This window comes from Homo sapiens, chromosome 4 (genome assembly GCF_000001405.40).
Source record: "Homo sapiens chromosome 4, GRCh38.p14 Primary Assembly".
NCBI classification, from domain to species: Eukaryota; Metazoa; Chordata; class Mammalia; order Primates; family Hominidae; genus Homo; species Homo sapiens.
The window spans coordinates 60,912,613-60,984,701 of record NC_000004.12 but is presented as its reverse complement, the minus strand read 5'-3'; the positions used below and the strand labels follow the sequence as shown (position 1 = coordinate 60,984,701).

The 72,089-nt window shown below is 34.7% G+C and overlaps 1 non-coding gene across 1 annotated transcript, besides 1 other annotated feature; it reads right to left on the bottom strand.

The window, feature by feature from the left end:
• Window positions 49,949-51,148: an enhancer, noted in NCBI's record as "MED14-independent group 3 enhancer chr4:61799272-61800471 (GRCh37/hg19 assembly coordinates)". NCBI's record gives its function as "activates an origin of replication core promoter dependent on BRD2, BRD4, P300/CBP and CDK7 cofactors, and independent of MED14, by STARR-seq in HCT116 cells {active_cell/tissue: HCT116}" and the evidence as "EXISTENCE:reporter gene assay evidence [ECO:0000049][PMID:35650434]".
• Window positions 62,018-62,083, bottom strand: MIR548AG1 (microRNA 548ag-1). The gene has a single exon (NR_039652.1). It is a non-coding gene; the product is annotated as a microRNA 548ag-1 (primary transcript).
• Window positions 62,084-72,089: the final 10,006 nt, after the last annotated feature.

Below are 72,089 nucleotides of genomic sequence, written 5' to 3'. Positions count from 1 at the left end.
TTTTTTATTATACTTTAAGTTTTAGGGTACATGTGCACATAGTGCAGGTTAGTTACATATGTATACATGTGCCATGCTGGTGCGCTGCACCCACTAACTGGTCATCTAGCATTAGGTATATCTCCCAATGCTATCCCTCCCCCCTCCCCCCACCCCACCACAGTCCCCAGAGTGTGATATTCCCCTTCCTGTGTCCATGTGATCTCATTGTTCAATTCCCACCTACTTTTGTTTGCTTCATGTTGTACCACTATTTCCTCTGATTCCTTTTCCTTTCTTATTCATTTTCTATGAATTTATTAGCAAAGGATTTTTCAAATATGTAGAAATATCCAGTGGTTCATGAAGAATTAAGATTCCTGCCTCTGGTATACCTGCCTTATATAAACCTCTCTCCTTGTGTATGAATATGATGGGGTCGTTTTTCCCTTGATTGGCTATGTTAATTAAATTACATTGTACGGTGCTCCATCTTGGCAGACTAGAGAGGGATACTTCTGTTGGTCCTGAAGAAGCAAACTGGTCTGTGGCCAGGATCTGAGGTTAGTCTCAAATAGCTGAGAGTTCCTCCAACCAAAAAATCAGCAGGAAAACTTGAACCTCAGTTCTAAAACCATATTGTAAGAGATTGATTGTGACCAACTACCTGAATGATCTCACAAACAGATTATTCTCTAATCAGGCTCCAATCATACAGCTTGACTGGCATTTTGATTTTAGTCTTTAAGACACATTTATTAGCTCATAGTTCTGTAGGCCGGAAAATGAAACATGGATCAACTGCCAATAAATGGATATCATTTTAAGCTTCTAAGTTTATAATATGATAATTTCTTACACAACAGTAGAACACTAATACATCTGGTGATCATGCTACACCTTCTGCTATTTAAGGGAGAAACACCACAGAGCAGATTGAAAGCTCTGAGTACATGAGCTATTTAAGTACATGAGCACGTAATTCATGCCTGTGGCCAAATTTCACAGCCAAAGATTGGTCTTTCTTTACCATCTTTTAAAAATAGTACCCCTAAGACTATATTACCTTACATTTCCCAAACTTGATGAAAAACAATAATCTACACATCCAAGAAGACCAATTAACTCCTAGTAGAATAAATACAAAGATAATCACACCCAGACACATCATAGTCAAAATATTAAAAGCCAAAATTTGAAAGCCATAAGAATAAGATGAGGCATTACAATGAATGGAATCCCAATAAAATTAACAACTAACTTCTCTTTTGAAACTATGAAGGCCAGAAAGCAGTGAGACAATACATTCAAAGCACTGAAAATGTAAAACAAAACAAACTACAATGAAGCTTTCAACCAACAATCTTATATCCAGCAAAAATATCTTTTTAAAATGAAGGTAAAATACAGTCAAGTGCCACATAATGAATTTTCAGTCAATGATGGACCACATCTTAAGGTGGTCTCATGAAAAATGTATTACTATATTTTTACTATATCTTTTCTATATTTAGATACAGTTGGATACATAAATACTTACCATTGTATTACAATTGTTTACAGTATTTAGTACTGTAACATGCTGTACAGGTTAGGAGCAAAAGGCTATACCATTAGACTAGGTATAGATTCCCACAACAATGAAATTTGTTCCTACAACAATGAAATTCCCTAAGTACACATTTCTCAGACTGTATCCCATTTTTTAAATGACACATGATTGAAAGAATTTCCCAGATAGGCAAAAACACAAAATTTGTTTGTAGGAGTTCCGCTTTAGAAAATTATTAAAAAGTAAAGAATGTTCTCCAGGCTGCAAGCAAGTTACACCAGACAGTAATTTGAATCAACACACAAGCAAAAGGGTGCCAGTAAAAGCAACTATATTGGTAACAATACAAGTCATTATAACTGCATATTTATTCTTTTTTAAAAAACTGATTTAAAAGTAATTAGATAAAATAATATGTATATAAATTGTTGAGCTTTTAACACATAGAAATGTAATATTTGACAAAAAGAGTGAGTGGGTGAGAGCAAAGTGTTATTGGTATAAGTATATGACACCATATGGTAACTAGTATCCACAGGAATAAAAAAATTTAAATCAGCTGTTATAAATAGGAAGATTAATATAACAAACTCTGTAAATATGCATTTGTTCTTATGTCTTCTTTCATCTTTAAAAAAAAGATATAAGATTCCAAAATAAAATACTTATACCATTGTATTTTCAGGTTTGTAACATACATAAATATAATATGTATAAATATAATAGCACAAAAACGTGGGGAATGTAGCTATACAGGTGTAAAATTTTCATATTCCACTGGAATCAAGATAATAAAAATTTGTGGTAGACTTTGATAAATTAAGATGTATATATTTTAAGTCTTGGCATAATCATTAAGAACATTTAAAAATATATTTGACAATTATTAAAGGAATTAAAATGTTACTAGGAAGTATCCATGTGATTAAAAAAAAAAGACAGTAAAAGTGGAGCAAAAATGGCATGATCCTTATAGTAAACCAAATGTAAAAGGGCATTTATATCTGACTATAGTCATAACAACATTAAATATAAATGAATTAAAAATCAAATCAAAAGTCAGGTGTTATTAGATTAAATTTAGAAAAAGAACAGGATTTAACTATATGGTGTCTTTGTAATACACACTCTAGATTCAAAGATACAAGTGGGTTGAAAGTCATTTCGGTACAGTGGCTCATGCCTGTAATCCAAGCACTTTGGGAGGCTGAGGTGGGCAGATTGCTTGAGCCCAGGAGGTCAAGACCAGTCTGGGAAAATGGTGAGAGCCCGTCTCTACAAAAAATAAAGAGTACTGGGCGTAGAGGCATGTACCTGTGGTCCAGCTACTCGTGAGGGTGAGGTGGGAGGATTGCTTGAGCTTGGGAAGTTAAGGCTTCAGTGAGCTGTGATGGTGCCACTGCACTCCAGCCTGGGTGACAGTGTGAGACTCTGTCTCAAAACAAAACAAAAACAAAGAGGGTGAAAGTGAAAGGATGGAAAAAATAGACCATGCAAACAGCAATGATAAGAAAGCTAAAGTGGCTATACTATTATTGCCAAGTTAACTCGATTCTGGTAATCATTTCACAACATCTGCATGTATCAAATGGTCACCTTGTACATCCTAAATATATTCAATTTTTATTTGCCAATTATACTGCAATAAAACTAGAAAAAAAAGATAAAACAAGCCAATGAATATACGAAAGGCCACAGAATGATTGGGCAGAGACTGCTGTTTCCCTGAGGGACTGAATTGAAAATTCTACAGGGCTTTTTTTCTGGGCTGATCAGTTATTCCAGAGAGGAATCCTCCAGTTTCATGACTGGGGCAGAGTAGGTATAGCTTTGGTGGTGTTGATGTGGTGTGAACTTCCTAGACAGCATTCTGAGAGTTTAGGGGCTTAGGTGGGCCAGGGAATTCACATTCAGATGTGAATTCTCCGTGTCTACTTTTCAGGATAGCACATCTCTTCTACCCTAAACTGTGCTTATTCTCCCTACACTACATTTTTTCAGCTTCATTTTTTCCCCTGAAACTGTGGTCTTCTGCTAGGCTGAAATAGAGTAATTGCCTAAATGGGAAAATTAGGGAAAGGAATTTATGGGGAATTTTGTAAGTTTTAAATCTTTTTCAAGTTTTCAGTCATAACTACTTCTTAAACCCTGACCCACACTTTGGCCTTAATCTAGTCTGGGAATTCCAGCAGGAGTTTGAACTTTCCTTTCTGCCATATTAGTTACCCTACATCTCCTCTTAATTTTCCATACATTTGCTTCTGTTATGTATTGTCTCTTCCTTTCCTCTATCTTCTTGAATTTCTGATTTTGATAATATTCCCTTTACTATAATCTCCGTGGGATTTTGGAGGCAGCAAACAGAAATATACTTATTCAATCCAGCATGTTTGATCTTAATGTGTAATTCCTCAGAAATAAGTCAACACGGTAAAAATAAAACAACTTTGGGCTAAGGAGACTTAGTTCAAATACTGAGTCTATGTCACACTGATGACAGCATAATAATGACGTTACATATTTTCTCTGAAGCATTGTTTCCTCAATGGGGAAACATACATAATAATATCTATTTCATAAATGAGAAAAGACAGAGACAGTGCTTTTTTGGCTTGCTTCTTTGTGGCTGTATTCATCAACATCATCATCATCCAGGCTCGAAATAAAAACAATATGGTCCAAAGTGTCTATTGTTCTACCTTTCCAATCAGAAAGAATTTGCTTTGAAGAGAACACGAATCACAATTTTGGAGTTGATTACATCTGAAATATAGATGAGAAGGCTGAATTCAGTTTTGAAGATTGAGTGGGATGAGGTGATAGTGAATAGAGGGAGCATAAAATCGCAGTGGTATAATAAGTATTTAAATCCATAGAAATGAGATTTGTGGGCTGCACATGTTGGTTCACCCCATAACCTCAGCCCTTTGGTAGGCTGAGATGGAAGGATCACCTGAGGTCAGGAGTTTGAGACCAGCTTGGCCAACATAGTGAAACCCCGTCTCTACTAAAAATACAAAATTTATCCAAGCATGGTGGCGTGCCTATAGTCCCAGCTACTTGGGAGGCTGAGGCAGAAGAATTGCTTGAACCCAGGTGGCAGAGTTTTCAGTGAGCCAAGATCGTGCCACTGTATTCCAGCCTAGGAGACAGAGTGAGACTCTGTCTCAAAAAGAAAAAAAAAATGAGATTTGTGGTTTAATTAGAGTGTATTAAACTACAAATCTATTGTTTAATAAGAGTTTTCACAACAGTTATATCATTCCTTTAATACTAGCAGTATTGGAAGGCTGAGTCAGGAGGATCAATTGAGCCCTAGGAGTTTGAGAAATGACATTTGTGAGGTGTCACAAGTTATTTATGATACTTAAGGAGAAATTACATATATATATATACACACACACACATATCCTATCATATGTATATACACATACATATCCTATGTATGTATATATGTATATATGTTTATGTATATATGTATATGTATATATGTACATGTATATGTATATATGTATACATGTAAATGTATATATGTATATGTATATATGTATATACATATATGTATATCTATATATGTATATGTATCTACGTATGTATATATATGTATACATATATAGGCAAGATGTATGTATGTATGCATATATACACATGTATGCATGTATATGTATGCATATATACACATGTATGCATGTGCATGTATATGCATATATGTATATGTATACATGTATGCGTATATATGTATGCATATATATGTATATGCATATACATATATATGCATACATATGATACTACTTGAGGGGAAATTATATATATGTAAATCTATATATTTTCATTGTTCAACTAATTGCATTTTTTGAAATTTACTTCTTCCTCTTTTCTGTCTTTAGATTTTAAGTATGATGGCTTTATGGTCATAACCCTTCCTTGCTTAATATTACTTGCTTATATTCATGGGTAATACTGTCTTTGGCATGAATAATTCATTTATGAAATAAGCACATCCTCATCATCCCAAATTAATCACATGAGTATTAAATGGAAAACTAAATAGCTCATTGACATCCTTGTGAACCAGTAACACCACGGTAGAATCTGATTGGCAGAAATAAGAACTAAAAATCACAAAAAATATTTAAAAATTCAGGAACCAGAAGAAGTAAATGCAGATATCTGTCATAAATAATAAAAGCTTGCTATTCAATATTTAATATAAACACCAATGTATTTTAAAATGTGATTAGCATCACAAGCAAAATCACTTTTTATTGTATAACATTAATTTCTGGACAAGAGCCTTCTAGTCTTCATGTGCCTTGTAAATATTTTCTCTGTATACAGGGAACTTTATTTAGGCAAGATAGTTTTTGACTGGAAAATTATCCCATTAATTAAAAACTTTTCAGAGTGACTGCTTTGCACACAATTTCATGCTACTAGATTTAAAATTACTGTATTTTAAAATGATTAATAAGTTGTCCATGTATTTTGTAAACATTCCCAAAGAAGGTAGTCAGTAAAACAGTAAAATCGCTGGAGTGCAAGTATTTATCACTGAGCCAATAAGATTTTATGTAGCCTGTAACTGCAATATTATATATTTTATGCTTCCTCTGTCTTTGGTGCGATATACATTAAGTTATTTTCCATGAAGTTAATTTCACAATCAGTAGACATCTCTAAACAACATTTTGTTACAGTTTCATGGGTACTAGATGTTTACAGGGGTCATTACTTTCCCCTTAGGTAGTGATAAGAAGCCAGACAACCTGAACTCACATTGTTTATATTCTGAAATGATGCTTGATATCTAAGCTATAATTATCTTTTATTTCCTTAGATCTATCACATTTATAATTTCCTTAGATCTATCACATTTATAAACTTCTCCTCTTACTTTGCGATATATTACCTAAGAGCTTGCATAGCTCCATGGACACCAAAGGCATGTCTGGAACAGGGTGTATTTTTTTAATTAAAAAAAAATGAGGAGAAACTTTTTCAGTTCTTGTTTTTTTTTTTTTTTTTGTAGATAGGAAGTAAAAGGGAATTTTCTATACTACAAGTTGAGGAAAAGGAAATTTTCTATCCTACAAGTTGACTGAAAATATAATATTTCATAATTCAAGTATATAAAATCAAATATTTTATAAGTGTGTATGCATATACATGTGGAATATGTACTTATATAAGGTCTGTAGCACCATAAACCTGTTATAATAAGTAGAATGAGTTTTATAAAAATAGAGTTACTCAGTTAAAGCAGCTGGATAAAGATTTGGTATTTTTAAATTTTAGTGCCAGCTCTGTCACTGACCTATTTTGTGAACTTAACACAAGTGGCTCAGTTTATTTCTTTCTGTTCTAAAATAGAGACTGCCATATCGACTCAAGTAATGGTTTTATGAGAAAGAATAGTGAATGAAAAGGGGTGTGAAACTAGTGACCAATGATTGCTATTGAAATTGTTTATTGCGTCAGGAACTGTAGTGATGGGACACCTACCTTTGTACATTTAAACATACCTAGGTTATTAGGATCTTCAAAGTCACTACTTGGTCATAAATTTTGAAGGCAACTGCTTGGGAACCTACTGGTTGTAGTGGAGAGATAATTAGTGCTAGGATTAGTACTGAGTTTGTCCTGAACAATGCCTCTCATTCTGCAAAGTCAAGTGGTTTCTCAGAAAACATATTTCCCCACTTGGAAACAAAAGGTTACACATCGTTTTTACTCATATGATTATTGTAAGCATCACAGTGCTTTGAAACCAGGAAAGTTGCTGTAAAATTCAAAGTGTAATATAAATGTAAAATATTTCTGTAAGTATTTCAGAATCAAAATGTACAACAGGTAAATTATTGGGGATATTTAGAAAACTGTGATGACTTTAAACTTAAGTGTTCATAGCTTTAATTTTTTGAGTTGAAATAACTTTCCTTCTGCTAAAAGTTTTAACAATAGTTATCAATGATCAGACCATGATCTTGCAAACTTCTAAGTTAATGAACCACTCAGCCACTATCTTTTCTTTTATTTCCAAATTTCTTTAAAAATATGGCCATATGATTTTGCTTTCTTGTATTTATACAATTTTTCTTCCTTACCGGCCATAGTTTAGCTTCCTCAATTCAAATAAAACCGTCTTATTCAGCATTTGCTTGTCTGTAAAGGATTTTATTTCTCCTTCACTTATGAAGCTTAGTTTGTCTGGGTATGACATTCTGGGTTGAAAATTCTTTTCTTTAAGAATGTTGAATATTGGACCCCACTCTCTTCTGGCTTGTAGAGTTTCTGTGGAGAGATCCGCTATTAGTCTGATGGGCTTCCCTTTGTGGGTAACCCGACCTTTCTCTCTGGCTGCCCTTAACATTTTTTCCTTCATTTCAACTTTGGTGAATCTGACACTTATTTGTTTTGGAGTTGCTCTTCTCGAGGAGTATCTTTGTGGCATTCTCTGTATTTCTTGAATTTGAATGTTGGCCTGCCTTGCTAGGTTGGGGAAGTTCTCCTGGGTAATATCCTGCAGAGTGTTTTCCAACTTGGTTCCATTCTCCCCATCACTTTCAGGTACACCAATCAGACGTAGATTTGGTCTTTTCACATAGTCCCATATTTCTTGGAGGCTTTGTTCATTTCTTTTTACTCTTTTTTTTCTCTAAACTTCTCACTTCATTTCATTCATTTGATCTTCTATCACTGATACCCTTTCTTCCAGTTGATCAAATCGGCTACTGAAGTTTCTGCATTTGTCATGTAGTTCTCATGCCATTTCAGCTCCATCAGGTCATTTAAGGACTTCTCTACACTGGTTATTCTAGTTAGCCATTTGTCTAATCTTTTTTCAAGGTTTTTAGCTTCTTTGCAATGGGTTCCAACTTCCTCCTTTAGCTCAGAGAAGTTTGATCATCTGAAGCCTTCTTCTCACAAGTCATCAAAGTCATTCTCCGTCCAGCTTTCTTCCGTTGCTGATGAGGAGCTGCGTTCCCTTGGAGAGGGAGAGGCACTCTGATTTTTAGAATTTTCAGCTTTTCTGGTCCGTTTTTTCCCCATCTTTGTGGTTTTATCTACCTTTGGTCTTTGATGATGGTGACATACAGATGGGGTTTTGGTGTGGATGTCATTAATGTAAATGGGCTAAATGCTCCAATTAAAAGACACAGACTGGCAAATTGGATAAAGGGTCAAGACCCATCAGTGTGCTGTATTCAGGAGACCCATCTCACGTGCAGAGACACACATAGGCTCAAAATAAAGGGATGGAGGAAGATCTACCAAGCAAATGGAAAACAAGAAGGCAGGGGTTGCAATCCTAGTCTTGGATAAAACAGACTTTAAACCAACAAAGATCAAAAGAGACAAAGAAGGCCATTACATAATGGTAAAGCGATCAATTCAACAAGAAGAGCTAACTATCCTAAATATATATGCACCCAATACAGGAGCACCCAGATTCATAAAGCAAGTCCTTAGTGACCTACAAAGAGACTTAGACTCCCACACAATAATAATGGGAGACTTTAACACCCCACTGTCAACATTAGACAGATCAATGAGACAGAAAGTTAACAAGGATATCCAGGAATTGAACTCAGCTCTGCACCAAGTGGACCTAATAGACGTCTACAGAACTCTCCACCCCAAATCAACAGAATATACATTCTTCTCAGCACCACACTGCACTTATTCCAAAATTGACCACATAGTTGGAAGTAAAGCACACCTCACAAATGTAAAAGAACAGAAATTATAACAAACTTTCTCTCAGACCACAGTGCAATCAAACTAGAACTCAGGATGAAGAAACTCACTCAAAACCACTCAATTACATGGAAACTGAACAACCTGCTCCTGAATGACTACTGGGTACATAGAAAAATGAAGGCAGAAATAAAGATGTTCTTTGAAACCAATGAGAACAAAGACACAACATACCAGAATCTCTGGGACACATTTAAAGCAGTGTGTAGAGGGAAACTTATAGCACTAAATGCCCACAAGAGAAAGCAGGAAAGATCTAAAGTTGACACCCTAATATCACAATTAAAAGAACTAGAGAAGCAAGAGCAAACATATTCAAAAGCTAGCAGCAAGAAATAACTAAGATCAGAGCAGAACTGAAGGAGATAGAGACACAAAAAACTCTTCAAAAAATCAATGAATCCAGGAGCTGGTTTTTTGAAAAGATCAACAAAATTGATAGACCACTAGAAAGACTAATAAAGAAGAAAAGAGAGAAGAGTCAAATAGACACAATAAAAAATGATAAAGGAGATATCACCACCGATCCCACAGAAATACAAACTACAATCAGAAAATACTATAAACACCTCTACACAAATAAACTGGAAAATCTAGAAGAAATGGATAAATTCCTGGACACATATAACTTCCCAAGACTAAACCAGGAAGAAGTTGAATCTCTGAATAGACCAATAACAGACTCTGAAATGGAGGCAATAATTAATAGCTTACCAACCAAAAAAAGTCCAGGACCAGACGGATTCACAGCCGAATTCTACCAGAGGTACAAGGAGGAGCTGGTACCATTCCTTCTGAAACTGTTCCTATCAATAGAAAAAGAGGGAATCCTCCCTAACTCATTTTATGAGGCCAGCATCATCCTGATACCGAAACCTGGCAGAGACACAACAAAAAAAAGAGAATTTTAGACCAATATCCCTGATGAACATCGATGCAAAATCCTCAATAAAATATTGGCAAACTAAAGCCAGCAGCACATCAAAGAGCTTATCCACCATGATCAAGTGGGCTTCAACCCTGGGATGCAAGGCTAGTTCAATGTATGCAAATCAATAAACATAATCCAGCATATAAACAGAACCAAAGACAAAAACCACATGATCATCTCAATAGATGCAGAAAAGGCCTTTGACAAAATTCAACAGCCCTTCATGCTAAAAACTCTCAATAAATTCGTTATTGATAGGATATATCTCAAAATAATAAGAACTATTTACGACAAGCCCACAGCCAATATCATACTGAAAGGGCAAAAACTGGAAGCATTCCCATTGAAAACTGGCACAAGACAGGGATGCCCTCTCTCCCCACTGCTTTTCAAAATAGCGTTGGAAGTTCTGGCCAGGGCAATCAGGCAGGACAAAGAAATAAACGGTATTCAATTAGGAAAAGAGGAGGTCAAATTGTCCCTGTTTGCAGATGACATGATTATATATTTAGAAAACCCCATCGTGTCAGCCCAAAATCTCCTTAAGCTGATAAGCAATTTCAGCAAAGTCTCAGGATACAAAATCAATGTGCAAAAATCACAAGCATTCTTATATACCAATAACAGACAAACAGAGAGCAAAATCATGAGTGAACTCCCATTCACAATTGGTTCAAAGAATATAAAATACCTAGGAATCCAACTTACAAGGGATGTGAAGGACCTCTTCAAGGAGAACTGCAAACCACTGCTCAATAAAATAAAAGAGGACACAAACAAATGGAAGAACTTTCCATGCTCCTGGATAGGAAGAATCAATATCATGAAAATGGCCAAACTGCCCAAGGTAATTTACATATTCAGTGCCATCCCTATCAAGCTACCAATGACTTTCTTCACAGAATTGGAAAAAACGATTTTAAAGTTCATATGGAACCAAATAAGAGCCCCCATTGCCAAGACAATCCTAAGCCAAAAGAACAAAACTGAAGGCATCATGCTACCTGACTTCAAACTATACTACAAGGCTACGGTAACCAAAATAGCATGGTATTGGTACCAAAACAGAAATATAGACCAATGGAACAGAACAGAGCCCTCAGAAATAATACCACACATCTACAACTATCTGATCTTTGACAAGCCTGACAAAAACAAGAAATGGGGAAAGGATTCCCTATTTAATAAATGGTGCTGGGAAAACTGGCTAGCCATAGGTAGAAAGCTGAAACTGGATCCCTTCCTTACACCTTATACAAAAATTAATTCAAGATGGATTAAAGACTTAAATGTTAGACCTGAAACCATAAAAACCCTAGAGGAAAACCTAGGCCATACCATTCAGGACATAGGTATTGGCAAGGACTTCATGTCTAAAACACCAAAAGCAATGGCAACAAAAGCAAAACTTGACAAATGGGATCTAATTAAACTAAAGAGCTTCTGCCCAGCAAAAGAAACTACCATCAGAGTGAACAGGCAACCTCCAGAATGGGAGAAATTTTTTGCAATCTACTCATCTGACAAAGGGCTAATATCCAGAATCTACAAAGAACTCAAACAAATTTACAAGAAAAAAAAAACCATCAAAAAGTGGGCGAGGTATATGAACAGACACTTCTCAAAAGAAGACATTTATGTAGCCAACAGACAGATGAAAAAATGCTCATCATCACTGGCCATCAGAGAAATGCAAATCAAAACCACAATTAGATAACATCTCACACCAGTTAGGATGGCGATCATTAGAAAGTCAGGAAACAACAGGTGCTGAAGAGGATGTGGAGAAATAGGAACACGTTTACACTGTTCGTGGGACGGTAAACTAGTTCAACCATTGTGGAAGACAGTGTGGTGATTCCTCAAGGATCTCGAACTAGAAATACCATTTGACCCAGCCATCCCATTACTGGGTATATACCCAAAGGATTATAACTCATGCTGCTATAAAGACACATGCACACATATGTTTATTGCGGCACTATTCACAATAGCAAAGACTTGGAACCAACCCAAATGTCCATCAATGATAGACTGGATTAAGAAAATGTGGCACACATACACCATGGAATATTATGCAGCCATAAAAGCTGATGAGTTCATGTCCTTTGTAGGGACACGGATGAAGCTGGAAACCATCATTCTGAGCAAACTATCGCAAGGACAAAAAACCAAACATCGCAAGTTCTCACTCATAGGTGGGAATTGAACAATGAGAACACTTGGACACAGGAAGGGGAACATCACACACCAGGGCCTGTCGTGGGGTTGGGGGAGGGGGGAAGGATAACATTAGGAAATATACCTAATGTAAATGATGAGTCAATGGGTGCAGCACACCAACATGGCACATGTATACATATGCAACAAACCTGCACGTTGTGCACTTGTACCCTAGAACTTAAAGTATAATTAAAAAAAAAAAAGTTCTGTTGTCACTAAGAACTGTTTTCGTCACCAAAATTGAAGACTTCTTTCATTTTTTAATTCTTATTGAACCATCCACAGTACTTGAAGTTTGATTATTCCCTATTTCCTGAAATTCTTGTTCTTTTGCTTTCTTTAAAATTATCTGTGCTAGTTATGTCAACGAGTTCTTTTCCTATTTCTCCCTTTCCTTTGCATTTCACACCCCTATCCTAAGCCAGGATGCATAGTCACTACTCAATATTCTGTCCTCATCTTTTTTCACTTTTCTTTATTTTCCATTCTTCTTTTCATTAAATTCTTTTCTATGGCTTCAACAATCATTCAAATGAGGGTAAATTACAAATCTATATCTATCCCTGATTTCTACCATTTCTCCATTATTATTTCCTATTACTCCCTTAGATAGGGCAAATGTAACATGAACATGTCTGATGCTTCTCACCTTTATGATCTGGGTCATTCTCTGATTTTGGTTTCAGCCATTTTCCTTTCTTTTCATTACAAAATGCTAAAACTACAATTGTTGCATAAATTCCATGGCTGCTAAAAATTTTTAAACCAGTTAAATTAGAAAGACTAGAAATCAGTGGCTAAGTGAAAGCATGCTGAATTTTAAATAAAATAGGTTGTAAGTTATTAAAATTTGAAAGAATTGAAAACAATACCACAGGCTAAAATTTTATATTTAATTTTTCTCAGTTCTCATGGGTTGAATTCTCTCAGTGGGGGTTGATATTTCAAAGGACTGATATCTATTTTTATTTTTATTTTTGGCAAGAGGAGGGAGTTATATGAAGAATCATTTGTTATATGGAGAGTCAAAATTTAATCCAGATCAGTAGTTCATTTTGTTAAGTAAATTTTTGTTTTACCCAATTTCCTGATGCAGGAGACATTTTTGTTCTATTATGCAAATATGCTTAATGAATGTTTAAAGAATATGGAAGACTGTACTAGGATTTTGAAAGATTAAAAAAACCAGGCACAGTTTTTATGTCAGGGAATATAGAGTCTTGATATAAACTTATGTGAGAGAATTTATGTAAAAAATATTTATAATACTAGGTAGAGTGAAATAAGTGTCTTAAGAGAGAAAGAGATAAAGTGCTTTGTGGAGTTTATGATATGTAATAAAAGGTATGTGGCTTGGTGTTTTACTCACATGCAGGCAGCGATTTTTATTTTTCCTAGCTATCTGTAGTTTTTCATAATGAGAAACTGAGCTGTGTAGTGAGCAGGCTCATGGCCTCTAGAGCCAAACTCCCTAGGTCAGATCTGTAATCACTTACTAGTTCTATGCTGTCTGTGAATTTCTTCATCTGTAAATTGTGAATAATAATAGTTTGCCTCACATAGTTATGATAAAATTAAATTGATTGTATTTGTAATGCACTCAGAACAATGACTGCCTTATAGAAAGTGGTACGTACATGAAAGCTCAATTTCTTAATAATATTACTATAATTTTTCTTCAGTCGGATTAAGAATAACTTCCATTTCAGACTCACTTTTATTTCTAAAACTTTGAGATATTCCCATCTAAGAACCTGACAGTAGGCAATGATCAAAAGTCTTTTCCGTAAAATAAGACAGAACTTAGGTGGATTTCATCAAAAATTATGGATGAAGATATCCTGTGAGTAAAGTACATACTCTATGTGACATAATGCTTTTGGTTTTTGAAAGGTATACTTCAAGCAAAAGGATTTTTAAAAATGAGAATCATAAGAAGTTAATTTCCCATTCTTTAGCGTATTTGTCCTAAAGTATGTTGTCTGACTTTTATCGAAGTCTCCAGGGACAGGCTAAGTTAGAAATACTATCAGTATGTTTATATACTCACATTTGCTCCAGGCGCTTTCAACTACATTGGATATTAAATGTTGAAAATGCTTGAATATAATTCCCTACCTCTCCGTTTTAAATTTTTTTTATTAAATTGGAATCTACAAATTTATTAACAACATCTTGGCAACATTAATCTCTATTTCATATTGTTTCAAATGCAGAAGTTTGCTCTTATTAGACTTGTGAGAATCTAGTTGAAATGTGTAACTTTTGATTATAGTTACATTTAAAGCTGAATTTCGTTTTGCTGTTTTACTAAACATTTATAAGAACTTCATAGGATGAGATATAACACTATTTTTCATTATTCTCCACTTTTACAATTTGAGATTAATGTTATAACATCCTTTACATTAGGATATCAACAAAATAGAGGAAAACTTGGGTAACAAAGTAGATATAATCCCTTTTTTCAGTTATGGAGAATTTGATATTGAAGATTTACTATTGTGTCTGACACTGTTGTCATTATTATCATTTTTTCGTTGAAAAGAATTTGAGAATTTGAAATTAAAAACTTTAGACACAAAGCTAGACTCCATAGTTATTCAAAAAATTATGAGCATATGTGATGGGAAGGGAATAATGAATGTGTTCAAATAGAAGTTGGATAAATTTTACAGCATCCCTCTAAGCATTTACGGCAATATTGTTTAAATTATTTGACTTAGGGTAATGTTTGTATATTATTATGAGGAAATATAATATCTGTCTTTAAAATTGATAATATAAATTAAAAATATATATTTTATTATGTGAAAACAACACATAAGTTATTATATAATTTTAAAATATAAGACCTAAACATAATTATACGAAAAATTTAGACATAGTGTCTATATAAATAGCCTCTTGTTGGTATTTTAAAAGATGATTTCACAAATAAGTCAGAACTAGAGCTTAAGAACTTGTTTAAAAGCAAGGGTGGCTGAATCCTATGATTGTACAACGAGAGACACTTAAATCCTATGAAAGTGAAGGTGAGGATGATCCCAGCCTGGCTTATTGTTGATTTAAAAATAGTCTCAGCTGCAGGAAAAAAAAACAAAAGAAGGAGTGTAAAAGAAGGTCACCCCGAAACATATGCAATAAAACAAATAGTTAACACTTTAGTAAAGTAATCCAGAAAGAAAATCAGATATATGTTGCCAGTGATGGATGCAGGTGTGAAGTAGAAAGACATTGGAAAGGTTCACATTAAAAAATGATCTGTACAGATGAGTATACAGAAAAGGAATTAGAAAGTATTTGAGAACCAATTATACTATGGCTCTGAAACACAAAACTTGAGACAATTGTGAAGAAGCCTCAACTGACTCTTCTACCTTTATTTATGAGTAGAAGAGTGAAGGAGCTCAATATCTCATTTCTCTCCAAACCTCCCCTCCCAGCTTCACTCTGTCATAAAAAAAGTATTTCTTAGCCATTAATTGGATTTAATTATTCTCAAAAGTATAAATGATTAATATATCATATTGTGTTCATGGCTGACTACTCTTTCTATTTGCTAAGCTGGGCTGATCTTGGGCCTAATACTTTTCTTCCGTTTTTTAAACTTAAGTTCTGATTCCAAGTTTTGAACAAGTTGACTGAATTTATCTGATTGACTCCGCATTCTTATTCCTCATTTTATCCATCCCTAAAATGGGTTGTTAACTGAACTGTAATAACAAATAAGCTTTAAAAAATGTTGATGAACATGCCATTTAATCAAGTGTAAGGGAAATGATGAAGAAATATTAGTGTACCAGAAGGCAATCAGAATATTTCCAGTTTACAATGCAGAAATAGATAATACATGAAACTGGTAAAAAGACAAATTGTACTTTCAGAAGTGTTCAACTCTGATAACCTGACCAACTTTGCAAAAGTTCTTGTTGACCTGCTGGAACTATTAAAATTATTAGGAGTGAGAAATGTCCTGGTTTGTGCAAATTATAATGTAATTTGATTTTGTCTGTCTTTTGAATGAATGAAAGGTCTATTTCCTGCTTAAACACATGTGGACCTCATATCCAGGGTCTCAAATGCACAGATAATGCCTAATTACATTTTGAAATGTTAAATACTTATTTTGTTCAAGCTTGAAACTCTTATTTATTACTGATAATTGTTCTACGGTATTTCTTGCTTTAACCTAATGCAGCTATATCTTCCTTACTTTTTGTTTATTTGCTTATTGATTGTTATTCAATTTACTCACATTTGCTATAATAATAGGCTCTTTTAGTACTGGATCCTGAAAGTAGATTGCTTTTTATGAAGAATTTCAATATAATCAAAAGAGAAGCTTCATGTTCTCTTAAATGCTTATTAAATGTTACTTGATGGTGATGATAACCTTTTTGTACTTTAAATCCAACTTGCAGCATTAATTCATTTGAAACAGAATTAATTTGAAAGAGAATCTTGATTTTCATCTCAAACTCTCTTGCTTGTACAGTTCTTGAAGATAACTTATAATGATAAAATAATAAATTCCTTCAATTCTTTATACTGATTTTAGAGTTCTTTCACTTAAATAACTAAGTAATATACACATTTATTTTTAAGTCTTACCTTTAAATATTTTTCCTAAACTTATGCAACTGAAATGCATTCAAAGGTGAATGAAACTAAAAGATTTTGAGCCTACAAGAATCTATGGGCTGGTTAGAAACGAATAATCACTAAAATATGTTCCACTTAAGAGATGACATGAGGAAGTTTGATTTGCAAAATCGATTGAGATATGTTAATGAAATCAAATAGCAAATAGAACCGTAATTTTGTTTGCTACTTTTCACTGTCACTGATTTTAGTTGTTGGTTGAAACAGGGAGATTGTATAATGCCTTTAAAAAATCCATGTTTAATTGTTTTAATATTGATTGTCTTTCCTATAATTTAAATTCTTTTTCATTATGTAAGCATTTCAAAGATTTGCCTTTTTTTTGTGTCAACGACTTTGCTTTCTAAAGCACCTTCATAAAAGCCTTTGCAACAGTTTTCAGCTGTTCAAGTATCCTTAAACTTATAACAAATGATATCCATTTGGTAGTTAAAGTGGCAGAGAAAGATTGTATTGTATACCTCATCCTTAGTTATAACTGAAATAATATAAATAATTTAGAATTCAGGAAATTAATTATTTTTTAAAAAGCATACCATTATTTGGTGAAACAATTACTGCTATCTGGCATGCTTTTGTTGTATATTAATAGAATGAATTCCTTGTTTTTAAATAAAAGTAAACAATATAAATGTACAATTCTAAGAATAAAGAAACTTTTTCTTTAATGTACTAGTTATTATGAAAGCTCCTTTTCAAGGGGATCAGGTTTACATACGTAAAAAATTGGATACGAAACCATAATACATATGCTCACTGTTTCATGTAGATGTTCTTAATAGTGCCCTGTGATAGGTGAAAACTGTGTTATTCAGGTAAAACCATGTGATGCTGTCACAAATAAGTCCAAAATGCAGTTAACCTGAACTACTATACTGTTTCATTTCAACGTAATTCATTTACAATCAAATAATAAGATTTTAGCAAAGCTCCTGTGTCTGTTTACCACAGCTGGTATGATTGTAATTTACTTATATCAATGGAATTATAGCAATATATTCAGCAATTATGTTTAAAGTGTTAATGGAAAATGACATCGCCTTACAATGAAGGAGCCAATAGTATTGCTACTTTGGGATGGATAAATCCATAGGGAAGAATATCAGATATTATTTTACTAGATTATTTTATGATTTTATTTAATGGATAGTTCAAAAATTTATATAATTCCTATTTTAAAAAGCTTGAATAAAATGAAACCCTTGATTGAGGAGATCAGAGTCTATGGGAATTAAGTGTCTCTAAATAAAGAATTGTCTTGTAAGTAGGCATAGTAGTGGGAGAAATAAATTCCACTTGGAGTCATCAGGGAGGGATGTGATAATATTTGTAAGGGAAGCAACTTTCAGTGTGAGATTGTAGTTGATATTTTAGGTATGTAGAATATGTGCAGCAACACAGAGGTAGAAATTATCTTCTTTTACTGGATTGTGTTGGGTAACTGGCAGCAGCTAGAGTGTATTTTACATTATAAGGAGTAGAGTTTGTAAGTGGGCATGACACTGAAGGAGTAGATGAACCTGAAAATGTAGTTGAAAGAGTCTCCAAATATATTTGAATGGTGAGTTGTTTGAACTTCGTTTTGTATGAAACGAAAATCCAGAGAAAGTTCAGCAGGAAAGTGACATGATCACCACTTTATTTTAGAAAGCGAAAGGTAGCATCAGAATGAAGGTGTGGGACATTAATACAAGAGAGGAGATGAAGAAGGCAGACTCAATGGCAGGCTATTGAAATACTTAATGTGAGAAATTATGTAGTTTGGGTTAAGGAATTCTACATGGACTACAAGGGAAATTAACACATGGAGGTGATATGAAACATAGAAAAAGTAATGTTTCAATCTGTTGGATAAACATCTTGTGATCAATGTATCAGTCATTTACATTTGTCTCATACATACACATTTATCTAAAAATTAATTGGTTCTCTTAATAGACTCACTAAGCTTTGGTAATAAAACAGACCCTCTGTAAATGGGCTTAGATGAAGCGGACCTAGAAAAACCATGAATGGCATAAGAATATAGTTCCATTTGATTATGCCTTAAGGTGACTATGAAACTGCTTAAGTTTCCTTGAGATTTCTCTAGAGATAAGATCATCTGGAACACTACTCCAAAAACAGTCTCAGGTTCTTGAGGCTGAAACTTGTTATTTTACAAGGACTGAAATAACAAATTAAAATTGCTGAAGTGCCTTTAGGTGAATATTTTGCCTTGCTGTTACTCAGCTGACAAAACAAGAAAATTCTTAAGAAAGAATGAATTCGCCCTTTGACAATAAGAAATTATAGGTGACAACTAATTGTTTGACAGAGATGCAAAATATGGATTCTGTTTCCCTTCTGTGTTGACATCAGACTGAACTTTGGCTTACTTTGCACAGAAGGTTCCAGTCACATTCAGAATGGATTATGGCATACTGAGCACCGTCTCAACATGTTCTTACAGTCAGCAGATCGCAGGAGGGATTCCCTGTGGAGGATGTTGTGATCTCCCACTGGATGCTTTTTTCCTTTTCCTTTCTTCTTTTCTTTGCTTTGAAGAGCTGGACAAGAAAGGTATCTGTGCTGAAAGCTGAGGAAACCTGGAGGGCAAGTGCTGACATTCATGGGATCAGAGTTACTCTTGCAAGAGCTAACCAGCAGGGTAAACAGTTTGCTACAGCTTTAATAAATGAGCCTAATAGAAATAGATGAGTTAATCTGCACATTTTTCATTTTCTTACACAGCTAGTAGTCACTGAGCTCTCTATCATATAATTTTTCCCCCATACCCTTTGCTCTTTCTTTCAATTAACTCGTCATCTGCCTTCAGTCTTCATAAATCAAAAGCAGCATTCAAAAATGTGATGTGATTATTGGAAACATTTTGTTAATGAAAGATATTCACAGAAAAGATGCTCACAAAACAGAAGGAAATTAAATTGTTACTGATATTTCTCCATAAAACTGGAAATTTTTGCAACTGAAAGACCACACAGTGGAGTTTCCACTCAACAAACACTAAAACTATGAGAACTTCCTGGAAATATTAGATACTGCAACTTCGGAAATATAGACTTTAAAAAAAAGAAATATAGACTTAAATGAATAAATGGCAATGTTGAATATGCTGTAGCGCAGAATTCTAGCTCTCTAGGGATTGTCCAGTGTCCTACATAATAAATCATAGGAAAAGATTAAAAATAAATTAGGACAATGCTGTATTTCCATTTTATCGTTATACTTAGAGCCTTGGAAATGTAGAAGAAAGGTTGTTCCTTAAGTTATTTTCAGTCACGTCTCTATAAGAAAACAGGATGAACACTGCATACGAGACAAGTCTTCAAAAAACGTATTTTAATTTTTAAGTATTGAAAATTTACCCATTGCTGGAAATTAGTTACAATCTAAGATTATATAATATCAGCAGAGAAGTGTCCTACACGGGGCTACATATGTTTCTGTCCACCATTGTGATCTTGGATGTTTTAAAAGCTGCCAGGCATGTGGAAAGATTACCTTTGCTTTCAATTAGAGAAGGAAGCCTTTTCCCATAATGGCCATTTGGTGATATATTCTAAATCAATCATGTATTATCATTACAAAAACTGTCTTTAAATCCTACTTCTTTTTTTTTTTTTTGATATGGAGTCTGGCTCTGTCACCCAGGCTGGAGTGCACTGGCACAATCTCGGCTCACTGCAAGCTCCGCCTCCCAGGTTCACGCCATTCTCCTGCCTCAGCCTCCCAAGTAGCTGGGACTACAGGTGCCCGCCACCACGCCCGGCTAATTTTTTGTATTTTTAGTAGAGACGGGGTTTCACCGTGGTCTCGATCTCCTGACCAAGTGATACACCCGCCTCGGCCTCCCAAAGTGCTGGGATTACAGGCGTGAGCCACTGCACCCGGCCTAAATCCTACTATTTTTTATGTCATCGAGGTTATGATTAGACTAGGTGTCTTATTACAGCATTCAATGTAGTAAGAAAAATAACCTTTGTTTTCGTCCAGTGACACGGTGAGATTCATGGAAAATCTATTTTTGCAAATGTTTAAACTGGTTTATCTCTACTAAAGATGAGAAAATAATAAAATTTTCCCATGTTGAGACTTCTTTGCACAACCTTATGATGTTTTCAAATACCTGGGTGGTATTTTGATTATATTATTATGGTTTTCTCTTTGACTTTCTGTTTATACGTTCTTTAGATAAACTAGTTTCTCTTAGCTTTAGAAGATGAGTAGGTAGCATTAGTAATCTTATAGCAGTTTGCAAAGATTAAGATAGAATTAATGTTGAATTTCTAAAGACCAAAAGACAATATTTCCATAAGAAAACTGGTTTGGAAGGAAAACTTTGGAGTGGATATTTTCTAAATTTGCTTAACATACCAATGCGGAAACATCAATGGCTCACACTTTGAAAATTCTTTCCTAAACATGGAGAAGACTCACCTTTCAGCTTCAGTGATAGTCCTCATAGGTTGGTACCAATGATAGGGAGAATCATTCCTATCTTTACATTCCATGTAATGCATTGATGTAAAAGCAGTAGATAGATAGTGCAGAACCTGTCCTTTGGTCACAAGGAATTTTGAGAGATAAAGGGAGAGAAAGGCAGATGAGTGAAGGGCTGAAAAATCTGGTACACCCAGTCTCCTATTTTCAGACTTTGTCTTGGACAGGAGGAGGCATCTTGTGTAAGTTGAAGCAATTACCAAGGCTGGGAGCACTTTAGAGTCTCTAGGTTGTGGAACTCTGGAAGGAGATTTCGTCTCTGAGGTTACAAAAAACCTAAATTTTGGGACTCAACATGGTTAGGCTGAAGAAGAGATGTAATTATTCTTGAGTTGCTTGCTGTACGTATGAAGTGTAAGTGGAATCCAGTGTTCCTGCATGACCCTGCTCCAAGTGAAACTATTTGAGGTGATATGATCCAACTGCGGTGATTAGAGGATAGGAATGGGTTGCTTATTCCTGGCGTGGATGGAAGATATAGCAGAGGTTCCTGAGAAAGTTCACAATACCAGCAAGGGCTGAGGTACTGCCTTGGGAATTAGAGCTCATCATTAGGCCTTGATGAAGCCCTAAGAAACCTGACAGTGAGTTCCAGCAGAGGGAGCAGAAGTCAGACAGATGAGAAACCTGTCAAAGAGACTGGAGGAGCCCAAGGACACAAGGTATAACTGCACCCCTCACTCGCTGTCATGAGAACGACGTAAGTCTCCTCATATACTCACATCCTCCTCTGAGGAAGAAGAAAAAAGTGAAGGGGAAAGAATGTCAAGATGGAGCATCCATCTTAAAAGATTGAATGATCCAAAAAAGATTCTTTAAAACATGTCTGTGAAGGATATGGAGTTTGAAGAGACTAAGTATAAAAACCTGAAGAGACTGAAATATTGTTATTTGGCAAGAATAAGTTTTCTTTTGTGTGGGGTAGGCTCCAGCAGAAAATTAGACCAGGTTTAGAGAATAAAAGAGCTATTTTTTTTCTATGTGTAGCTTTGTGTTCTTTTAAGCTACTAAATTTGTTTCAAGAAATAGAAACCCGATACACTAATAAACTTTCCTTATTTTAACATGGAGGTCCCAATTATTAATAAGTTTGTCCTATACTAAGGGTAATATTGTGCTGTGGTTATAAGACCCAAATGAAGATAGCAATGTCACATAAACATAGAGGATTTATACATTTTCTCAAAGTTATTAGTTCATAGTTCTGTAAATTAGAAGCCTGGGAAGGCTCAGCTAGATTCTTTACTTAGTCTCACAAGGCTGAAATGAAGTTGTCAGGAGTTTTGGGCTTTTATCTGGATGCTCTCGGGAAGAGTCCACTTCCATCCTCATTCAGATCATGGGCAGTCCAGTTCCTTGCTGTGCATTGTAGATCTGAAGTCCCTGCTTCTTTCTTGCTGGGTGTCATCTGGGCCCTATGCTCTGTTACTGGAAGCCACCTGCATTCTTTCTCACGTGGTCCTCTCCACCTTCAAACCAACAATGGCAAGTCAAGTATTTTTCATTCTTTGAATCTTTCTGATTTTCTCTTCTGCTACCAGTTAAAGAAAATTCTGTGCTTTTGAAGACTCAAGTGATTAGAACTGGCCAATTTACTGAAAAAGTCTGTCTTTCCACGAACGAAAATCAGTTGATTCACAGCATTATTTAATCTGCAAAATCTCTTTTGGCCTGTAGTCTACTATAATCACAGGCATAATATCCCATCCAATTCACAGTCCCAGCTCTGGGAGTTAGGATGGGAGATCACAAGGGTAGGAGGTGAGGTACAGAGAGGGGTGTCATTTAAGGATTCCCCTGCGCCACACATTTATAGAATCTGTTAAAGAATGGATAGGATAGATAAAAGATGGTGAACTTCAACTGAAATCTCTTCTAAAGTATTGAAAATTCCAAGAGATTTTGAGTTAATTAAACTTACAATGCTTGTGTTAATCTTTGAAATGTATATCTCTTTTTTACCATAGAATTCTGCGGTTGATTTGATGTCATTTTTTTATATCAAATGTAGTAGCAGGAATATCATTGATAGTTGATAATTTAGAAGAAAAGAAATAAGAAGTATGCATGGTTTTTGGAAATTTGTTTAGAATTTTGGTCTTATATATAAGAATATGTTTTAATTTAGGAATAAAAGTATTTGCTATGGGGAATAGGCCCTTTAAAATTGGTCCCATTTAATATCCCACAATACTAATTGAAATGGATCTTTAATATATTTCCCCCAAGTGAAATAAAATGCAGATTTCAATTCTCATGAGATAATAAACTAACAATATCAGAGAATGTACTTCAACATCAGTAATAAATTTATTGGTTTCCTGACCTAACCAAGAACCTTAATCTTGACGAGAGCTTTTCAAGTCTTATGATTAAGTAGATAATCCCAGATTGCATGGCCTTTATCTGAGTAAGGTCAGAAAGGGTTAGCACAGAGAATGTAAATCCTATCGGCCATGTAAAAGGGGCTGTATAACATTTCTGAATAATACTGAGGGGGAAGTTATTTGGTTGTTTAAGAATAAAGATTAAAACCTACCATTATCATAATACAGCATTAGGTCTACCATCAATTCTGAGATTTTGAAAATTGCAAATGAATTATACATCATACATTAATCTTATAGATTATTATTTGATTTTAATTGCTTTTGGGTTTACATTCCAAAGCAATGTTAATATTTTTTTCCAGTTAAGGCAAGGGGAAATTAGTATTTATGTTTTATCCTTTTTTTCTCTAAATTATAAATGTTTTCTGATCTTTAAATACTAACGAGTTTTGTGTTTTTTGCTTTGTTAGGAATCTTCTTTTAACAACTTAATTATTCCCAGTGTCATTGTAGGGGAAAAATTTCAAGCGGGCTGCTGAAGTGACATTTGGGGTTTTCAAACAATTTCTGAAAGCAAAGGAGAATCACACACGTAGCACCATTTATTAATATAGATAATTTGACTGCATTATTTACAATTCACCAGAGTTACTATTTTTATACCAATGTCCTGAGGAAAGAGGGAACCATTCTTATAATAGATAAAGGCTACTGTATCTGAAGCTGGTGGTTTCTCTGGAGAAATTGTAATTTGGCAAAACATAATACACTTTTTAAAGATTATTTTACCGTAAATAATCAATATCCTTTTAAGGACTTGAAAGATCACAAGAGGTGAGTTTTTTCTCTGTCTAATTTTATGTATACCCCTACTTGCAAATAAAATCTTAGAAATGATCTATACCTAGTGAAACCTGGATTTTAGGTAATACAGACATATTTGGTTAGTTATGCTATCATGCTATGTCTTAAATGTTTTTCTTTTACAAACTAAGGAAATAAACCACATATCTTTAAAATGATATGGTTGAAAGTTTATGTATCTGGTGGAGTATGGAATGGTGAGAAGGGGCAACCCACTGATCAGCTATTACTGTTTGATCTATTTAGCCAGCGTTCTAAGAATGAACAGGAGCAAGATACAGTAGACATAGATGACACAATTTAGTGTAGCCTTCTCCTTGCCCTTTAGTACCATTGGGCCTATAGATGTCAGCGATAATTTCTGTATAGGTGAGGTTCTGCCAGATTGAGAAGGAAGTCAAGAGAAGCTTTGTCTCTTTCTTTTATTAAACTAACATTCATGAGGAAACTGTACCTTTTACATACCTCAATATATAACAATATTACTAATAATATGATATGGGTAGATATATAAATTTTATAATCTTCTGTTCCATAGTCAGACGTGCTGTCCATTGCACCACTGGCTCCATCATATAAATTCTAATCTTACTAATGATAATAGTAAGATTTTCCATTTGCTCTATTCCAGATACCATTGTTAAGGCTTTATATAGATGACCTTATTTAGTTGTGAATATAGTCTTAGTAGACAGATACCATTACTATTCTCATTTTACTCATGGGAAATGGAGGTACTGAAAGCTTAAGTAACTTGTCCACAGTAATCCAGGTTAAACGACTGGTTATTTAAAAGCCCAATACAAATATTGGCCTTTTAAAATTCATGAATTAAACTCATATCTACCAATTATCATCCTGTTTTGTAGCCCAAAGAGAGACACATCTTATTAAAAGTGTTCCTTCTGGTTGCAGAACCCCTTTTATTTCTTCTCATTTTATTTTCAACCATGGCTCACTCTCTTACCTCAGTCTCCAACTTACTTTTTCTATTATTTGCTTTTTTCATATAATATGCAATATATCGATATATACAAAACAATACTGGTACTACTTTTTGTTATGGTAATATATATAATATATACTATATAATATAATGTATATTATATTATACATAATATCTTGTATATATACACATATACACACACACACACACACACACACACACATATATATATGTATATAAAAGAGGCAGGGTCTTCTTCTGTCACCCAGAGTAGAGTGCAGTGGCATGACCATAGCTCACTGCAGCCTCAAACTCCCAGGCTCAAGTGATCTTCCTGCCTCAGCCTCCTGAGTAGTTAGGACTACAGGCATGCACCACCATACCCAGCTATTTTTTTTTTTAGTAGAGATAAGGTCTCACTATATTGCCCAGGCTGGTCTTGAACTCCTGGCCTCAAGGAATCCGCTTGCCTCAGCCTCTCAAAGTGCTGACATTAGAGGCATGAGCCACCATGCTTGGCCTTGTGATGGTTGATAATACACATCAACTTGGTTAGACTATAATAACCACATGTTTGGTCAAATATGTCTGGATGTTGCTGTGAATGTAGTTTTTAGATGACATTAATCATTAAAATCAATACACTTTGAGTAAAGATTACTCTCCATAATGTGGGTGGACCTTATCCGATCAGTGGGAGCTAAAGAAAAAGACTGAAATCCCAATAAGAAGAAGGGGGAATTCTGCTAGCAGACTGGCTCCAGACAGCAACTGCAACTCTTCCTTGGCTCTCCAGCCTGCCTGCTTACTCTGTAGGTTTTGGAGTTACCAGCATCCACAACTACATAACTCAATTTCTTATCATTAAACTCTCTCTCTCTCTCTGTGTATGTGTCTATAAACACACATAGATGATATATGCATATAAATATCTCCATCCTATTGGTGTTGGTTCTGCTTCTCTGGAGAACCTTGACTACTATATTTATATAAATTATAAAGCTTAATGATATAACAAACGTGTATCCAAACCAATAATCCCCAAATTTCATATACCACCCGCTGCCTCCTTTGTGAGGTAATCATTATTCTGAATTTTGGATTTATTATTTCATTTTTGTCATTTATGATTTTATCACATATGTATGTATGCTAGAAAAATTTATTATTTTGTTCTGTCTGTTTAAACTTTATAGAAATGTATCATATTTGTATATAGGTTTAGTTTTCTGAGACTTCTTTTGGAACTTAAAATTATGCTTTAATGATTCATCCATGCTGTTGAATGTAGCTGTAGCTTATTTATTTCACTGCTCTATCATATGGATGTGAACATACTGGAATTTAAAATTTATTCTCTAATTGATGGACATTTTATATCATATTTAATACTTTGCATACTTCCATGATCTTTCTTGTACAAGTCTCTTAGTATACATGTGAATGAGTTTCTTGAAATGTACTTTGAAATCAAATTTCTGGGTAGTAAGGTATGTGAATGTGTGATTTTTCCAGAAAATGCCACATTGCATTTTTTGAGCAATGCATAAGTCTTTCTATTGATCCACATCCCTTCTTACTGTGGACTTCTTACATTTTGCCAAGCAAGTAGATGTAAAATGTAATCCATTTGTCATTTTATTATGATATATAAGCATTCTTCATATATTCTGGATACTGAATCTTTGTCAGTTGTATGTGTTACAAGTATCTTTTCACACTCTGTGGCTTAGTTTTTTCACCATCTTTGACATATTTTTGAGGAACTGAATTGAAATAAACAAGTTTATTGCTTTTTTGGGGGTGGGTACATTTAAGAAATTATTCTCTCATTCCAAATCAGAAAAAATATTGTTCTATAGTTTTATTCATAAAGATCCTGTATTTCCCCCCCAATACTTAATTATTTAATCCATTTGAAATGTTTTCCATAAAAGTATGAGATAGAAATTCTTAATTTTTTGGTCCAAAATGGATTCAAAATTTCTATCAACAACATTTATTAGTATCTCCTTTCCCCCTGCTCCCTCCTCATCTGCTATAGTATATTCACCATATGTCTCAGTCCTGTGTATATTTGGGTCAGCTTCTGGGCTCTCTTACCTGTTACATTGCTTACTTTTTATCTCCTGGCACAAATGCCACATGTCCAAACAACATAGCTTTATATTGGGTTTTGATATCTGTAAAGACAAATCCCCTCACTTTATGCTTCTATTTTGCATTTTTTTTTACTTCCACAAAAATTTTAGGATCTGCATTTCAAATTCTTGTTAAAATTCAATTGAATTGACTTTTTGGATTCATTCGGCATAAATTTACATTTTTTGCTAATTAAGCGTTCTTGTCCATGAATGCAAAATATTTGTCTGTTTGTGTTTTTAATGTATGTCAAAACATGCTATGCATTTTTTAGTACAGGTCTTACACATCTTCTATTGGATATATTCCTAGGTACCACATCAGTTGCTAATGTACATACTGCATTTTCAAAGAATTATATATTCTATGTGTTGTGGATGTATAAAATGCAATTGATTTTTTAAATATTAATTTCAGAGCAACCCACCTTGCCAAACTTTCTGGTTATTTCTCATAATTAGGCTGCAGTGTATTTGGAATTTTCCAGGTAGACAATCAAGTCATCAGTATTGGAAAATAGCTTTATATTCTTTCTAATCCTTAGGTATTTGTTTATTTTTCTCCTCTTAATGAATGTTAAGTACTTCTAGTACAGTTTAAAATGGAAAAGTCTTCACCTTAAGCAATATATGCAGAATCTGATCCACTTATCACCACTTGCCCAGCACCACCCTGATCTAAGTCATCTTTATCTCTTGCCAGAATTACTTTAACAGCTTTCTACAGTTCTTCCTGTCCCTAAGTTTGCTTCTACTCCATCAACCACAGTCTATCTTCAATACCACAGCCATATATATGATTCCATAACCCTCTAATGGTTCCACATTTAACTTAAAATCATTACAAGATGTACAATGCTTTTATAAGGCTTCCCTTTCCTGAAGCCTCCTCCTGTTTTTCTCCATTCCTCTTGTTCTCACTGCTTGCAGCAGACACTGTTGATGCCCCATCTCATATCATATTGACCTACCTCTGAATTCACTTACAGCTATGGTGATGGGTATTTTCTATGCTGACTAGCATGATTGCACTGCAAAAGCTTGTGTATCTGGCCTCTTGCTTCTCTGCCCAAGGGCTGACTCTGGCAGCATGGAAATTTGCTGAGCCCACTGCAGGACAGCCCAGAAGTGTTTGGGATATAATGATCCAAGGACAACTGTTAATCTGTAAGACATGGGAATCTGTGGATAAATACTGCTTTCCTCTGTTGTGGTGGAAAATTCTGAGATGCTGTGTAAATGCATCCTCAGCTAGTCCTCAGCAAGTCCTCTACAAGATGGGGCAGCATTTGCCCATTCTGATAAACTCTCATCCACTCACCTTTTATAAGCCATTCTTCTTTCTCTGCCTTGTTGCCTTGCCTGCTTCTCAGGATCACCTGTTAAGCAAACTACATTCATTCAATTCCTTGATAATGAGATTATTTCCAGGGAAACCCAATCAAGAATACTGCATTGGCCACACTGACTTCTTTGCTATTTTTCAAACACAAAGGCATGTTAATGCCTTAGCAAAATTTCACTGAGAGGAATTATTTTTCTTCATATATCTGCTGGGTCAACTCCTTCATGCCTTTCATGTGTTTGCTAAACAACCTTTTCACTGTAAGGCTGAAGATGACTGCTTATTTAATGCTACCTCCTGCACCCCTCCACACCCCTCCACCCTCTTGCACTCCTGATCTAATCTGATCTGTTCAACTTTATTTTTTTTTACCATATCACTTTTTAGATGCTAGCATTCTATGTAATTATTCACTGTATTTATTGATCGTTTTCTATTATCTCTTAATAAATGTAAGTACTTTGAAATCAGGGATCTTTGTCCATTTATTCACTTATGTATCATAGGATGCCTAAGAAGGTTCCTGGTATAGGCTTAATCAATATGTTTTCAGTAAACGAAAGAGTAAAATAGAATAGATGAACATCTTGTCTTGTTCCTGATCTTGAATTAAACTGTTGGAATGTTTCTTCACTGAGAATAAAATTTGGTATGATGAAGTCCTCAAAAACAATTGCAACAGAAACAAAAATTGACAAGTGGGAACTAATTAAACTATAGAGCTCCTGCACAGCAAAATAACAAACAAACAAAAAACCTGTCAACAGTCAACAGAGTACCCAGACAACCTATAGAATGGGAGAAGATATTCGCAAACTATACATCTGATATGGTTTGGCTGCATCCCCACCCAAATCTCATCTTGAATTGTAGCTCACACAATTCCCATGTGTCCTGGGAGGTACCCAGTGGGAGGTAACTGAATCTTGGGGTGGGTCTTTCCCATGCTGTTCTTGTGATAGTGAGTAAGTCTCACAAGATCTGATGGTTTTATAAAGAGGAGTTCCCCTGCACAACTTCTCTCTTTCCTGCTGCCATGTTAGATGTGACTTACTCCTCCTTGTCTTCTGCCATGATTCCCCAGCCACGTGAAAGTGTGAGTCAATTAAACCTCTTTCCGTTATAATTACCCAGTTTCAGGTATGTCGTTATTAACAGAGTGAGAACACAGTAATACAGCATCTGACAAAGGTCTAATATCCAGAGTCTGTAAGGAATTTAAACAGTTCAACAAGCAAAAAACTTCATTAAAAAGTGGGCAAAGGACATGAACAGACACTTCTCAAAAGAAGAAATAAAGCAGCCAACAAACATGGAAAAATACCCAACATCACAAATCATCAGAGAGATGCGTATCCAAAACCACGATGAGGCATTATCTCATATCAGTCAGAATGGCTATCATTAAAAAGTCAAAAAACAACAGATGCTGCTGAGGCTGGAGAGAAAAAAGAATGCATATACACTGTTGGTGGGAATGTAAATAGTTCAGTTACTGTGGAAAGCAGTTTGGAGATTTCTGAAATAACTTAAAAACAAAACTATTCGACCCAGCAATCCCATTACTACAAAAGAAAATAAATCATTTTGCCAAACGGCACATGAACTTGTATGTTCATTACAGCACCATTCACAATAGCAGAGACATGGAATTAGCCTAGATGTCCCACATTGGTGGACTGGATAAAGAAAATGTGGTGCTTATGTGCCAGTAAATACTATGTAGCATAAAAAATATGAAAATCATGTCCTTTGCAGCAACATGGATGCAGCTGGAGGTCATTATCCTAAGTGAATTAATGTAGGAACAGAAAACCAAATACCATGTATTCTCACTTACAAGAGGGAGCTAAGCATTGGATATTCATGAGCATGAAGATGGCAACAATAGACACTGGTGACTACTAGAGAGGGGAGGGAGGGAGTGATGCAAGGGGTGAAGAACTAACTTTTGGGTACTATGCTCAGTACACGGGTGAGAGGATAATTGATACCCAAAACCTTAGCATCACACAATATACCCAAGTAACAAACCTGCACATGTACTGCATGAATCTGAAATAAAAGTTGAAATTATTTTTTAAAGAAGAAGGGCAATATTTAGGCCAGTTGCAGTGGCTCACATGTGTAATCCCAGCACTTTGGGAGGTCAAGGTGGGATGGTCTCTTGAGGCCAGGAGTTCCAGATCGGTCTGGAAAACAGAGACCCAATCTCTACCAAAAACAAACAAACAAAGAAGAAAAATAAAAAGAATGGGAATGGGGTATGGTTGCTCAAGCCTGTAGTCCCAGCTACTCAGGAGGCTGATATGGGAGGATCACATGGGCTCAGGAGTTGGTGTCTGCAGTGAACTGTAATTGCATAACTGCACTCCAGCGTGGGTGACAGAGCAAGACCTTATCTCACCAAAAAAAAAAAAGTATTTGTTGTAAGGTTTTGGTGGCAAACCTTTATTAGTTTAAGAAAGTCTTTTTCTAGCTATGTTTATGAATCAAAATGGACTGTTGTTTTTCTTTAGTCACTATGCTTGTCTAATTTTGCTTTCATAAAGTGAGCTAAAAGAATGGTTGCATTTTATTTTCTAGGATACTTTTTATAAGAATGGGATGTTATCCTTGAAAGTTTAATAGAATTTACTTTCATCTTTTCTATATTTTTTCTATTTTCTATTTTCTTTGAATTTATTCTGTTGTTCTGTTGCTAACATCTTAATGTGGATACTTAATTTTTCATCTTTTTATTTTGAAATATAACCATTTAGAAACTTTAAAAAAAGTTTTATATTTAGATTTTCAAAATAGTTAAAAAGTTTTTTTAGTTCCTACTATGTACTCTGATAAAGAAGTTGAATAACTCATAACACTAATTGTCAAGTCCATCAACTTTATATTCCACAGTGAGTGATGAACACATAAAGCGGATAATTTACAGTCTGATGGGATAGGTGCTGCAACACAGGAGGTAAAAGTTTGCATGAGCGCATAGTTCAAAAATAATGTCTTTTCCAAAGAAAGCAGTAGAAATTGGAAACAAGCATTCAATTATTGAGGAGATATTTTTAGTGGCTCAAATGTCATCATTACAATGAAAACCATATTGCTACTTACGCGTCATTATGAATTTTGGTGGCTAGGGGAAGAGGGGAATTCCTCACAGTTATTTCACAAGTTTTGATACATAATATTGTCTGTATCATTTAGTTCCAAGTATTGTAGTTATCACTATGACTTCTTCTCTGACTCAAGAATTATTTAAACATGTGTTTGTTATTTTGTAAATGTATGAAACATTTTTTAAAATTATATATTTTATTAATATCTAACTATATAAGTCAGGGTTCTTCATATAAGGAGAACCAACATGATAAATATGTGTGTGTGTGTGTGTATGTGTGTTTATGTGTGTATAATGCAATTATGGAAGAAAGTCCCAGAATCTGCAAGGTGAGTCAGAGAGTAGAGGACCCAGAAGAGCCTACTGATGAGTTCCAGTCCAAAGGCGGGCAGGTTCCAAACCCAAAAAGAGCTGATGTTTAAGGCCAAATTGGAAGGGAGGAAAAAGCAGATGCTGCAGCTTGAAGAATCTGATGCCGCAGGCATGAGGAATCTTTCCTTACTTTTGAGAGGGTCAGGCTTTTTATTGATTTAATGAAGTCTACCCACATTAGGGAGAGTGTTCTGCTTTACTCAGTCTACTGATTCAAATGTTCATCTCATTCAGAAACACCCACATAGACACACCTAGAATTATGTTTGACCAAATGTCTGGGCACCTCATGGTCCAGTCAAATTGTCACATAAAATTAACCATCACATTGTATTTCATAATGATTGTAGAATTTGATATTATGACAAGTCTTTGAAATTTGTCGAGAACATATTTATGGTCAACTTGTGATCATATTTCATGTGGGCTTGAGAATAGTATGTATTCTCTAACTGTTGGGTAAAAAGTGTGTGTGTGTGCGTGTGTGTGTGTATAAGCATATGACTGAACCAGGTAGTCATTTTAGCAAATAGAAAATTCGTGTCATTTTCATTTAAAATTCAATGTGATTAGAACTTTAGGAACTCAAACCAACAATTGAAAACGACAATAATAGGTTCCTGGGCTTCTTCTCAATTATGTACTGCACTTTTCTAATCAAATTTTTTATTTAAAAACAATTGAGTGTCTGACCTCTACACATTTGTTTAACATTTTATTCATGATATTTTTCTAAATGATCATTTTTCTTTTTTCAGTCAAGTGTTCTTTCTAGTTCCTTAAAACCTACACAATGGAAACTTAAAAGAGGGGAAACAAAAGTACTTATTCTCTGCTCTGTGAAATTATAGTTATTCCCTGAAGCAAAGAATACTGAATTTTCTGGCTGACTGGATGGAGAGTCTGGGTAAGCAAAGGGAAAGAGAAAATAAGGACAAAAAATCCCAAACTAATTTTTTTTAAATTACTAAATTTGATAGAACTTCTCCTTCAGCTAAGATAAATTGGCCATTCCCATACACAACCTATTCCTTCTGATTTCAGAATATGTCTTTCTAAACTCACATCCTTTTCAAATTTGCTTGGATAACAAAATAAACCAGTTTACCTGTATTTATTTGGTCTGTGTAAGGATGAAAGTATAACACAAACTACCAGGGAGCTGTTAGGGGGGCATGATGTAAGTCCTCTGTTGGTACCAATAACAAGTTTCATGCGAATTTTAAAACTTAAACATAAGCAAGCAAATGAAACATACGATGTTCTGCCTGACATTGAGTCTAATGTTTCTGCTGCTGTCATGCTATATGCTTCAGTTGGCATCCTCAGTTGCAAGTTGAAAAGTATTGAAATGCTTCAACCCTAGATCACAGTAAACAATTCCATGATATAATAGTTTTTTCCGTGACAGCATTACTGGCTCATGTTTCTGAGGCAGCTTAATCATACTTTGATCATATCTTTCATTTTGGATTTGCTGATAGATATATAAGCTTTGTTACTTTGTCAAAATATATATAGAGAGAATAAAAATATCTATATATGTGTATTTTACTACCATGATAGATAGCTAGTGGAAAGTTATTTATTCATTAGCATTTTTTTATATTCTATCTGCCTAAGTTTATATGTATAAAATGTTATAATTTGCAAATTTATATCTTGGTTTAAAATAATAATTATAGTGTGTAATTTTGATTTTTCATTCAGATCTCCCAGCATTCCTTTTACCCCTGTTCGTGTGCATGGAGGGTACCATTTGGTTTGCTTTTGCTTTCAATAGTTTGAGATTTTCTTGGAAGATTGCCTTAGATTCTGGAGGCCTCTTTGCTCACCTAGATGACACCCCTGAACTAATGACTATTGGGTGCTGGAGTTTAAAAATACCAGCCTCCTTCCTTTACTTAGCTTGGTACAACTCCTGGGCATAATGTGTACTCCAGAGTATCTCTGCAGGGTCAGGTTCAAAGTGTCAGGTTGAAACTACTGCTCTGGTTCTTAGCCTCAAAACGTTTTTCCACTTGATCTTTTCCTCTTCCTTCTCTTGTTGCTGCCATCGTTTTTTGGTTTCCTCAATAACACTTCCTTATAAATCACTTATGCATGGATACTCAAATCAAGGTGTTCTTCAGAGTACTAAGCATAAAGATATTTAACCTTAAAATTACAGGTAAAAATGATCTTTAACCTCATTTTTATTTTGAAGGAGTTTATACTTTAGACTCCCTAATTATCGCTTTTGAGGCTTCATTTTTACAATGTGAATACTAATACCAGTTTATGCTTTGCATTTCATTCATAATTTATTAGGTAATAATCCTAATATGCAGATGATATAAAGCCATAGCATTTCAAAGTCCCATGTTATCAAGAGAGATATAATAAACTGGACTTGAGAGGATCGGAAGTTACCAAGCATTCTCCAGTGTGTACTAGAGACACAGTCACTTGTTTTCATTGCACTCTATGTGAGATTGTTAAATTCCTTCAGACTTCATGGTCATTTTCAAAATTCCTGAACTGTTAAAATAAACTGACAGTCTTATTAGCATTAATACAGCTAGACAGTAACTGAGAAAGCTACAAAAAATATTTTTATTTCCTTTTGAGAATTTTTGCACATAGTATATGGCTAGGGAGATAGGTCTTTTGCAAAAGGCAATCAATTAGTCATTTGATATTGACTAAGCTCAAATATGTGCAGTCGAGTCAAATTAAATGTGGTTTCCCAAGAGGAGAGTGTACTCATGGGAGAAACCTTATAGAAGAAAGAGAATTTTTACAAATGATCCAACCATAAAGAGATAGATTGCACATCTAAAATTACACAATTTTTGTTGCAGAGTACAGGGGATTGAGTTAAATAGAAAGTAGGGAACCAAGAACAGGGAACATGCAAATAAAATGGAGACTTGTCCCAGTAGAAGAGACATGTAATTGTCCACAGTAGTTATAGTGCTATATTATGCACTGTAAGAATGCAACTAACTTATGATTACAAAACACTGTTTGACAAAATTTTATTGCGCTAGATTAACTCAAATTTTTATTGTAAAGCCTAAATTCCATTTTTCCTCCAAACATTTATATAATATTCATGAAACTTGTTTTTACCCAGGCCACAAAAATAAGTCTCAGTAAACTATAAAAAATTTAAGATTGTGAAGGTCATATTTTATATTATATAGGTCTAGAAGTTAGTTTTGATGAAAGACAAATAAAACATTAACAAATCTATCTTGGGTGAAAAGGAAAATACTAATTATACTATTAATTGCCAGCCAAAACGCTTTTCTTTATTTTACAGTATTCTAAACTGGATGTGTGCATTATTTATTAAGAAAAACAATACAATTCTGTATCCACTTTTTGATGAATAAATATGTATTTTTTGTTTTAGATAAAATGTTAAATATATTTGAATGAATTAACTTCTGCCATGTATGCAGATGTAGGAGGCAGAATTCTAAGATTACCCCCAATAACCCTTGCCCTTTTATAATCTCTTCCTCATGAATGTGTACGAAACTTGTGAATATCATGATATACTACTCTCCTGATTATTTCATATTGTAGAGCAAAAAGAGTTTTTAGGATGAGCCTGACCTAATTAGGTAATTTCTCTAAAAGTAGAAAATTTTCTTTGGTAGGTAGGTGACAAAAAATTTAGAGAGACACACTTCTCCTATCTTTGAGGATAAAGACATGAGCTGATATGTTTGGAATTGCCTATAAGGGCCATGTGTCAAGGAGCAATGTGCAGCCTGTAGAACCTCAGAGTGACTCACAGCTGACACACAACAAAAAAGCAGGAGCCTGGGCCCTGTGGCTGCGAGGAGATAAATTCTACCAAAACTCTAGTGAGATTGAAAACAATTTTTTTATTATTATACTTTAAGTTTTAGGGTACATGTGCACAATGTGCAGGTTAGTTACATATGTATACATGTGCCATGTTGGTGTGCTGCACCCATTAACTCGTCATTTAACATTAGGTATAACTCCTAATGCTATCCCTCCCCCCATCCCCCCACCCCACAACAGGCCCCGGTGTGTGATGTTCCCCTTGCTGTGTCCATGTGTTCTCACTGTTCAATTCCCACCCATGAGTGAGAACATGCTGTTATAAAGACACATGCACACGTATGTTTATTGTGGCACTATTCACACTATTCACAATAGCAAAGACTTGGAACCAACCCAAATGTCCAATAATGATAGACTGGATTAAGAAAATGTGGCACATATACACCATGGAATACTATGCAGCCATTAAAAATGATGAGTTTATGTCCTTTGTAGGGATGTGGATGAAGCTGGAAACCATCATTCTCAGCAAACTATCACAAGGACAAAAAACAAATTATTTTTGAGTCAAGTTTCCAGATGAGAATGCAGCTTTGCCAACACTTTGATTTCAGCCTTTAGAGAGCCTGAGCAGAGGACCCAGCTAACCCACAGTTCTGAGTCACAGAAACTATGAGATAGTAAATTAATGTTCTTTGTAATTGTTACATTGATAGTAATTTGTAACACAGTGCTGTGGCTGAATGTTTGTTTACTTCCCAAATTCTTATGTTAAGATACTAACCCCAGTCTGATGATATTAAAAGATGGTGGCTGGTTGTGGTGGCTCACATCTGTAATCTCAGCACTTTGGGAGGTGAAGATGGGAGGATCACTGAGGCCAGGATTTCAAGACCAACCTGGGCAACCTGGTGAGACCCTGTCTCTACAAAATACTTAAAAATAATCCAGGCATGGTGGCACATGCCTGTGGTCCGAGCTACTCAAGAGGCTGAGGTGGGATGATCACTGAAGCTGAGGAGGTCAAGGGTGCTGTGAGCTGTGACTGTGCTGCTGCACTCCAAACTGGGTGATGGAGTGAGACACTATCTCCAAAAAAGAAAAAAAAAATAAAATAAAAGGAGGGGCGTTTGGGAGTTAATTAGGTCACAAGGGTGGAATCCTTTTACATGGATTAGTGCCCTTATATTAGTACCTCAGAGATCTCTCTCAACCCTTTCACCATGTGAGAACACAGAAAATGGCCATCTATAAACCAGCAAGTGGGCCCTCACCACACACTTATTTCTGTTAGTGGCCGTGGACTGGGTGGCTTAAACAACAAACATTTATTTCTCTCAGTTCTGGAGACTGAAAGTCCAAGATCAATGAACTGGTTTGTTGTTTAAGCCACCCAGTCTATGATATTTTTGTTATACTAGCCTGAACAGATTAGATAAAAATTGGTATCAGAAGTGGAGTGCTACCATATCAAATACCTAAAAATGTGGAAGTGGCCATAGAACTGGGTACTGTGTAGAGGCTAGAAGGGTTTTGATGTGCTTGTTAAAAATATGGACATTAAAGTTGATTCTGCTGAGGGGTCAGAAAGAAAAGACGAGTATGGGAGAGAAAGCCTTAATCTTCATAGAGGATAACTAAATAATGAACAGAATTTTAGTAGAAATACGGATGGTAAAGGCCATTCTGATGAGAGATTAGATAGAAATGAAGAACATGTCATTGAACAACAGAAGAAGGGCAATTCTTGTCATAAATTGACAAAAAACTTAGCTAAATTGTGTTTGTAGTCTAGTGTTTTATGGAAGCTAGAACTTGGAAGCAATACAATTGGATATTTAGCTGAGGAAATTTCTAAGCAAGGTGTTGAAGTGTGACTTGGTTCCTCTTGACCACCTATAGTAAAATGCAAGAAGAGAGAAGTGATTTAAAGATGAAATTACTAAGCAAAAAGGCAGAACTTAAATATTTGGAAAATTCTTAGCCTATGTATTTTGCAAATAATGAGAACACTGTGTGTGGACAAGTGGCTGTTTTATAAGTAGATTAGTATAGATCAACCATCCAAAAGAAGCCAGGCACTATTCTTCAAGATAATGGAGAAATGACCCCAAAGGCTATTTAAAGATCATCAGGGCCACCACTCATATCACAGGTCCAGAGTGCATGGGCCTGGGATACCAGGCTGTTTACACTTAGGTTTAAGAGGAAGAGGTCATCCAGAGCCATGGAACCATAACCCCAGCCTGGGACAGTCACGAACATGGAGCTGTAACTCCAGTCTGGGAGAGCTGTATGGCCCCACAAAGTCATTGTGGGAGTGGGGTCATCGCAGAGAGCCTCAGTGTGCATAGCACGATGCTGAGTCATGATGTTATCACCCCAGTGGGTCTGGATGCAGAGCGTCAAGACAAAGGGGATTATTCTTGAGTCCTGAGGTATAAAGGAATTTATCTTATTGTATTTTATTTACTTGGAACCTGCCACTTCTTTTTTCCTATTGTCCCTTTTGGAATGGAGTTGTCTATCCTAAGCCCATCCTAGCATTGTATTTTGGAAGCACATAAATTATTTGATTTCACAGGCTTACAGATGGAGAAGAATTTTGCCTCAGGATAAATTGTACTTCAAATCTCACCAATATCTGATTTAGCTGATATTTAAATAAGACTTTGAACTTTAGGCTTTAGATTTCATTGCTGGAACAAGCTAAGACTTTTGGGGTTGTTGGAATGAAATGAATGCATTTTTCATGTGTGAAGGACATAACTTTTGGGAAGCCGGGCATGGAATGCTGTGGTCTGAGTGTTCGTGTCCTCCTGAAACCTGTATGTTGAGATCTTAACTCCCAATGCGATGGTATTAGGAGGTGGGGCCTCTGTGAGGTAATTAATTCTTGAAGGTGGAGTCTTCATGAGTGAGATTACCGTTTTGGAAGAGACCCCAGACATCTTGCCTACCTATTCCTCAATATGAGGACACAGTGAGAAGATATCTATATATGAACCAGGAAGTAAATCCTCACTAGACATCAAATGTGCCAGCAACTTGATCTTAAACTTCCCAGACTCTAGAACTGTGACAAATAAATGTTTGTTGTTGAAGCCACTCAGTCTACGATATTTTTGTTATGCTGGCTGAAATGAACTAAGATACACAAAGATAGAAAACTAATACAGTTGAATAAGTGATATCTTCATTACTTTTCTTGCCAAGTCTTTAGAAATTCTACTGTTGTTTATTTTGAATTCATTATTCAACACGGGCAGCCTTAAAGCAAGGGCAAAAAATTTTGTCCTTTGGGTTAAGGACAAAATAGAATATTAATTATTCATCAAAATGGTATTTTAGAAGTATATTACTTGACGTAAAAGTATGATCCAAATATATTGTTAATTGAAAAATGTATTTTAACTATATTTGGTATTTGATTTCTTTTCTTTTTTATATGTGTTTATATGATTGTGAGCATATATGCATACACACACTACATACACAGATGATACTTTGCAAGGTAAGTGTTGAAATGTTGAGAAAAATGTCCAGTGGTTGGCGGGATTGTGGTGATTTATATTTTCCATAGTGAATATTAATTGTGTAATTAAAAATATTAATACATCTATAACAAGCTAATCAACGGCTGTCCTACCAACATTTTATGATTTTTTAATGTGAGGTCCTGGACCTTTACTTTTCTTTCCCTTTTCAAAAATTTTCATTATTATTATGTTCATTGGACCACTAACCATGTTTGTGATATTTGTCAAATATGAGAATAATATAAGTAGGGTTTACTCTCCAACCACACATTGAACAGGAAGGCCATGACATGAGTCTCATGGTAGATCTGTCATATAAATCAACAGTAAGGATGTGTTATGACATCAGCATTGCCCTTGTAAGCACTGGAGACAAGAGTGAGGCAATGTGTCCTTGTTTAGTTGACATTAGAATACTGTTTATTCACAGTAGACATTTCTTTGTACTGTATTTACATAGCTTAATGGGGTTTTGAAAGGTCAGAATCAGAGCTGTAGACATTTGTAACTGTGAATTACATACAGAAGCGTTGTTGAATTCTTAAGTATATTATTAAAGAGTTTACACAAGCTGAGTTTCTACCAAAGAATAGATTTTTATTCTTGGTATAAATTAATTTAAAACTTTTATTTTCACTTATCTTTCAATCCTCTATATCAGATGAGAAATTACTGTGTACCAGGCTCACTTCAAATAAGAGCCCGGTCCTGCACAATTCTATATTTTCCTGTAGTGTATTTGATTTTTTCTCTTTCTGTAATTGTTGATTACCAAGAATTATCTCTGAGAACAAGATGAATGTGTTTTCTGAAAGTATTATGGGAAGAGTTTGGAAACAGAATGCTAACTAAATAAAGAGACTGATTAGTTTAAATTGTTTTTTCATTACTTTTTTTTAGTTTCTCATAAGCATTTAAAAATAATCCCAGAAGGGGGCCATAGAAACAATCGAAGTTCCAAGTGACTTAAGATAAATGACTATGCCAATGGGAATTATGCACTGAGTTTGCAGAAAACACAAGTAAAATCTCTCCTATCACAGTGGCCTTATTCTCTTTATTGGTTCCTCTTAGAGTACATATGAGAAAAAGGTTTCCTACTTTTAGGTGATTTTTTTTTTGTTTCCTGCAAGGAGTTGTCGCTGTCTTAGTCTAAGAATGTCATAAATTGGAAGAGAATAGGTAAATAAGTCTAAAAGGAAGTGAAGCCTTACCAAGTAAGCAATTCTTTTGCAACATTAATGGAGAGTGAATGTTTGAGAACCAAATGAGTTTTCAAAACTGTTTTAAGTTTTAATAAGTTTTGCCTGACTGCCTTTGTGAGGATAAATATAAGATGTTAGAGTAACCTTAGGCTGACCATTGGACCGAAAACATTGTTTTAGTTCAAGAATGAAAAATAAATGAATAGAAATTGTTTGATAACTATAATAAGATAAACCCTACAATGCTAAAAAGATAGCTAATATTCTGGATGAAAGTACAGAGTTCAAAGACTTTTGACAAGTTAAATTGTATGGGATAAAATTTACTGAATATAAATTTATAGCTTTGTGTCATTCAATAGTGTAACTACAAAGTGGAGATTTAAGGAGATCTAATTGACAATAGTTCTTGTGAACGAGTCTTGAGTCTTTGCATTGATCTTCTCCTCCATTAGAGTCAACCATATGACCTGACTACCCCAAGCTTGTGCTAGCTTAAACTACATTTACACTGCTATGGTCTTTAGACGAAGTGGAAAAATCAACCCTCAAAAATTTTCCTGAGTTATGCCACATTCAACCTATTGTATCTGATTCTGAAAAGTAGCAGTTTACACACAGGATAATTCAAGAGATTGTGAAGACACTCCAATTCTTGATATATGAAAAATGATAGAAATGCACGTATTTGAGAAGGAAAGACTTAAAGGCAATATAAGAGCTGCATTATTATAGCACAATATTTAGCTTTCTCAGCTGTGGAACCAGGTTCCTTAGGTTTGATCCAGTCCCATCAGGCAAGTTTCTTAACCTTTGGCAAATATCGTTCATATCTTTTCCCCATTTCCCCATATTTGTAAAATGACATTAATAACTGGGTCTACTTTTTAAGAATGTTGTTACTGTTAAAAGATCTGCAAAAAACAAAAACTGTTCCTGAAATTATTATATTGGAAGAGTAATCAATAAATTTATTATTAATGTTATTGTTAATACGGTTACTACTAAATATTTGAAAAGATGCTCATATAGAAGGGAAATCAAGAACTTCAATTAGTTTCATAAAGGAGAACTACTAATGGTAAGTTAGGCTTAATGTGAGGAATATTATTTTAGTACAATATAAGAATTTTAAAACAAAGTATCATGGTCTTTCTATTGATGTAATAAACTCCAGTTCACAGAAAATTTTTTAAATTTGTTTTTTAAATTGAAAAATAAAAGATGTATACATTTATCTTAAACAACGTCATGTTGTTTAAAATATGTATGCATTATGGAATAGCTAAATTGAGCTAATTAACATATGCATTACTTCATACAATTTTTTGTGTGTGGTAAGAACGCTTATAATCTACATTCAGCAATTTTCAAGAATACAATAGGTTATTATTAATTATAGTAACCATATTGTACAAGAGATCTCTTGAAATTATTTCTTCTATCTACCTAAAATTTTATGTCCTTTGACCAATATCTCCCTGATGCCACTTGCCCGCCACCAGATGATTTTTTTAAGCAGACATGAGGGATCATATATAAGGGAATCCTAGAGTGAATGTTAGATTCTCTGAGATAATCTCTATATTTTATTTCAATATTGAAGAGCCTGTGTTTCTAAATTTTTTAAAAAAAATTTCTACTTGAGAAAATAAATACTTAAAATATAGGTTATCATAATTTATAGAAACTAAAATAATACATATCGTGACTTTCATTCACTCTCTTTTGTCATTACAAATTTGTAAAGTTGGTATAATATGTGAAGTAATGTTGCTATGAAATCAGTCTGAGCCTGGTCCAAAAGTATAGCTTGGGTGACATTGATAAGGCAATCTTTCAAATTGCTGCAGTGAGTCTGAAGAGTTTGTTTGATGAAGATAGAGGAAATTTTGATTTTTCTCTATGTATTCCTGGATGATTTAGGAAATCACATTTCTGAGTGTAAGAAATCTCTTATGTAAAAATACTATTACCATTTTTCCAAGTTTTTTGAAAAAATAAAGATCATGTATACATTGATTACTCACAGGCTAACTTTCCCGTATAGGTATTTTCAGGTAGTTCTGTTTAATTAAAAGGACCATTTTCTTATGTAAAATCACCAACTTCTGTAATGAGGTCATCAAGGAGTACAATATGTAAGACACATAATTGTGCGTATTTTGTAAATGAAATATATTACAACTTAAATTAGAGTGAAAAGACACCCCCTACACACACTTTTTTTTTTTTGAGATGGAGTCTCACTCTGTCACCCAGGCTGAAGTGCAGTGGCACGATCTTGGCTCACTGCTACCTCCGCCTCCCGGGTTCAAGCAATTCTCCTGTCTCAGCTTCCCAAGTAGCTGGGACTACAGGTGCGCACCACCATGCCTGGATAATTTTTGTATTTTTAGTAGAGACAGGGTTTCACCATATTGGTCAGACTGGTCTCGCTTCTGACCCCAGGTGATCCACCCACCTTGGCCTCCCAAAGTCCTGGGATTACAGGCGTGAGCCACCGCGACTGCCCAAGATCCATTTTTAATAAAGAAGTCTTGAGTCTTTAACCATAGACGAGGACCAGAGAAATAAGCACATGCTGTATACAAACTGTGATTTGTATGTACAGATGGCAACATCCATACACTCACATACAGTATTGCCAATGTATAGCCAGAGAGGGCCTCTGAATATTAGTAGACTATAATATACAGTAGTAGTATACAGTGTGTGTTACAGATGATATATTATAGATGATGTAGTATACATATAATATATAGTATCTCTTGAGAGCTATTATAAATAATCTTCTTATACCTAATTTGAGTTACGTTCAGATAGACTATTTCTTCTTTCAGAGATGTTTTAAGAGAACTTCTAATCCCAAATTTTGTTTTCCTTCCAACTCCAGGACACAGGAGATAGCTGGGATGCACCTTACAATAAAATAAAACAAACAAAAAAAATTTCCCACAAAGCTAAATTTTTTCATAAACAAAGAACAAAGGAAATTAGCAGATGTAGTTGCATTTTAATTTGTTTGTCTTCTTAGACAAGTTTTTCTCTTTAAAGCAGTGAAGATAAAACTAGAGGCTTGGCACCACACACATTACAACCAATAAAAACAAAATGAGCTAACTCTCTCAAAGGGGCATTACCCTTTTTCAAATTGAGCTCTGTATAATGCTATGCTCTATGAAAATTTTAATAGTGTCACATAGTGAAGCAAGCTAAGGGACCATAAAACCCTGCACCTTGTCTGTGCTCAAACAGTAACCTAGCATTGATCTTTTTTTGTACTGATATCCTAACTGCAGGGACAATTATGAGGTTGAACTTAATTTAACATATGGACCTACCAAGGTAGAATGCCAGCCCGAATCAAATTTATATACTGCATGCATTCTAAATTAATGCATTTCACATAAGCATTTGAGCAACTTTTTACCATCTATAGTAAATGTCGTCATATATATTCTAAAATTTCAGAAGCTCGCATGATAATTACTTAGACATTGAATTATCTTTGCATTGTTGCTGCTCTTACAGATCTGTGCCCATACTTTGAGATGTATTGCATGTGGGCAGACATTTAGTTATGGATGATTTCCAGTTTTTTTTAAAGCTCATTATCAGAGTGCTCTTCATTTTATAAAAGTACACCAGGAGAAATGAAGATGCAATTTGGATGAAAAAGACCTATTCAAATAATTATTCTTACTTTGAGGTAGAAGGAAAATTAGACATTAAAAATATAGTGAAAGCTTGCCTAAAAGTTAAGGTTTTAAATTTAAACTTACCTTTGATATCAGTTTTATTTGTATTATATACATATAAGTAATACTTTATTATTTCCTTATAAATTTTAGTTTTCCAGTTTGACAAAATGAGAATAATAAATGACTATATAATGGGCATAAATAATTTAATGAGATAAATAACTACAAAAGAAATTTGAAACTTTTATTCAAAAATGAGTTTAAAAAATATTCTTTAGTAATAACTGAACTATATTAACAATTCAGGAAACGAAAACTCAGAGAGTGGCATATAAATAAAAAGATTAGAAAACTGAAACAAATACTCAATTTAGTCAAAACAGCCTATTGGTATGAATAAACAGTAGTCACAAAATATTATCAATATTTTTGACCTGGACCATGACCAGTTAATGAAGATATTACTTTACTGAGGAGAGTTATATTACTTCTCCTCTTCATCATCCAATTATTCACTTATTCATGTGGTTATTAACTCATCCATTTAAATAGCAAGTCTTTATAAAATGGTTAATATATGTAATCTACCATAGTAGTCTACAAAAAAATGGTCACATAATATTTTGTGCTTGTATCCATAAACAATGCGATGTGACATTGCAGCTCTTCTCACCATATGATGGAGTCTATTTCTCTACTCTTTGAATCTGAGCTGGCCTTGTAACTTTCTTTGGAAGAGAGAATGTGGCAGAAGCAATATTGCACCAGTTCCAAGCATAGGCCTCAAAAGATCTTACATACAAGAGCCTCCAGGGAAACCTGTCCAGCTAGCACATGAACAAGGTTGAGCTAACCTGCTGGAAGGTGAGATACATATGGCCCAGTTTATCTTGTCTCTCCAGCCAACAGTGAGCCAATACAAGCACAGCTGCATTATTGCCTGCAGACATGTGAGTAAGTCCAATTGGGATCAGGAGAACAGCCTAGCTGAGCTCAGCTCAGCTCAGCTAACCCACAGAATTGTGGGCTAAAGGTTGTTGTTTTAAGTCACTGATTTGGGGTGGTTTTTTTGCAGCAGAAGCTAACTGGTAGAGCTAATCTACTCATTTACAACATGATATCTATGTAGATCATTATATGAATTTAGATAGGATTTCTACATTGAAATATGTTTTCTTTGCACAGCTAGATGGATAAATGTAGAATGTGGCAAATAGATTTTTAGTTCACTTTCTTCTTTGGATTGAATTTAATACAGCCAAAGCTTTGCTTTCCTCCGGAATCTGTCACCATATTCTCACTTCAGGAAGGGGTTTTTCTTACATCACAGAGACAAAGTACACTAACCCACATTGAAACTGAGAGCACAACATGTGCTATTAAACAGTTCTGGAAAAAAACCCACAGCCATTGTTTTATATTTCCAGTTTCTGAGATCAAAGAATATTTATTTTTAAATGTACTCTCCTACTTTTATTCATTAATTAAGAAGAATTAAACATTCTATGTCAACTGTTTCTTTTTTTTAACAATGCAAACATATGTCAGCCTATTACTGTGGTTTATTTACTTTATTCAGTGAGATACTAAAAATTCTCTACTGTAGTCTTCTTTAAAACTACTAATTCCATTTCACATTCTGCATAATAGGAAAAAGCTTTCTATTTCTGAGGAAGTGAAATTTGAATTAATAAGGAAAGATACTAAAAGAGGAGATGAACTGTGATATGTCAAAATAAGGCCACCTAATAAATTCTCACAACCAGCCAGTGATTTTAACTGGAACTGTTTTAATTTTATTAATATTATTGCAACAATAGTCTACAGCAGAAGATAGAAAATTTTCAGGTAAAAAGTATTTTAGCTTCCTAAATATTTGAAAGATACAGTTTTCATAGCAAATACTTATTCCAAACAAGCTAAATTATAAGTAAGGAGTTGATTTCTTTTTATTATAACCAATATATCTTATGATTCATGTAGTTCTTGAATGATGATAATATTACCATGACTATTCAGTTAATAAAACAAAGTTACTTCCTTGTGAGACATGCTAAAGTTAGTATTATTTTATCCTTTAAAACGTTTTTGCTATTATTTTGCTAAACTTTTCTAAAATTTATGTAATTCTACTGTTGGCTTTTGTCTGCAGTATCCTTGACTAGTGACAGACAATATGGATATATTCTGCCTATAGTTTTCCTGTTGAAATTTTATTAAAGTAATATTCCTTTAAAATGTCTTTCAAAATGATGGTGGTAGAAGCAAATTGACGATGGTGAAATGTGGCGGCAGTTCTGTGTGTGCATAGGAATGTGCACATGCATTTATGTAATGTAGAAACAGAACAAATCTAAGTAGGAGGCATGACCTTTTCCTTTATAGAAGATATAAATGAGATTTATTGCATTTATTGATAGATGAGCTACATAATTATAGTTTAATGAATTGGGATTTTTCTAAATTTTAAATATATTTGAAATAGTCTCTAATTTTAGCTTTTTACGCAATGTCTTAGTCATCAGATCTATTTGGGATAGATAATTTATAATGTCACATCTGTTCCATGTATTCAAGTAAAAGTAGCGTCAAGGAAAAAAAAATCATTCTAATTACCAAGTTTGCTAAGACAACTTACCTTCCGATTTGGGTTTAACTTTTATGGATGTTGTGAGTCATATACCTCTTAGTTATATTTAAAAATTTTAAGAAAGATATGTAAATGCATATCATTACCTCTTTCGAGTTATATAGCAGATATTCAAAAGTTTGAATGGGTTTGAGTTTTGAGAGATTTCCTTTCATCCCAATTAAAAACATCCTGAGCATCTAAAAGACACTTATTACTTTTTTCCTTAGTTATATTATAGGGTAGGTCAAACACAGACAAAGCCATTACTTGATATAACAGTATTTGGAAATTTATGTTTAATGAGTTTTGGTACAAGGCACTAAATATTATTTCTTATTTAAGATATTATTGGCAAGAGTTCTATGGCATCAACTTTTATGTTTGAAGCAAAACGCAATTTTTGTAAATGTTGCACAAAGTTTTTTCTTTTCTTTTTAAGGTAAGGTATCTTGGAAAGAAATATTGCATTATAGTCTTGGAGCAATAGAATATCTCCACAAATAATTAAAATTCTCTTAGCTGGAAGTTAAACACAATTTGAACAAAGTTTTAAAGTCCAGGGCTAATTTATCTTGTTACTTACTCTTTAAACAGTTTTATAAACTATTACAAGTGACAATCTTTACTAGTAGCTGCTGATTTAGACATTCAAGGAACAAGTGTTCTAGCATAGAATAGTAAATATAGTATTTAATTCCGAAAAATATAGTTTCACTTTCTATATTATCCAAAACTATTCCAATTAGTAACTTGTACTTTAAAAAAGACAACTGTTTTATAAAATACACTAAAGAGATTTAAGAGAATTTAAAGGTCAAAGTTACATAATTACATTCTGCTCTTCATTCAGTGCTCTGAGTCATAAAGGCATATTCTCATCTCTTTTTTTACTCACCATTCTCAATCTTTAAAAAAAAAGAACATTTGGCTGGGCATGGTGGCTCATGCCTGTAATCCCAGCATTTTGGGAGGCCAAAGAGGGTGGATTACCAGAGGTCAGGAGTTCAAGACCAGCCTGGCCAACATGGTGAAACCCAGTCTCTACTAAAAATACAAAAATTAGCCAGGCGTGGTGGTGGGTGCCTGTAATCCCAGCTACTTGGGAGGGTGAGGCAGGAGAATTGCTTGAACCTGGAAGGTGGAGGTTGCAGTAAGCCAAGATCGTGCCACTGCACTCCAGCCTGGGTGACAAGAGTGAGATTCCATCTCAAAAAAAAAAAAAAAGTAAAGTTGAATATTTGTGAATAATGCTCTTTCAGGGTAAAAAGAAATGAATTCACAGAAACTAATAGTCCGTGGTGCAACAATTAAATGCTATGGACAGTGCTAGGCTATTTGTTTTATGTGATATTACGTTATGAGTAACATTTATGTTGTGTGTGACATGTATATGTGGTTTACCTAAAGAATAAGAGGTAAAAAGACACATATAGAGATTGGAATCACTAATTCATCTTCATTTCAAATCATTTTTCTCATTTTTATTTCTCTTTGTATTAATATCACTAAATCATTTCCATGGAAACAAAGCATTATTCAAAATTAATAACCTTGAAAAAGGGCTAATCACTGCTGCCTAAGCTTCAGATTTTATTTCTTGCAACTCTTTTTTGGTATGTGTAAATATAATGTAAGTAACTGATGGTGGCTTTGGTGAGCCCTTTTGTGATGATAAGTAACAATAATATGTAGCAATAATATTGACAATAATAATAATAGTAATAATGGTTTTAGCCAGAAAGTTTGGTCTTTGAATGAGAAAAGATTGTAACTGTAGTAAAACAATTTTGAAAAAACTCTCTGTGACACACTGCTGTTTTTCTGCTTTCTAATGTCTATTCCAAAGTCTATTTTGTAATGCCACCTGTACTCATTTGTAAATACGCAGGCTGAGATCACATGCTTTGTTGTCACAAACAAGGTAATAGCTTGCACCTGGACTACAAAAAAAAAAAATGCACTAAGAAGACCTTGTTGGAAAGGAATTCCTCGTATGGGGGGAGTGGCTTGTCTGCTTTCCCCATATCAGTCCTGTCGTTATTTATGCCTCCTCAGGGCAGGAGAGATAAATTCTCCTAGCTATCTAGCTGAGGCCTAAAGGGTAAAAAAGTTGCATTTTTTGTCTTTTTCAGTCTATCTGCTGGAATTTATAATACTCAATGCCTTGGTAACACACAAACACAACCCCACCACACACACACACACACACACACACACCCCACACACACAAAATAACTACTAAAGACCATAAAGAAACAACATGCTTGCTCAATGTGATTTAACTCAAGATCCAGGGCCTTTAGAAATATGTGTGCTGAATATGAAACCTAATCAGAAACATTTTTTCAAATGACTGTGAGTCACTGTGTGTTATTTTTGGTTGTTTTCTCCCTTGCATCTTTCTTAGTGGAAATGCAATTATCCAGGTGATTGGTCTGTAGGAGGAATGTTTTAGACAGGAATGGGTGTTTGACCAAAAATTCACAAGGGACTCGAAAGGAGGGGGAGCAAAGCCATCTCCATAATATTTTCACTTTCCAAGTTGTTGTGGAATGAACTTTCATTACTGCAACTTCTGAAGTCCCATAAGCTGACTGATCGTTGCAGTCAGCTCTGAATAGCTCAAGTGGGAGCAGTTGTTTCCCACAGATTCCCAAGCAAAATTCTGTAGTTGTGAGCTGTTCCATTATGGTACAGATGAGGAATCACAAGTGCAGGGTTTTAGCACAGAATCTATTATTCTTATAAAAAACAATGGACTCTGGGAGGCCGAGGCCGGTGGATCACAATATCAGGAGTTTTGAGACCAGTCTGTCTAATATGGTGAAATCCCGTCTCTACTAAAAATACAAAAAAAAATTAGCCGGGCGTGGTGGCGGGTGCCTGTAGTCCCAGCTACTCAGGAGGGTGGGGCAGGAGAATCCTTTGAACACAGGAAGCGGAGGTTGCAGTGAGCCGAGATCGCGCCACGTCACTCCAGCCTGGGCGACAAGAGTGAGACTGTCTCAAAAAAAAAAAAAAAAAAAAAAAAAAAAAAAAAGAAACAATGAAGGAGCAGATGAGAGCATTCCATTTTTAAACCTGGTACTTCTTGAAAACTATTAGGGTGGGGGACACCAAAGTGGGGGGCAAGCAAACTTCCCAAATGCCTTATTTTCCTTTATTAAATAGCTGATTTGGATACTAGCAATTGGAAAAAGAAATAATAAAATGAACAAAGTTGATTACACTGACTGACATCCAACTGGGGGATGGTTCTCTACAGGGAAAACAAAGGAATGGAGAAGGAAAGAAAAACAAATATTAGTTAATAAAAAATATAAAAATAACAGGAAAATATGTAAAAACATAGAAATTAGACATTAACAAGATGGAAATTGCATGAATGCTTCTAAAGTATGGTTTGGATTTTGTTTAAAAGATGAATTTTCATACCAGTTTTCTTTATAACGTTTGTAACTACAGTAAATTATAACAGAGCATGGAGTAGCATTGACTCATCCAGGCTTAAGGGTCTGATTCTGCTTTCTATTCTCTAGGCCCACATGGAGTCTACAGGTGGTACAGAATGAAGCAGGCTTAAATTACTGGTTAGAACTATCAACAGGGAGATCACATCCTCCTCACCTTATATTGCCTATTCTGAACAGAATTTTTTATAAGTTATGGCACTTAGTGAAATAGCACCTGGTAGGATGAGAACAGTTATTACATTTTCTCTTTTCTCAGCATTCAAAGATGGTCTACTATTTGCCAATGATGTACCCTGCTTGATGCCATAAGGGAGTTATTGACATTGAATTATTTTAACAAATTTCATTTTACAGTCTACAGTGTACCATTTTCATCTTATTTTAAGTAAATTGCAGGAATTGATTCAAGCTTGATATTAATCCTCAGCATGACATTGTAGTAGATGATCAATTAAATGTTTAAAATAATTACTAAGCATATCAGGACTCTTATGATGTTCATAGCATCGTATCAAATATGGGGGTATATATATAACAGTAAGAAGAAAACATCTTAAATCTCAAATGGTAATTAATGAAGTTTCCATAAGATATCCAGATTTTTAAATTATGTGTTGTGGTTTCATGTAAAGAATAATCAACTTTCAGGTTGGGTTTTAGGAACCATGGTATCGAGGAGGTAAAGCTTCAATATAAATTTGATGAATGAGTGGATAAATTCATGGTCAAGTTACCAATTATTATATCAATAAAATGAGGTTAATATCTATGGAATGTGTAATCTGTATCATAGATGTATCATATTATAATTAATACTCAGTATTGATAATAATAATTTAAAAATACCTTGAGTTGTATTATTTAGGCTGTATTATTTAGGTAACCACCAATTCCTACTATAAAATGCCAGTCCCTTCACATATTTACACTATTTGTCTGGTTGCTGAGGGCATTTGAATTTGCAAACCTACTTAAGATGGTAAAATATGAAATAAAGACATATTTGAAAACCAAATATTATAGCATGATGTCATTCATAAGCCATTTCTTTACACAAAGAGTGTTTCTATAGCATAATTGCTTGAACACCACTATTAGTTTATTTTGCCTAAGAGATATGTTTGATAATAAAAGTGTTGGTGGCCTTTTAGCTTAGAAATGCAGTCTGTTGGAATCTACCATCTAGCCTAATTAGGTCTTCAAGGACAAAACTTAAAGCCATGTATATCGTTGTTATTGATGCCTAGTAAAATATTTGGGGAGAATTTTTAATGATCCCCACTGGATGTCTTAATGATTTCCAACAACATGCTGCCACTGATAAAATTAACACAACAACTCCTATTCATTATTTCAGACTTAGGTACCTAAAGGATTCCTTACTTCTTCCTGAATTTTCCTTAGATTAATAAGATAGATGGATAATATTAAATTTCAGTAATGTGGCTTATTGGTTGTGCTGTTTTGGTCAATTTATGTAGCCTCTGTATTCATTAGTTTACTCTTTTAGGTAGAAATACTTATGAACTTTAAAGATAATTTGTGCAACATGTATGAAACATAAGAAGCATCTAAAATAGTACTATGTGCTATTTTCTAATTAGTGTGTCATATTGCACATTAATTGGAAAACTCATCAGAAGACAATGGCACATAAAGCAACCGATAAATCAAAAAACTTTGCTCTTTTGTTTTGGTATGTGTCACTTTCTTGTTTAGTTGATCTGTGCATATTTTTCTACTTAGATTTTACTTCGAGTAATATCATCATTAATTTGCCTTCCCCGAATACATGCAAACCAATGATAGGCAGGTAGTGTCCAGAGAGCCAAAAATACTAATGGGCATTGTGAAATGTTTCCACAGACACTTCACATATGGATTGCTAAGAATAAACTATATGTTCCTGTCAATCCATATTACTAAATTACACCAAGATGTTGTCATAGTATTAAACTGATCCATGTAGTCTTATACCATTTGCACCTGTATTAAGGCATTGTCCACCTGCAGTATACGATAAATCTCATTCTGTATACAATGGATGCTAAGAAAATGATAAAAATTATAAAGTAGAGAAGCAAAGTGTTGAAGCAAAAATCCCACCATCTATCCTTTGACTAGAGTAAAATTCATACATATTTTTCTCTCATTTGGTCGCTTGTTACATTTAAGAAATGTTTTGTGAGCAGTATCAAGCTCTCTACATGCATTGGTTATAGGCAAAGAGAAGTGGTCTCCATATGTATAATATCACTCAACTAAAATGTATGCTCTGATGTGAAATAAAGATAAACTTTTCAGTGTTTCACACCATTTTGAAAAGGACTATAGAACATCCTAGTTTTGACATGGCGGCAATATACTTTTTTACCACAAATGAGAATGCTTATTGCCTCCTTTTCTCTCCAACCTTGGCACAATGTGTAAAAAAAAATTGTTTCTACATTCTATTGCCATCTGTTATGTGGCATTAAGATCAACTGCCCTTTTTTTCTGTTCATGGTGCTTTGTAAGGTTTTTCTTTGGCACACAGGTCATACCATCTGATTCTGCGGCTCTGTGCCCGTGGGTGGACATCTGGAATAGTTGGCTTAAATAAGTTTGTGCTTGTTGCTAGTTCTGGTAGAGACATAGTTCTCAATGGTTATTTCTTTAGTTTATCTGTTGGAATACAATTGGTTTCATTCCAGTAGAGTATCTTCCATTGCACTTGTTTTCAAAGCCTTTCAGTCTCTTGCTCAGATTTTGATTCCTTTCCAGTTCTCACAGCTGAAGGTTAGTGATATGATTACATTTGAGTTGAATGTTTTCAGTTGTATATTTGTGCTTTTAGTTCTTTGTAGACTCTTTATAAAGAACTTAGCAAACAATTTCTTGTTTATATCGAAAATTAGTTATTCTGTGAGTCTATAACATGAAGCAGTTTAACTTCTATATTGATGTTAACTTGGGATCTGAAGGGTATTTGGCGTTGGGTGCAGTGGCTCATGCCTGTAATTTTTGGACTTTGGGAAGCGGAGGTGGCAGGATCACTTGAAACCAGGGGTTTGAGACCAGACTAGGCAACAAAGCAAGACCATCTCTCCAAAAAATATATATATTAACAAAATCAGCAAGGCATGACGGCACATGTCTGTGGTCTCAACTACTCAGAAAGCTGAGGCAGGAGGTCCGCTTGAGCCCAGGAGTTTAAGGCTGTAGTGAGCTATGATCATACCATTACATGTCAGCCTGAGCGACATAGTCAGATCCCATCTCTAAAAAAAATAAAAGAGTATTTGGTTTGGCATAATCATGACACTTAGGCCAGTTGGATTTAGTGTGAGTCTTTTGCTAAATTTAACACCTTTGAATTTTCTCTGTCGTTTACCTGAAAGGCAATTTCTGATGAAGTGTTGTTTGTTTGTACCTACCTAAATGCTCTCTCATTTATGACAACATAAAACAAGGATCCGAAAAATAAGTGAGCTAAGAGAGAGTCAGTGTAAAATAGGAAGGACATCAAGAATGAGGATAGGTCCTTGCTAGCACAGATCCAGTAATGGTGAAGTGCATTTTCAACAAACCCAAGAAAATGGAGGGTTTCTAGAAAATGGTAAGGTAATATTTTGAAATTATTATACTGAATAATGTTTCAATACTTTGTGTTTCAAAATATAGATAAATTGTCATTCCAGAATCTCAGAAATGATAAGTAAACTATTCATCAGGTATCCAAAATGAGATTTTTTTCTTTTAAATGCATTGGCTACATTTGATCATAGCTGAAACAAAAATGTAAATTTTTGGCTCAAAGACCTGACTGAATACATGGTGATTTATCAGTTGCTCTTCCCCAAATTGCTCAAAACAAAGCTTATTCTGCATAAAAGGAACAAATGTCCTCCTGTTGACATGGTACGTTAACATTCCTGTACAGTTATCATGATTTGCACTCATCATTTTCTATGGAGCTCACATTCATTAAGTTCTTGAACGTTACTTGTACTATACCATTGGCTCTGCTTCAGTTTACTCTTCACAGGTGAAAAGTGCAGTATTCAGTATTCCGCTATATTATCATTCTGTAATAAATTAAAGAAGTGTTTTTGTTTGTTTGGGTGTTTTTTCGTTTTGTTTTTTTAGACAGGGTCTCACTCTGTCGTCCAGGCTGGAGTGCAGTGGTGTCATCATAGCTCACTGCCACTTCAACCTCCCCAGGCTCAGCTGCTTCTCCCACCATAGCCTCCAGAGTAGCTGGGACCATAGGCAGGCACTACCATACCTGGCTAATTTTTGTAGTTATAGGCTTTCCCCATGTTGCCCAGGCTGGTTTCAAACTCCTGGGCTCAAGTGATCCTCCTGCATTGGCCTCCCAAAGTGTTAGATTTACAGGTGTGAGTCACCGTGCCCAGCCAATTTCTGTGTTTTAAAAAGCATTTTTCTTCTTCAGTGTGTACCTAAAAATGACAGCAATTTAACTCCTTGTATACCATTAGGAAATTCCAATAACAAGTCAACAATGACCAATTTCAACCTATTAAAGAAATTGTTTGTAGTCTTAAATTGGAGTTCTTATAATAATTTAACAATTTTAAAATGTTTTTATTCCATTAAAATAAGAATTCAGTATTTATGTATTGCATCACTATCTTTTCAAACTTGAGTAGATAAATAATAAATTTAAAAAGAATTTATTTATGTACTTATAAAGTTGGAATTAAATAGATATTTCTAATTGCTTTATCAAAAGCAATTTAAACATAGAACTCAAAGAAAAAGTATCTTTTGCCTAATCAGACCACTGCTTTCCCCCTGATATTTCTTGTTGAATATATGAAAAAATAAAAATCTCACAATCTAGATAATTCCGATGACACCACCAGCAACCACTTAAGATAGGAAGAGATAGATACTAATGAAAACTTTATTATGACACAATACCATGACTGATTAATTGATTGCTGTTCCAACACCCCCAGAGGATCTCTGATTATTTCAAGAGAAAATACAATTTCTAAGTTCACAATGAAAAATTAATTTAAATTCAATTTTATATATATAATATCAAACCGCTATTGAAATCACACTTCTGCAAATCTCAACCTTTGGAAAAATAAATGCAAATTGAGAAAAATCTGTTATTGGCTGTGTAATCCTAGGTACCAAATTATGAGAAAAGAAGTTTACTGTTTACTCTTAAATGTTGAATTAAATGGATGGCATTTGAGGTAAAAACTTTATAAGGAATTTTTTTTTTAAATAGGATAACTTTTTGTTTTTTTTTTGAGATGGGGTCTTGCTTGCTCTCTTCCCAGCCTGGAGTCCGGTAGCACAATCATGGCTCACTGCAGCCTCGACCTCCCAGGCTCAGGTGATCCTCCAGCCTCAGTCACCAAAGTAGCTGAGAATAAAGATGCATGCCACCACGTCCTGCTGTTTTTTTTTTATTATCGTCATTTTTGGTTGAGACGAGGTCTTGCTATGCCTCCTAGGCTCATTTTAAAGTCCTGGACTCAAGCAATCCTCCTGCCTTACCCTCCCAAAGTGCTGGGAGTACAGGCATGAGCCACCACACCTGGCCTACATATTTGGACAGGAAAAAAGTTGTGGGTTACAACATCCGGAATTGAAACACATAAGTATATGAGAGGATTATGAGAGGAATGCCTCATGAACAAGAATAATTTGCTTTAACTCAAATTTTAACAAAGTTCCAGATAACTGATTTTTAGGAATATTAATACTTTCGACAATGAATATCAAACATTCTGCTTGGTTTATTTTGTAGAATTACCAGAATAGGAAGACATAGAAAATATGCCTTAGTTTTTTTTTTTTTTTTCTTCAATTATGGCTCATGTGGGTGATTGTATTTCTCAAAAATGTCTTCCTCACTATTTCTGACAACATACTGCTCTTCCACAATCTTACCATTTCCCCATCAAAATGTGGTGGCTACCTTTCCTTCCCAAGAAAATGAATAGGACAGTGTAATTGCTGTAATGAACGTAATGTGGCAGAAATGATGTACTGTGAATTCTGAGTCTAGGTCATAAATGAGATGTGGCTTGTACCTACTTTTCTGTCTTGGGATGTTTGATGATGAAATCCACCTACCACATTATTGAGAAAGTCCAGTCTACAAAGAGAGGGCATATGCAGTGTTTCATTCAAAAGCTCCTACCTAAGGTCCCAGCTGACAGCCAGCATCAGCTGCAGCTGACTTCAGTGAATGAGACTAAAAGATTCCAACTCTCATCCTTCCAGCCACCCCAGATGGTAATGAATGAAGCAGAAATTATCTGTTCAGTTGAGCCCTACCAAACTCAGTTTTGTGAAACATGTTAATGGGTTGCTTTAAGCTACTACTTTTGGTGTGGTTTGTTATATACTGTTTTAAAATATATGTGTTTTATTACTATTTAGGTATGGCTAGGCTAACAGATCAAAAGGCAACTGCCATTGAAAATATGGTTCTTTATACTCTCAGATCCCAAGAGGAGAGGCCACAAGAGGCCACATGGGAAGCACTAGGGTCAGTCAGGGAGTGGGGAAAACATGGACAAGATCCCTTATTGTGGGTCTGTGGGGAGAAGTGGGTATGGCAGGCAGGATAACTAGGTTTAGGATTGCCTAGTTTGAATAATTTCAGCTGCTTCTGGGGCAGAAAGGCTATACCAAGTTGTCTAGTACCTGGCTCTGGAGTGATTAGGGAACAGGAATAGTGACCCTGAATGGGGGGGCCTGACAGAGGACTTAGTTGGGGGTGTGGGTTCTGATTTGCATTTGAAAGGCCTGCTTGAGCATGAACTATTTGCTATCTCTAGGAATTGCCCCTGGGAAGGGCAGACCGTCCAGAGTCAGCAAGGCTCTAGGTACCAAAGCACCACGATGCAGGAAATAAAAAAGTGATGGTTAACAGAGTAGCAATAGGTAAACTGTATATAGATAGATATCTATATATACATATCTATGTATTTATCTATGTATATATCTACAGGTTTTTAATCAGAAGTAAGATGAGATATTAATTTAAGGAAAACTCAAATTTAGTCCCGTGGATCTAGGACTGCGGGGCAGGAAGAAGCCGAAAGTACAAAAAGTAAAAAGTCTGATTCACTTGAGTTGGCTGTTGATAACTTAATGGGAAGTGAAAAAGAGGTTATTGGAAGCTCGAGGATAGGGAAAATTTGTTTTGTAGTGGCAGAAAGTTTTAGAAGAGTTGCCTGTAGTGATGTGGAATATCGAAATTATAACTGATAAACTGATGACCTAGCTAAGGAGATTTCCAGGCAGAAGGATGAAGTTGATTCCTGGGTTCTCACTACCTATCATAAAATGCCTGAGGAGAATGATATACTGAAGAAAGAACTAGTAAATACAAAGAACCAAGTACTTATTGGGTTTGAAAATGAACTTGCTCCCAATTCCCATCCTCTTCAGATGGAAACAATACTAAATTTAATAAATGGCTTCTGGGCAAAGACAGCATCAGGGTATTGCCATGAAAACATGATGTATAGATGAAGACAAGGGTGCAACTGCACAACACTTGGTTAAGAGTCCAGAGATTTGAGGTACCCAGATTAAACAAAAATTCCTTTAAGTATCTCGTATATATTTTCTTAAAAAAAAAATTAGGCTTCTAAGACTATTAAGAACATTGCCCTGAAGTACTCTTTTAGAAAACCTAAGATACAGGAAGACTTATTTCAAGGAGACTTGTGAGTGTGGATTTTATCTAATGGGGCAAACTACGATAACATTTATAAGCAATTCATAGATTTTTTGAGGAGAATGATATTGGTTGAAACCTTGCCAGCTTGGAGGAAAAGATACAATGAAAATAGGTCTTTGTAGCTTTAAACTTTTGTGGATAGGAAACCAGCTAAAAAGAGAACTGTTTGGCTACAAATACCAACATTGTATGGCAAAGGAATAATGACTTAAAAGAGGCTCTAAGCAAAATCTCACGAGACAAAACCAAGAGCTGCCACTGAATCTCCAGTAGCTATGGAGACTCACTCTTTGTAACATGTGCCCAGCTGTACTTTAGAATTTCTGTGAAGAGTGATTTCTGGGTGTCTAAGATTTCTCTCCCTTTCAAATGAAATGATCTATATTGCATGTCTAACCATAATATATTGAGGTTGTGAGGGGAAGCTAACTTGCCTATTTAGCTTATAGGTCATCAGATCAATAGGAACTATTCTCTAGAGACAGTACTAGAGAAATACAGGATAGAAACTTCCTCTGTAGTTGGATTTAATTTAGGCAATGAGATCGTAAACCTCCATCCTGAAACTGATGCATTATGAGGCAAATCTTTAGGAGAACAGGTGATTCTATTTTGCATATGAGGAGAAAATGAATTGCTATGACCATAGAGTAGATAATGTAGTTTTCAAAAAATGGTTTCAGAAATATTTCCAGGCCCACATAACCTTCCAGAAGCTTTCCTATTATTGTTTTAAGCTACAAAGTATGGAGTTATTCTGATGTTATTAGTGAATGAGCTATTTATCCTTTTCAGGAAAATTAAAAACAAATTTTTATTTTATCCTTCCCACAATGTTTGTAGATTTTAAAAAATCTGCTTTTGATTGACAGTTATGGGTATTTGAGTAACTTTTGTAAAGTTTCATGTCTTGTAATTCTGGAAGGCAGATTCAAATCCAGTCTTTTTCCAGAAGCTATGCTCTTAGTCACTAAGCTATGTGGTTTACTTATTTATTGAGTGCCTCTTTTATATCTAGCACTGAACTAAATGTTTTACAAAGAAAAAGAACCCCATTATTATTATTATCATTCAACATTTGGACAAATGAGTACACAGAGAAATAAAGTTCCTTGCTTAAACTCACACAGCTTGAGAGTGGCAAAACTAGCTCTTGAACCCTGGGAGTCAAGCTCCAGAAACCCTGCTTTTAAACAATGTCATAAGCTGCTGCTGTGGAGCTCTCTTCCTTCTTCTTTTTTTTTTTTCCCAGTAGATCGTAAATTTATTATTTTCTTTTCAGAAAGCAGAATAGAAAACCAGGACTGTAGTAGTACAATTCGAATGTCACCAGATTATTTCTCCAAATATTTGACCCAACTCTCATATAGAGATATGCTTTACAAAGATAGCCTTTACTAGGAAGTCCAATTTTTCTTAAATTTTCACATTACTTTGATAACCATTTAGACTGTGCTAAATATAGATATTCTCACAATTGTGTGATAATTTGAAGTTTGTGAATTTCAGTGCTTGTTATTGTAAAAACAAACAAAACATCCACTTCTTTTCTGAATTGCCACCCTGAACACTTTTTGTCAGTGCTTTTCCCCCCATATTCTTCATCAAATTATTGTAATTTTTTTAAAAAAACTATGTCTTAACTATTCCACCAGTCTGTGAAAACATTTCAGGAAACATAGCACCCAGAATGTAAAGTTATAATATAAATTTGATGAGTGAGTAGATCAATAATTCCTAGTCAAACAATAAATTTTTATATCTATAAAATATTTGCCTCTATATGTCAGAGAAATTTTTAAAAGTGTATACAATGAAATGCATGATAGTTTTTTGAAATATATACTGTAATACTTCCAGAAGTAAAGTATATGTATGTTATTTTATACTGTAATTTTATAGGTAATTATATAATATGGTATAATTATATATTATATATAGTATATACAATATATAAGTATATGTAACTATATATGTATATATTTATATGTAATAGACACACAAACATATATTTTAAATTTAACAAATACTTTTAGTCCAGACACTGTTCCAAGCACTTTACAAAATGTTAACTCATTTGATTTCTAAAATAATCCAATGAAGTAAGAGCCATTATTTTTCTCATTTTAAAATTGAAGGAACAGATACACAGACATCTATATAGCAATTTGTTCAGTCACACATTGGGTAAGCAGGGGAATTTGAACCCAGGCAGTCTAATATTAGAATCACTACTAGTAACTATTACAGAATAATGCATATGAAATTGTTCTTAGTATGGCATCCACAAGCACTAGGCAAGTATATTAGACTGAACCATCCTTTTTACCCATAAAAATGTAATTTCATGTTTCAACCAATATAGTTAAGGGTGGAATTCGACCAAGAAAAGGATAAATAACTTTATTTTCTGTGAATAAGTCACAATAAGGTTGAGAAGAAAATAGACAAGTTATAGGATAGTACATCCTCCTAATGTCACAGTGACAGCTTTGTCTTCAAGAAGCAATGTAAAGAGTGTTTCTTTAGTGTCTTAACTTTCTAATCAATTTAACAATCACAGGATGTGTACTGAGAAGCAGCAGGACTGACCATAATTGATATGTAAATACAGCTGCGGAGATTCAATTGCTAAAGAGTGAAACCCTGCCCTATGATGTTTTACAGTTAAAGACAAATGTGTGATCCACCAGTCTGGGGGTGACTGATCAACTGAAAAGAAATCCCTGAACAAGTAGATATTGCTTTGGTAAGGTACTCTTAATTCAGCAAGAGTTAATACAACAGCACCAAAAGCATTCTGTTTTGGACTTTTTAGGCTGACAACACATTATTTTACTTTGCTTGAATTTTGACACGAGATATATATTTTTATCTAGATGCCAGGCACTGAATCTTTTTTTTTTTCTTTTCAGGTAGATAAATAACTTTTCTCAGAAATGTATTCTAAAGGAGAGAGAAAGCTGGTGTCTGTACTTCTGGAATCAACGTCTGGCTTTTTTAGTTCTTAAAAAATAGTGTGACCTTAATCAAAACATTTCTTTCTATGAGTTAGTGTACTCAATTACATTTATTTACTTGAGTTTTTCATTACAATCTAACTGATCATGTGATTAAGTGATAAGGATATGTCTATGGCTATGATTTGGCTCTATACTAAAGGAGGATGAATAAGGGACTAAGAAAATCTAAGAAGAATATGTATTAGGTTGGTGCAAAAGTAAATGTAATATTTGCCATTACCTTTAAAAGCAGAAACCACAATTACCTTTGCACCAACCTAATAATATCTGCCTCTATATTTCAGAGAAATTCTCAGAAGTATATGAAATAAAACACATAAAATTATTTTTGGAAATATACATTGTAAATATCACAGTATTATAAAACCTAATGTGAGTGCAGTAATAAAAATAAAGTATGCTTATTGAGTATCTACTTTGAGGAAGTCTTTAAGTCTCATCTTGGCTATAAAATGACAATCACTGCAAACTTCTCTTTTATTTTGAAGCACCCAGCATTCTCCTTTTGACCCAATACTATAAGCTAAAGTTTCCAGCAGTGGTACTGTTATGGAACAACAGGGATCGCTGAGATTTAGAATTACTAACATGCATAAATAATTATCAATTTGGTAAGAACAAAGTGATAAGATGAATTTTGCGTAAGAGATTTAAAGTATACTTTGTTAGGGAGTGTGATGAGAAAGATGAACTAGGCAAAATATTTAAAAGTATATCCTTATATACAATATACAATATATACAATATACCAGTCCATAGCCTCTTAGGAACTGAGCCACACAGCGGGAGGTGAGTGTCAGGTAAGCAAGCAAAACTTCATTTATATTTATGGCCACTCCCCATCACTTGCATTAGCACCTGAGCTGTAGCTTTCATCAGAGCAGCAGTGACATCAGATTCTCATAGGCGCATGAATTCTATTGTGAACTGTGCATGCCAGGGATCTAGGCTGCATGCTCTTTATGCCTGATGATCTATCACTGTCTCCAGTCACCCCCACATGGGACCGTCTAGTTGCAGGAAAACAAGCGCAGGGCTCCCACTGATTCTACATTATGGTGAGTTGTATAATTATTTCATTATATATTACAATGTAATAATAATAGAAATAAAGTGCACAATAAATGTAATGCACTTGAGTCATCCGAAAACCATCTCCCACAACCCCCATGGTCCGTGGAAAAATTGTCTTCCATAGAACTGTTCCCTGGTGTCAAAAAGGTTGGGGGACCATTGCTATATAGAAGAAATGCCTAATTATGTACCCTATTACTCTAGACATAGATTAATATATATCCATATATTATTCTATATGTTGACTTATTTATAACCGAGATATGTAAGACACTTTATCACATAAGCTCAAATATATCTATTCAATATAATTTTTCTTAATAAACAAATCTGAGGAAAAACAAAGAAAAAATTAAAGACTCTCAAAGGCAAGCAAGGAATTCAGCTTGTAAGTAGCATGGAGAAAAATAGTATCTGCCAAAGGCTTATAAAACAGTAAAGAAGATTGACTCAGAAAATGAGTCCAGTGTTTAAGCAGCATGAAATGAAAAACAATATACAGTGTACTGTTATAATGTTTTAAAGCATTATGGATTTTATATTGGTGTTCATAGCAACATCTAATCTGCCTTAGAAACTTATTTTGACAGTGTTTTGTACTCAGGATGCATATCAAAGCTTTGCTACCACACTTTGATCAGAATCAGACTCAGGAATAGATATTATCTAACTTCTAACTTAGCATCCTCAATTATCATATTTTATCAGATCTGAACTGTGATGAAGATTTTGGATGATGTGTAATAGGAGCTAAACAATCATGAATTTCACTCACCAAATTCAAAATGTAAACATGGTTGTGTGAAATACAGTCATTGCCATGTATTTGATTGAAATATCTCATTTGACTTTCTGATAATTTGGGATACAATAAAAGTGAATTAGTGGTGACATCTAATATTTTTCTAAGGGAAATATAGCTCTATATGTCTTTCTAAAGAATAAAAATTGTATACTTATTCATTTATGTTTTGAGATGTTTCTTTTTTTGTACACCAGTCAATAGCCAAGTACTGCCTACCATTTGTCAGTTTCATTTTAAGGGAAAGGTAGGTAAGAAATCCTTAAAATTTTCATTCTGAATATCTTTTCCTATACTTTAAAAAATAAGGACCAGCTTATTGTATAGCTTCACTCAACAAAATAGAAGCCAACAGAGCATTACTCTACATTCTCTGAAAACGTAATTTAATTCAGCTTTAGTTTTATGCATTTATCTATGACAAGCAACTAATTAATTATAATATGTGATTCAAATTAAAAGTTATTATCAAAGTTTTGTGGCATAATTCTATAGTAAAGGAAATTGATGTAATTTAGTCCAAATTTATTGCTTCTTGTTTATTCTAAAGATAATTCTGGTATGGGCTTTCTAAATTAAGAAATATCTAGGAAGAAGAAAGTTTTGTCTTTTAAAACATACATCCTTAGTGGTATTCATATCTCCTAAATAGCTTCATAGATAGTAGAAGTTTTATATATAGAACACCTCGTGTTCACACTTGTTAGTAGTCAGAATAAAAAATATTTTAAATAGTGACACCTTATAAAATTAAATATAGTTCTTTCCATATATATGACCTCAAAACCAAACCTATTTGCAAAGTTTCTATGTCATAGTTTCCTTGGTTAGAAGTGAAGGAACAAATTTTGTAAGTAAAATGTAAAGCAATACTGACAATAAATATATATGGTGATTCGCTACTCAGTAAGAAATACCTCAAATTCAAAAAAGTACACTAATGATCACTGTACATTCAGAAACTCAGCCATTAATCCTCTGGCAAATTTTAAGTCTGTGATTCAGAATAATTTCCTTGCAAATATCCAGAGAAACCAACAGTATCTCACAAAGCTTAGTGAACCTCAATTCTGTTAAATGAAGTTTTATTATCTGTTTGCCTTTTTAATGGAGGCAAGACAAGGCATTCAAAAATACACAATATATGAGATCTAAACAATTAGATCCCATTAGAGTATACTTTAGAGTCAGTTTTTAGAGTTTTTGTTTTATTCTTGATTGCTCACACATTTACTTAAAACTCTTAGACTAGTTACGACTATCTTCTTATTCATATGGACCTTACAGGTCAAACAAACATATATGAGCATGGAATGTTCTTCCATTTGTTTGTATCCTCTTTTATTTCATTGAGCAGTGGTTTGTAGTTCTCCTTGAAGAGGTCCTTCATGTCCCTTGTAAGTTGGATTCCTAGGTATTTTATTCTCTTTGAAGCAATTGTGAATGGGAGTTCACTCACGATTTGGCTCTCTGTTTGTCTGTTATTGGTGTATAAGAATGCTTGTGATTTTTGCACATTGATTTTGTATCCTGAGACTTTGCTGAAGTTGCCTATCAGCTTAAGGAGATTTTGGGCTGACATGATGGGGTTTTCCAGACATACAATCATGTCATCTGCAAACAGGGACAATTTGACTTCTTCTTTTCCTATTTGAATACTCTTTATTTCCTTCTCCTGCCTGATTGCCCTGGCCAGAGCTTCCAACACTATGTTGAATAGGAGTGGTGAGAGAGAGCATCCCTGTCTTGTGCCAGTTTTCAAAGGGAATGCTTCCAGTTTTTGCCCATTCAGTATGATATTGACTGTGGGTTTGTCATAGATAGCTCTTATTATTTTGAGATACGTCCCATCAATACCTAATTTATTGAGAGTTTTTAGCATAAAGCATTGTTGAATTTTGTCAAAGGCCTTTTCTGCATCTATTGAGATAATCATGTGGTTTTTGTCATTGGTTCTATTTATATGCCGGATTACGTTTATTGATTTGTGTATGTTGAACCAGCCTTGCATCCCAGTGGATAAGCTTTTTGATGTGCTGCTGGCTTCTGTTTGCCAGTTTTTATTGAGGATTTTTCATCGATGTTCATCAGGGATATTGGTCTAAAATTCTCTTTTTTTGTTGTGTCTCTGCCAGACTTTGGTATCAGGATGACGCTGGCCTCATAAAATGAGTTAGGGAGGATTCCCTCTTTTTCTATTGATTGGAATAGTTTCAGAAGGAATGGTAGCAGCTCCTCCTTGTACCTCTGGTAGAATTCAGCTGTGAATCCATCTGGCCCTGGACTTTTTTTTGGTTGGTAAGCTATTAATTATTGCCTGAATTTCAAAGCCTTTTATTGGTCTATTCAGAGATTCAACTTATTCCTGGTTTAGGTAGGAAGAATCAATATCGTGAAAATGGCCATTCTGCCCAAGGTAATTTATAGATTCAATGCCATCCCCATCAAGCTAACAATGACTTTCTTCACAGAATTGGAAAAAACTACTTTAAAGTTCATATGGAACCAAAAAAGAGCCCACATCGCCAAGTCAATCCTAAGCCAAAAGAACAAAGCTGGAGGCATCATGCTACCTGGCTTCAAACTATACTACAAGGCTACAGTAACCAAAACAGCATGTTACTGGTACCAAAACAGAGATATAGACCAATGGAACAGAACAGAGCCCTCAGAAATAATGCCGCATATCTACAACTATCTGATCTTTGACAAACCTGACAAAAACAAGAAATGGGGAAAGGATTCCCTATTTAATAAATGGTGCTGGGAAAACTGGCTAGCCATATGTAGAAAGCTGAAACTGGATCCCTTCCCTACACTTTATACAAAAATTAATTCAAGATGGATTAAAGACTTAAATGTTAGGTCTAAAACCATAAAAACCCTAGAAGAAAACCTAGGCAATACCATTCACGACATAGGCATGGGCAAGGACTTCATGTCTAAAACACCAAAAGCAATGGCAACAAAAGACAAAATTGACAAATGGGATCTAATTAAACTCAGGAGCTTCTGCACAGCAAAAGAAACTACCATCAGATTGATCAGGCAACCTACAGAATGGGAGAAAATTTTTGCAATCTACTCATCTGACAAAGGGCTAATATCCAGAATCTACAATGAACTCAAACAAATTTACAAGAAAAAAACAAACAACCCCATCAATAAGTGGGTGAAGGATATGAACAGACGCTTCTCAAAAGAAGACATTTGTGCAGCCAAAAGACACATGAAAAAATGCTCATCATCATTGGCTATTAGAGAAATGCAAATCAAAACCACAATGAGATACCATCTCACACCAGTTAGAATGATGATCATTAAAAAGTCAGGAAACAACAGGTGCTGGAGAGGATGTGGAGAAATAGGAACACTTTTACACTGTTGGTGAGACTGTAAACTAGTTCAACCATTGTGGAAGTCGGTGTGGCGATTCCTCAGGGATCTAGAACTAGAAATACCATTTGACCCAGCCATCCCATTACTGGGTATATACCCAAAGGACTATAAATCATGCTGCTATAAAGACACATGCACACGTATGTTTACTGCGGCACTATTCACAATAGCAAAGACTTGGAACCAACCCAAATGTCCAACAATGATAGACTGGATTAAGAAAATGTGGCACATATACACCATGGAATACTATGCAGCCATAAAAAACGATGAGTTCATGTCCTTTGTAGGAACATGGATGAAGCTGGAAACCATCATTCTCAGTAAACTATCGCAAGGACAAAAAACCAAACACCACATGTTCTCACTCATAGGTGGGAATTGAACAATGAGAACACATGGACACAGGAAGGGGAACATCACGCACCAGGGCCTGTTTTGGGGTGGGGAGAGCATGGAGGGATAGCATTAGGAGATATACCTAATGTTAAATGAAGAGTTACTGGGTTCAGCACCCCAGCATGGCACATGTATACATATGTAACAAACCTGCACGTTGTGCACATTTACCCTAAAACTTAAAGTATAATAATAAAAAAAGAAACATACATAATGAAATTATATATAAGAAATATCTTATCTTTTAATTAGACAAAGATTATAGAGTCTATAAAAATACAATGAAATATAACTAAACTCTATCATTAGAGTTCACTTTTTGATTGATAGTTGCTAAATCAGTAAAGCAGAAACCCAGGCAGGAAAAGACTTGATTGTGTGGTACTAGGCAGAGTGTGAGAGGCCAGCTTTTCCTCTAGTATTTCTCTGTTGTATTCTCTGTGCCTTTGTTGTGCTTTGTCTGTATTCTTCCAATGTCATCTCATCCAGTCCTACAAATTCAAACATAATATTCTTGTTGATGATGGTCAAATTTACATCTTCAGGCCTTGTCTCTCCACTCCCACTGCCTTATACTCTTTTTTATTTTCTTCATATAACTTACAAAATTCATTGTTATTTCATTTTTTTGTATGCTTGATTTGTTTTTGTCTGTCTTCCTCACTGTAATGTAAACACTGAGATCAGAGATCAGAGTCTAGAACTAGACTAGACCAGGTCGAGTTCAATTGGTTTATAGTAAGCAATTGATAGTTACAGACCTTTGAGGTAACATTGGTATATTTTTTGTTTTCTCACTTGTCTCTCCTGCCATCTACATCTTCTCCTCACTGAGTATTCTCTGTGTTAGTACATGATACCAGTAATCACATAATTAACATTAGCTAGAAGTCTAGGTCCTTACCCTTACCCAGTCCATCAACAAGTCCCATCAACTTCATTTTCAAGATATTTCCTGCAGAGCTCTGCCATTTCTTTAAGAAACACCATCATCCCTTACTTGGACTATGCAACAGTTTTCAAACTTGCCTCATGTACTTCTACACTTACCCACTTGCAAAATATCAAGTGATTTTGTTAAACATAATTCTAATCACAATATTTCATGCTTAAAAATCTTCAGTGGTTTTGTACTGTGCTAACAATGAAAAGATTTCAAAATAATATTGGTGATCTACAATATCTGAATTTATTTGTGATCCTTATTTTCTTTCCAGTCATTTCTTACTATTATTTCCTCCCTAGAGGACCGTGTCCACTCATGCTGGACTTCTCTTCATTCCTGGAGGAAGCCACTCTCTAGTCTGCCTTAAGGTATTTGCATATATTGGTCCTCCTACCTGGAATAATTTTCCTCCTCTCTTTTCTAGTAGCTAATTCTGTCTCAACCTTAAAGTCCTACATTAATATTAATGTTTTAGAGAATTATTTGTTCATCTTACTCCTACAATTAAACTCCACCTTGGTGCCCCAATATGCCCTTGCTTGTTTCCTTCATAAAACTTGGAAAATTAAAAAACTTTTAAATTTGTTTTTGTTTTTTGTTTTTGTCTATCCTTCTCACTGTAATGTAAACTCTTTTTTTTTTTTTTTGAGATGGAGTTTTGCTCTTGTTGACCAGGCTGGAGTGCAATGGTGTGATCTTGGCTCACTGCAACCTCTACCTCCTGGGTTCAAATTATTCTCTTGCCTCAGCCTCTGGAGTAGCTGGGATTACAGGCATGTGCCACCACCCCTGGCTAATTAATGTAAAATCTTTGAGACCAGAGACTGTGCTGTTTAGTTTGCTTGGCTTTTAGGCAAGTTAACAATCAATAATTATTGTGGAGTAAATGAAATCCTCTTATCTCATGATGCGTCCTACCCCAAAAACCCATCAAATAATCCCTCAGAGGACTTAGTTAACAGCCAAGACATAACTAAAAAGAAATTTTGAATAGTTCAACCAAACTATAGCCCTAACGGTTAGATGTCACATAGTGTAATCATAGTATATGTCAAATTTCTTCAGTTACAAGCAAAATCAACCCAATTCTAAGTAGCAAAAATTTGACATTTATTGATTGATATAATGAGATAAGCCAGGGATTAGTTTGATTCTGGTATGCTTGGATCCAGGGACTCATATAATATATAGGGTTCCATTTTTGTCTTCACCTGGACTCGATTGCGTGACAGAATAGCAATTTTCTGACTTCCTAAAATATACATCCAACCAGCCTGGTAACCCTGGAAGAAATAAAACATTTTATTAAGTACCTCAGGTAATTGGCCCAAAGAAAAATTTTATTAGCCTGCATTGGTTATACACTTATTTTGAACCAATAACTTTCCAAGGGATAATCTTGCTTACTGGGCCTCAGGTTTTATGCCCATTAGTGCAGTGCTGACCCAAGAATAGCAGGGATGCTATTAGATGACAAGTAAAAATATTCTAGGGAAAAAGGGCAAATCGTATTTCTTCTACCAACTTTTTGTCAAAAGTAGTGTTAGTTTTACTTTAAATTAAAGCTCTGCTAAATAATTTCTTCACAGCTTTGATAAATGCAATCTAATAGATAACTTTTGTTATCCTACTCTTATATTTTGCCTGTTGTTGAAGTCATAATATATAGGCAATGACTACTCAAATGACAAGTAAGAATAAGCCTGCATTTTATATACAGGAGACAAATATTAAAATGTTCAAATACAAGCGTTATTTAAAACAATAGATTATGATTGGTCCATAAAACTCATGGAATATCCTCCTATCTGAGATTATCAGGAAAAAATGAAAAGGTAACCCTTTTCAAGAACTTTTGAAGAGGAAATAAATATTGAAAAGAGATGTCAGTCTAGTTGAAACAAAAGCATTTCATCTATAACTAGCAATGATTACCTTGAGCTTTGATAAACTAGATTTCCCCAAAGTTTATTGATTTCAGTCTTTAATTTAAAAATAAGATGTAGTAAGCTCATAATAAAGCATAAGAAAACTTTCATATGATTATTTTTTCTGTTGTGGTCAGTTGTGTTAAAAAAATCAAAGTGAGAAATGACAATTATAAAACACTAAAAAAATTCATCATTTTAGGCCTTTCAGTGATATTGTGTTAAAGGAGATCTTGCCTAGGGCTCTAACATCCATCCTGCAACAGAATAAAACATTTGGGACTTTTGTATGGTTATCTGATATTTAAAAGCGGCCTGTTTGAAATTTTGTTTCTAAGTAGATATTATTTACAGTTTGTGAAACGCAATGAATTCAGTCTATAAATCAGCCTTCAAGAACACAAATCTTGTTGGCTGCCATGTTAATAAATCAACTTACCTAAATAATCTTGGGACTCTGACAATGATGCAGGCTGTGGGCTTGGAAATTTAGCCATTGCCTTACTGTGGACTTGATCTTCTGACATTTTAATGGATTGAGCTCCTATTTCTGATGGTTCAGTTTATACATGGACATAAACTATTTTGAGCACTTCAGAGCTGAGAGCTAAGAGCTGATGTCCAGGTTTGGAGTCAAACTGTCTGTCCTTAGGACTAACTGGGATAGAATAAAGTGTACATCTAAAGAGTTTCCATTATATGTGTAATTACCGCCCTAAATAATATCATATATACATGCCCAACCAAACAAAGTAACAATAAAACAAAGGGTATTTCAGAGGGGATGATATATTTTCATAAACTTCCCTCATCTCTTCAAGTTAACTAACTTTATTATTTATTGTGTGTGTGTGTATGTGTGCACGCTTGTGTGTTAAAACAAATGGATGCTATTGCTTCAAGGAATAATTGCAGCTTTCAAAAACACAGAGTCTGATGTTTGAAGCACTTTAATTGTACTTTTTTCCTAGTGTCTGGAATTGTTTGGCAATAAATTGTATTCTGTGCTGCTTCAATTGCTAGTCTTTTCAGATCCGACTGCACTTAATTACTCAAGACATGATCTGCTAAAAGCTACATCTGGAAACAATGTCACTCACTGTGTTTGGCATTGAAAGTTGGAATTATGTTAAATGAATACTTTTAACCACAAAACTTTGAGAAAAGCATTAGAGCCGCCAGGCACTTTCTATGGATTTAGCTTAAAACGAATAGTGTAGGCTGTTTATGCAATATTTATTTTCTGAACTTTCTTGATGTGACTATGGTGATGTCTTTGTCTTTGTTTACCTTTATCTTTAGTATTCATCTGACCAGAGTTTCCCATATAATTCTTGTCCTCCCCCATATTAAGAGCATATCTTGTCTTTTCTACTCATCAATTTATTTTTTTGTTCATTTGTTTTTGAGAGTTTCTTGCTCTGTCGCCCAGGCTGGCGTGCAGTGGCACAATCATAGCTCACTGCCACCACGACTTTCCAGGCTCAAGTGATCTTCCCACCTCAGCCTCCCAAGTAGCTAGGATTTCAGGCATGCACCACCACACCCAGCTAATTATTTAATTTTTTGTAGTGACAGAGTCTTGCTGTGTTCTTCAGGCTGGTCCCTAACACCTGGCCTCACGCTATCCTCCTGCCTCGGTCTCCCAGAGTGTTGGGATTATAGGCGTCTGTCACCACACTCGGATATTTTTTATGCTAAGCATAGTAGG